Raw genomic sequence first — 72,089 nt, 5'->3', positions numbered from 1 at the left:
GATGCTCACATAAAATCTGCAGTACTTTCCTTACATGCTCTTCATGTTCTTCTTCAGTCTTGGAATAGACCAAGATATCATCTCATTGCATTCAAAGCATCTTACATTCTCCATAAATTGATTCACAGCATTTGCCACCCTTACTTGCATCATGGGAGGTTTTCTGGAAAAAGGTCGACGGTTGTTTTGTCTACCCCCAGTATTCAAAGTGGCACTCATCTGCCTTCGATTATTCTAAAACTTTAACTGCTCTTTTACAAGTGGCTTGGCATATATCAAAGCATCATGCAAAGATGTAGGTCTCATCGCTTCAAGCCTAGTATCTAATGGTGCATTCAATCCCTTGTAAAAGCAAGTTATATGTTCTTTGACAAATAACCTTGGTGCATATCTCCTTAATGTCACAAACTTGGAGTAATACTCCTCCAAGGTCAAAGTCTGATGATGTAGATCAAAGAATTCATTCATTTCCCTATGGGCAAGAGAAGGTATCCTTCAATGACTGCCTTCTTCACATCTTCCCATTCTTGTGAATTCTCGTTAACTCTAGCATCGTTGCAATGCTATTTCCACCATAATTTTGCATCACTGACTAACTTAAACATGCCCAACATGGCACAATTTCTATCAGAAGTATGAGCCATGTTAAAGTAATCATCCATGACTTTAATCCATACTTCAAGATCCCTCTCAATGTCCTTCCCTTCACCTTTGGTAGGAGGTTGCATCTTCTTGAGGAAAAGCTTTTTCTCTTGAGTCTCCGAATAGAGAGCCATATTATGCTAAAAATGATTTCATTGATTAATATCTTACACTTTTTCATTTATACTTCTTAAAATACCATATACCAATGAGTGAAGACAATTTTCTAAACAATATCCAATTTATTTATATACAAAATCCAAGCTAAAGCACACTGCTTAGCCTTATAATTTTTCTATACATCCTCATCATCCATAAAAATCTCTGGATGATCATCAATGTATCGGTGGAATTTACAAGCCTTAATCTTTATAAATTACGAGGATTTGTTGCTGTTTCCAAGATGTGATATGTTTGAAAGACTTAGTAGAGTACGGGTCACGGTAGTTGGATAACCCCTTCTGTCTTAGGAGATAAAATTTCCGTGTTACACGATCTAACGTCATGTCCGCTTTGAGTATGGGGAAGATACAAGATCCATATGAGCTAAAAGATGGATTTCTGAGGGATTTCTTCTCTATGGCTCTAAGATACGTGTTACTAAAGAATTGAGAGAGAAAGTTATGTTAAAATCCCATGCTCCTCCTTATGTGGGACATCGGGGCATACAAGCCACTACAAATGCTATTGAGACATACTTTTACTAGCCATCAATGAAACAGGACATAAAAGCTTATGTTTCGCAATGTTTGATGTGCCAAAAGGTAAAGTATGATAGAGGTAAACAAGCGGGGTTATTGCATCCACTACCCATCCCAAATGCACCTTGGGAAAGTATCTCCATGGATCTCATTTTTGGTTTACCAAAATCAATTTATGGAAATACGAGCATATGGATGATAGTTGACAGGTTTAGTAAGCAAGCACATTTCATATCTTTCAAGAAGACTATCAAAACTCATCATATGGCTAACCTCTTTGTTTCTAAAAGTTTCAAGTACCATAGCTTGCCAAAGTCTATAGTCTTAGATAGAGATCCTCGCATGATGAGTCTCTTCTAGAAAGGACTATTTGAGAATATGGGCACAAGGTTGAACTTCTCCTCCGCCTATCATCCTCAAACAGATGGGTAAAGTGAGATTGTCAACTCCACCATATTAGATCTACTCAAGAGCTTTGTCAATGCTGTAGATCAACAAAATCAATGGGAAAGGTACTTACCATTAGTAGAGTACGTGTATAACAATACCGTGCATACCTCTATAGGAAAGTATCCCTTTGAAATAGTTGAAGGTCGTTCAAAAGTTCCTCCTATTTTGAGGATGCACCAAAAGATCTTCGCTCTGCTGATGAGTATGTGTGTGATCTTCAAACGTCATTTGAGAAGATAAAAGACGCCATAAAAGCAACACAGCTAAGAAAAAAGATAGCATTTGATAAGCATAGGAAGATGACTGGGTCTTGCTCAAGTTTTCCAAAGCCCGTTTAAGGAAAACAATGGGAAAGGATTAGCAAGGCATGCACTCAAGTCACCAAAAGTATTACGCACAGTTAGCACGTCACTATTACGGTCCTTTTCAAATTTAGGAACGTATAAATGAGACAGCTTATAGGCTAAGGTTGTCAGCTTCTTGGCGCACCCACAATGCCTTTCATGTAAGCCTTCTAAAGTCTTTCAAGGGAACACCTCCTACAGAGCCCCTTGAAGAAGAACCCCCTGAATTTGAAGAGATGGAAGAAATTTTGCAACCCGAGGCTATTCTAAGACACGAAGATAAGTTTCTATGGAACGGTGAGGTCCTTTGTAAGTATTTAGTTAAGTTTAAGAATTATTCTTTTGGTGATTCTAGATGGATGATGGAGCCCGAGCTCCAAAGATTCCATGCCTTAGGTCAATACATATAACGATGAACATGGGATGCCTACTTCCCAAGCCCACAATGTATAAACCATGTTAATAAAGACTGGCTTTTATTCATGTTGTCTTTTATGTTTTATGATCAAATGTGCATGCAAGTATTTGTACACACATTTTGAACCTTGTACCCAATGTACCACATGTATATACATATATATATACTCCACTTGCTCAGAAAACTAGTATCTGTCTGGAGCTCTAGCTCACATTTGTATGAGTCTCTCTCTCTCTCTCTCTCTCTCTCTCTCTCTCTCTCTCTCTCTCACACACACACACACACACACACACACAAGTAGGTTTTAGGTCATCTCTTGTCCCGGAGGATTCACCATGGAAAACTTACCGCACCACGTAAGTACAGGGGAGGGGGGTTTATTTACAAGTTGCATAAGCGTATAAGTTAGGGGTAGGCCCCTAATAATTTATCTCCCAAGCTTAAAAATAAGGGAGGGGGTATCATATTTATGGGGGGGTTGGAGGGGGGGGGGGGGGGGGGGCAGAGCTGACCCAAGTTGATTACTTGTAACGATTGGTCATCGGTGTAAAATAGAACTCGGATGAATTTTGGGAAAGTGTTTTTATCATGACACACGTCAAATTTTGCATCAATCTGGTCATAGGTAAGGGCTGATTTGGAGTAGTTCAAGGGTTGATTTACACCAGCTTTGCATGGGACGAGTAGCCAGAGTGCAAGCTGATTGAGGGTACATCTAATTATCAACAAAAGTGGTCCCTTAGAACGTTTCCAGTCACTATGATACACACTCTTTAACTAGTTTTACTCAGTTAGATAAATAATGTGAAACCTAAATTTTATATGTAAGATAGGGGTATGATAGTTTTCTTCATTGATTGTCGTATAAACGTAGAAAGGGGGGTCCATATTCCCTAAAATGAGTCGTATATAGGGGTTTTATCAAATTTGTCCGCTCGCAGGTGGCGTCTTGTTTTGTATATAGAGTGAATCCCCCGGGTCTCTTGTGTGCTCAGCTACTCTTTTGTCAAACTCTTATGGACAGATGAGTAGATCATATATATATATATATATATATATATATATATATATATATATACACACACACACACACACACACACACACACACACATACATACATTCATACATACATACATTTAGACACATACACACACACGCACACACGTACAAAGAGAGAGAGAGAGAGAGAGATTTAATGGCATCCACATGCTATAAGTGGGCTTGGTAAGTAGTATTGGCTCCCTATTTTGTCTCATCTACACTCATCACACATGACCACCCTATCTTTCTCTTAGAACTAAGAAGTGTGTCATGTTGATAAATGCAAGGCTAGATTTTCTTTGAAGTTGCTTAGACATTAGAAATTATACTGCACACGAGCTGCAAATAGTGAAGCTACGTGTTGTGAACGCTCAATGCAAAGAACCATGAGAGTTATCACCTTTTTAGAGTGGCATCATCGAAGTTAGAAACCTTCAAACATCCCTCTATTTGAGTTGTCAATCTAAATTGGTCAGTTGAGAAAACGACCCTCACCCTTCCTTACCCATCCTTCTCCTATACAAGAGGCATCATCAAACTTAGAAACCTTCACGTACGCACATGTATGCATATTTGTATTTGTGTATATATGTATGATATTCATACAAAGTTAGGTACTGGATGTGGAGTGGTTATAATAGCCACATGTATTGGGTAGAGAAAATAAAGTTATGGCCAAGCCTTAATGGTGAACGTAGGCAAACACTAAGAGAGTTTCAAAATTCTAGTTGGCTCTTAAAATAAAACATCAAAGTAGTAGGGAAATTTATTCCAACAAAAAAGGGTTTCATCTTATTTTTGGGTAAATTCAACGAAAATAGTGAAGTGTATGTTTTTGTCAACATATGTATAAATGCATATACATACGCATCTGTATGCATATTTGTACATGTGTATATATGTATGATATTCATACAAAGTTAGGTATTGAATGTGGAGTGGGTACAGTATTTGTATGCATGTATGATATTCATACGCACATGTATGCATATTTGTATATGTGTATGTATGTATGATATTCATACAAAGTTAGGTACTGAATGTAGAGTGGGTACATTAGCCACACGTATTGGGTCGAGAAAATGAAGTTATGGCCAACCCCTAATGGTGAAAATAGGCAAAAACTAAGAGAGTTTCAAAATACTAGTTGGCTCTGAAAATAAGAGTCTTACTACGCATCGAGTGAGTTTTTCCGAGCAAAGACAAACCCGAGCAAGTGTCTATATACAACTAGTAAATTTTATCATCAACATAATATTTATTGTTTGTTATATATTGATGCACTACAACAAAAAGAGTTTTCAATGTATAGAATACCTCCTAAATTTCAAAAGACCAAAGTTTACTTTTTAAAAATATAACACAACATTTGAAAATATTATCGATCTTCTAGCTCAATCTCTATTTCTTTAACTGTAATCTCCTCTACTTCTACTCTTCTTTGGCTTGGATTTTTCTCGCTTGGGCTTCACGTGTTTGAGCTTGACGTAAGATTGATAGACTAATAAGAGCTCTAGACCTTTACTTAATGCTCAAGTCATTCTATGTTTCTTTTTGTAAGGTAAGTGCTCCCTTGTCTAGTACTTTGGTTCTTGATTGTCATTTATACTTGAGAGCATGTCCATCCTTCCTCCTCTTAGCCACATCAATTTGAGAGAAATTTATTGCACCTCAATAGTTCATTTATACACCAATCGTCTAACTTCCATGTCGTCTTGCTCTACCCATACTACAAGGTTGTGATCTCCATACAAGGGCACCCTTTTTACATGACCTATGTCCGAGAAACACCATTAATATTGAAAGACTTCTTTTGTTACAATAAAATCATATTTTTCTTTAATTGACCAATATATGCCTTTTTTAATCAATTTACAAAAACAACAATCAAAATTAATAGAGCTATATGCCTAATTTTTTTAGAAATACATCATCATAATTGAAAAAAGTTAGTTGGAAACAAATAAAATATCGAGGATCTTTTTACCATACAATATGACAACTTCAAGCTTCAATTGAATAACTTCCTTCACAAAGATTGAAGATGCTGCTCCTTTCCATTTTGAATCATTGTTTGAAAAAATATGGCAAATGTCAGGAAGGCCATAGCATCCACACACAATGGGCACATCATCGTCGGAATATGCTTTACATCTTTGGTCATGTGGAATATTCATGCACCCACCAATTATAAGAGGCAAATTTGGCTCCAATCGATGAAGATCAAAGCCATGCCATACCCTAAAAGGTGGTACTAGAGCCTTCTTCAAATTTGGAACGATAGTTTCAACAAGAGGGAAGGTCGTCGCAGTGACTTTGCATACTAATTTGTTTGTAGCAAATTCAGTCTGTTTTGAGCTTGTGTCTGCTCGAGATAAGGTGGTATCCATCAGGAAAAAAAAAAACTAAGTGAGTTTTGATATATCGATGGTGGCATTGAAGGAAACTGGCTAAATTTGGAGGATTTTAGTGTAAAACTCGATAAAAATCCAAACAATTTTTTTTAAGATGTTCAATGTTCTTTTTTCCATTTGTTCCTACAAAATGTTTTGGTGAACACTTCCTCGTAGGATCCTCTCTCTCTCTCTCTCTCTCTCTCTCTCTCTCTCTCTCTCTCTCTCTCTCTGTGTGTGTGTGTGTGTGTGTGTGTGTGTGTGTGTGTGTGTGTGTGTGTGTGTGCGCGCGCGCGCTAGTCAAGAGGATAGAGGATCCTTGGAACACCATTACTTTTCAAGTCATAACCAAAACTCCTATTAACTATTTCAGTATTCAGACCTCCAATCACAATTTTAATTGGTCTGGATCTTCTAATCATTCAAATTGTCTTGCTAGAAAGTGGATATTTACAGCATGACTGCATCAATGCTGATGACTAGCCTGCCGTACGGATATGTCCCATAAAAAAGAAGCTAAACTATAAACTATCAGATAATGGATCGACCTAAAACACGAGTCAGCAGGCAGCATGGGCATGTTTTTTCCTCCAGCACAGCAGTTTAATTCTTCTGGTGAAAACTGGCTTAGACAAAGCAGACAACCCCATCAAACTTTTCTTGATGAGTGGGGGCTCAAGTACTTGAGCACTTTTGACACCTTAACATTGTCTCATCCAAATGACTTCTTAAGGGGAAGATCACATAAGATTCGCAATTTCTTAGTACTACTATGGAGCTTGTGAGCCTTGATGTAGTCCCATACTTGCTTGAGGGCATCAGGTCTCGTGGTCTCCGAGGTTTGCAAGATGGGAGCCAGGCTGGAGGAGACCCTATAGAAGATCTGAGTGCCACCTCTGGGCTCGAGCTTGGGGTCGGGCTCAAGAGTGGTTTTGAGTTCGGCCTTGGGCACTTTCTTGCTCATCTATTTATCAACTCATGCAAAACGCAGAGCAGTCACACACTAGACCGGGGGCAAGATCCCGATAGATGGCAAGATGAAGGATCGTGATCGATGGCAAGATAAAGGATCGTGATCGATGGCAAGAAGATAGATTGGGATTGAGCGATCGAAGCTCGCACTTGCACGTACAATACCCCATACTGTAGCAACAAGGTTGCACGATACAGCCGAGCGTTGGACGATCTGTACCGAAAAGCAACTGCATGGACCAGAAGAGAGAGGTAGAGGCGATGGCGAGGCAACTTTACACAGCTTGCGGACGAAAGAGGAAAGTGCTAATGAGATGGGATGGCTTTAACAACACACAGGGATGTTCTCTCTCTCTCTCTCTCTCTCTCTCTCTCTCTCTCTCTCTCTCTCTCAGTGCGATCCGCACCATTGCTTCCATTCGTCTTAGCTCCCATTCTCTACGCTGTGAGACAAGACGTTGGGGCACTCGCGAGGAGTCTCATCGACTTTGCACCTTATGCCCTCGTCAAGTGCGAGAGAGTGAGTACCATACACTACTTGAGTGCTCAGATTTTGACCACATTAGGTCCTCTTTTCCCCATATATTCATCCATGAGCGCTCCCTACATACCTTCCTCTCCCAACCACCATGTGGACTCTCTATTGCGATGCTCATTTCAGCCATTTTTGAGCATCGAGGGTCACTTATGACCTCCACTCACACCACGTGACATGTTCATTTGGTCCCATAGGTCATATTTGACCTCCAAGGACGATATTAGAACTATCTCTCTGTCTCTCTCTCTCTCTCTCTCTCTCTCTCTCTCTCTCTTAAAGAAGAAGGAAAAATCAATGCAAATTTGCCAAAAAAGTAGTACATGAACGAGCTAGCATGATGGAGAACTTGATTTCCGCATGCATGAATCTAACTACAAATGACCATAAATGAAGAGAAGTGCATGATGAGGCACGTCGAAGCAAGCGATGGTGATCATACACAGCTTCCGTTGTTGCCGAAGATGTTGTGGGCGATGTTGATGCTGAGGCCAGGGCAGGTGGTGAGCAAGAGGTTGGGCAAGGTAAGCTTCGCACATAGAGAGTCAGAGCATGGCAGGCCGACACCAGATTCAGCAAGGGCGTGCATTGTAGCTCGTGCCGGAGGAGGTGGCTGCGCTGCGACACCACTCAGTCCGACCATCGCCACCATCAGCACTAGAAACATTGCGACCATGCACTTGCCGAAAGCCATCCCTGTAGTCTCTCTCTCTCTCTCTCTCTCTCTCTCTCTCTCTCTCTCTCCACCTAGTGCTTCCAGCGCATGAAGAAGACGGGCTGCATATTGCACTAGAAATACTGCCCACGAGGTCATGCGGCACCGATACTCTCAAGCGCTTGACAGAAGCATCATTGGTTGACTGGTTGTGTGGCAAACCCAACCAGTAGGAGGTGTGGGCATTGCAAGCAGTCAGCTTATTTCATGGCCAAAGGTGGGCTGCACTTGCTGTAGCCGGTGAGAGCCTTCTTGCGTTGTAACTAATAGGTGAGACCACGTTAGCAAGTGGTTGCAGCGCCTTGAGTCCCTCCATGCGCTCAGCGGGATGGGGCTCTTAGTCAAAAAGAAACTCTATGAAAGAGCGTGCACCGGCACGCGCTCTTTCAGAGAGTTTCTTTTTTACTAAGATAGAGTGAAGGGCACCCGCTGGGAAAATTTAAAAAAAGCGTTGCGTGTGTGGCAGCAAAGTGCAGCTAGCTTTAGAAGTTGTCGTGCATGGAGATCATATCGTGGCAGTATATGGAACAGTGTATCTTTAAAGGGAGCATGATGCATCCTGTTGAGAGCTACACTGCTCACGTAGCAAGAGAGAAAGGAGAGGTCGCGAGCTGCAACCCATGTAGAAAGAGAGGGAAGGCAGGTCCTCACTCCAGCAAGAGAGGGAGAGGATGAGCCTTGACACACTGCTCAATATTGCTGTTGGCGATATATAGACAAAGGAGATTTGGATCATCAGGGAGCTTTAGGGTGTGGAGCTGACGCAGGAGAGGGCTGTTGAGGGAGACGTGCAGGGTGGGGAGCTGGCGCGGATCAATGGGGAGCTAGTAGGAGGCAAGAAATCATGACGTTAGTTTGAAGTAGGAAATGGAAGGATTTACACTTCAAGGAAAAAAGGAAACGGAGAGGGGCCGCATGGCGGTGAGTCTATCAGCTAGGGGGTGATCGAGGAAGTGAGGAGAAGAAGCCTAGGCAGGTGGCAGGAGCTATTGAGTGCAGGTCTGACTGTCACTTGTGCATAGCTGACTGAGGAGACGCACGCCGGATGGCAGCAGCTAAACACGGCACCAACGAGTGCTATTTGTGTCATCGTGACGTTTTCCCCTTTTTTAAAATTAGGACCGCACTGAAGGTCATTGCGATGTCTTGGCCGAGTGGTTATTGCAAAACGATAGGGAATGTTTGATTGATGACATTCAGAATTCTAAGCCCAGAAGTCAAGTTTTGTGGTTGAAAGCAAAAGGGTACTTTCAGCATTTAATAGAATAAGCATCTCTTGAGAATGCAAATGCTCACTAGCAAGGAATTTAGGAACTAATGTACTTTATTTAAGATGAGCCAGAGGGCCCCCTCAGTATGTACTCCTCAGTATGTACTTTTTTGACTAAGTGAGAGTGTATCAAGGATATTGAAAATTCGTTTTTCTTGTGGTATTACCCAAGATTCGTAGCATTGCACATGCGATAGACTACGGAGAACTTCTCTCTCTCTCTCTCTCTCTCTCTCTCTCTCTCTCTCTCTCTCTTCATGCAGCTAGCCACGTCGGTGCACATGTGGATCTTTGTGCTGACTAGAGAATTCATGCAGAGATTTCTAGTTGTCAGTTGCTCTGAAGAGAGTTTACGCACATATTTTTAGTGTGTTGCAATGCAAATTTGCAGCTTCATGTTGTAGCGTTGCGAGATAATTCATATCGAGATTGTTGGTTTGGAGAGAGGGAGGGCAGGGTCGGCGCTGTTCTCATGGGTGTTAACACCATCGAGGGAATGTGGGCTTGCACAAGAAGTACTGCCATGTGAGGTTGTTAGTCGAAGATTCTTGGCGTCGTGGTCGCTCATAGGATGATTGATGTAGTCGAGGGCTATTGAGAGAGGTGAGGGGCCGTGAGGGGGGGCGCAAAAGAGGTGCATATCAAAAAAGTGAAAGGGTGGTGGGGAGGGAGGGAATCTTGCCAACTAATAATACACTTTATTTAAATGTGATCCAATATATATTGAGAGAGAGAGAGGGAGAGAGAGAGAGAGAAGGGCGATGCAGCAACTGCGTCTTTCCGGTCTCCTTTTGTTGCCTCTACCCGTCTCCACTAGAAGTTCTGAACTCTTGCCTCGCAGGAGTGCGTGCTCTCCCTCCCCTGCCTCTCTTAGTCCAACGACCACGATTCTTCATACTCAATGCTTAATTGGGTTGGAAAAAAACCTACTCAAGCCGCAACACCAAAAATGATGGTGTGACAAGAGATTAGGTCGGGCTGCATCAAAATGCAGAAGCTCTACTTGTGACAGAGTACAAGGTCGTGTGATGCACATCAGCACAGATATGTTGATCCTACATCATGCACGATCTCCGCCTCCTCAGCCTCTTCCCTTCTAGGCTTCCCTTGCCCATATATGATCCCCTCCTGCTCCTCCTCCTCCTCCTCCTCCTCTCTCTCTCTCTCTCTCTCTCTCTCTCTCCTCCATCTCTCTCAATCTCTCTAAAAAGAAATCCACACCAGCGTGGGCTCTTTCAGATACTTTTCTTTATAAAGAGATTGAGAGAGAGCGAGGAGAGAGAAAGAGAGAGTGACGGGTTGAAAAAAAAAACCTAGGTTTAGTGTAATCCCACCTGCAAATTTTGAGATTTACCTCTAAATTTTAAATTTGAAAGTGAGATTGAACCTACAAAATTTATAGAAATTTAGCGTCATTTGATGCAAAAACCTTCAAATTTAGTCAGTTTACCACTAAAATTCTCATAGTAGGTAGCTTTGCCAAGTTTTCAGGGAAAGAGATTTTTTGAAGGGTTTTGTTTATACTATATAGTTGTTGAAAATGACGACGGTTGAACTTGAGGACCTCCTTGCATCATCTATTGTGAGTTTCCTTGCCCAACTCCTTCAAAATCAAATTTGTCAATGATTAGGGACCCTGAGATTTACCTTTCCTAGCCAACAGAGTTGTCTCAATGTGGCACAATGTTGTTTGTTGTAGCACAACCAACCTCCCAGTTACCCCTTGGAGAGGGTTACCTTATGGGGTGCTAAGGACCGAGTCCTAGGCCACATCATTCTGCAAGAGGACAGATGCAATGCTAGACTACCATCCATTTGAATTGCTATGAGGCATTGATGGACGTACAACTCCCACACGTACAAACAAAAATGGAGGGCTAAGCCACATTAGGAAAAGCATTTCAAAGGACTACAATGAAAATCATACACCATGGCTCTAAGAAGTGTATTCAGCATAGGGCATCACACGTTGGGTAAGTAATCTAGGTCGAGGCATGACGGACAACTGAGCAGACTAGGAACCCCAAGCAGTCTAGGAACTTTGAGCTGTGCTCATATAAACATGGAAAATCTAAGAGAAGGTTTTTACACTAAATTATTCTAAAGTTTGTAGGTTTATTCACCTTCTACTTTGAGCTTTGAAGATAAATATCAAAATTTGTAGGTGGAACTACACTAAGCTAGGTTTCTATGATATGGGTAGGTGAAAGAGAACTAGCATGTGGACAAAGTTGTCATAAGAAAATTGCTCATAGCTTTATCAACCTTGCGTGCTCTTTCATCAAAGCACTCTTTATAATCCCTCACCATTACCACCTCCCTTGACACGTTTGTCGCCACCACCTTTGGCAACACCACTAACTCCCCCCCCCCCGATAGAAGGCTACCTATGATGGTGTGATCCATACTTTAATATATACCATGATGTGGATTTTCTCAAAAGAATAGGCTCATTACAAGAATAGAATTATTTTCAAGTTTCCACCATTTTCTCTAGAGTACTTGGTTCCAATTGTTCTAGCCCATCAAAGGAAACATTCTACCAAACCCTTGTTCAAGGGGTTTTTCTGTCAAAAATTTATGGTCGTTTTACCATTAAAATTAGTTGTAATCTTGTTATAGTTTTTTTTTTTGTGCTTGAAGCCACCTTAAATATCCTGTTTGGTTTTTATTTTGTATAATGTGCCTTGGCCAATCTTGCTCGTTTTAGGGATTGCTCGGAAAATCTCGCTCGAGATTTGAGATTCCTCTTAAAATAAAACATCTTAAAATGAAACATCAAAGTAATGTTGATAATAACAAAGCTAGTTGAGAAGAAGGGGTTTTTTAATTGTGTCTAAAATTTATAGAAGGGTTTCTTTGAAATGTTGAAAAAACTTACATAGGGGTTTTAAAATGATCTCATGTTTGCACGTGATATACCTTGTTTTCTCCAAGTGACTCCCATGAGATTCACACACAAAGGCAGAGATTCTTTGCTTACATCATTACAAGAGGGTTTTTACCTTGGTACAAGGATTGGTTCACACATAAACTTATGTTCTTTAGAAGTTATTCTCACATAAGGCCTGGAGGTTTGTTCACATCTCTATTAGCTTACTAGCACTAACACAAAATCAATGCTAGGGAATCAACCTGACTAGTGCATGGAGGCCATGGGGGTTTGTCAAATCCACATTATACACGTACAAACACAAGAGATGGAGGATTTTAGCAATCTAGTAAGCAAAACACACACTACTCAAAGAGATGCCAATATAACCAATGATCTAATCATTGATGATGTAGCTTAAGTGAAAGGCTATTAAGCATGGGGTTCTCCCTAGTAGGAGTCCAATCTAACTTACATTGACTAGGTCTAATCTAGTCCAATTGCACATCCATGTCAATCTAACTTGCATTGGACTAGGTCTAATCTAGGAAGGTCAACCATGTATCTATATACCAGTTTAGCCTAGATCATACTTGGTTCAATATAGCTTACATTGGATTAGGTCTGATCTACAAGGCTCAAACCATTGATCAAATTATGAATGAGACTAATTATCAATTAACATTAGGATTTCTTCTTGGAATCTCAATCCTATTGATACACTTCTTCTTGTGGCTTATATTAGGCTATGTGAGATCTATCAAGAGAACATATATTCTTCTTGTGGCCTAGATTAGGCTATGTGGGATCTATCAAGAGAGCATATCTTCTTCTTCTTGTGGCCTAGATTAGGCTAGGTGATATCTATCAAGAGAACATATCTTTTGGTTTGTTTGTGGACACGGCCTAGATTATATCATATATATTAAACATAGAAAGCAAATGTGAATCACTACCTAGAAATTAATTATTTGATCATTCGAGGCCTAATCTAGTAAATTGTCACCCTTATATGTACATATTATTGTACCCTAGATCAGACTTGGTCTAATCTAACTAATATTGGAATAGGAATGATATAGGAGGGTCAAACCCATTGATTAGATAGCATATAAGGTTGGGATCTTTTCTTGGAATCTCAAATACGATTCTTCTAGTGGCCTAAATCAAACTTGATCTAATATAACTTATAGTGGACTAGATCGGATCTAGAAGGCTCAAACCCATTGAGCAAATTCTAGGTGAGAATATGTCTTACCTAACATTGGAATCTCTTCTTGGAACCTCAATCCTATTGATAAACTTCTTCTTGTGGCCTAGATTAGACACTAATCTAATCTAAAAAGAATATATATTTTGGTGTATCTGTGTACATGAAAACTAAAATGCACAACTATCATTTCTTGTTGAGGTATCTTTTGTGATTTGTGCTCTTAGTTTATTTATAAATGCAATTTTTTTTAATTCTATATTTTTAAAATTTTATGATATTCAAAGTTTTGATTTGTTTCTATCATTGTGTCTCATATTATATGTGATATAGCAAGAATAAAAAGTAGATGAGAATTGCTATAAGCTTATATCTTTTATAATTTGTTCTCTAAATTTATTTATAAATGAACTTTTTTCTATTCTATATTCAAAGTTTTAATGATCAGTGTACATGGCCTAGATTATATTTGATATAGCAAGCATAACAAGTAGATGAGAATTGCTACCTAAAAAGCAAAAAAAATTATCATACTGGAAATAATCTTCCAAAACCTCACCAATATATATACATATCATTAGAGACTAGATTAGACTTAGTCCGATCTGACTTATATTGGACTAGGTCCAATCTAGCAAGCTCATACCCATTAATCAAATTTAGGAAGCTAAATCTTAGTGATAAACTTTTCCTTGTGGCCTAGATCATAATAGGTTGGATCTATTAAGAACATATATTTTGGTGTGTTTATGCATGTAGAAACTAAAATTCACAAATATCATTTAGTGTTTATGTATCTTTTGCAATACATACTTACTTACAGATGCAAATGATTTTATTGGATATTTCTAGAAATTCATGATATATTGAAAGTGATAAATTTCTCAATTGAGCAAGAACTTTTTATGAGAGCTTCACAATAAGAGTAAGCTTTTTAGGCCAGATAAACCAAATGTTGAGGTAATGTTCAAGCCTTTCACAAGAATGGCAAATGGCTTTGAATGTGATCATAAGCGGACAATCCTCATAGATGACTCTCCATATAAGGGTTGTGTTTCTCCAAAAAATAATTGTATCTTTCCCGCTACTTTTAATACAAGTAATGAGAAGGATAACATTCTTTTAGGGGAACTATTAGCATAGTTTCATAGATTCATATCATTATGGACAACATTGACGGATGACAATGAGCATTTTGCAAAAAATTTTAACATTATTGATAAGTGTACAGAGATTAACATGCGGTGGTCACAAAGAAGGTTCAACACAGGTAGATTTTCTATTGCTGAGAAATTATTAAATACTACTTCTACAACAATAGACAAGAAAGTTCAAAAAGGAGCATCAGGTAGTAGCAACAGATAGAAGTCAAAAGTCACAGATCATGAGATACAATAAATATTGAAAAATGAAATTCCAAATATTCCTAATATGAAGGGAGTCGGGTGATTGTATTAGCTAAAAGATTGGGTTGTAGAGGTGGTGTTTCTTTGAAATCTATAACTGCAAGGGCATTAAAATGGATATTTCTAGAAATTCATGATATATTGAAAGTGATAAATTTTTCAATTGAGCATGAACTTCTGATGAGAGCTTCTCAGTAAGAGTAAGCTTTTTAGGCCAGATAAACCAAATGTTGAGGTAATGTTCAAGCCATTCACAAGAATGGCAAATGGCTTTGAATGTGATCATAAGCGGACAATCCTCATAGATGACTCTCCATATAAGGGTTGTGTTTCTCCAAAAAATAATTGTATCTTTCCCGCTACTTTTAATACAAGTAATGAGAAGGATAACATTCTTTTAGGGGAACTATTAGCGTAGTTTCATAGATTCATATCATTATGGACAACTTCCATTGACGGATGACAATGAGAATTTTGCAAAATTTGTTAACGTTATTGATAAGTGTACAGAGATTAACATGCGATGGTCACAAAGAAGGTTCAACACAGGTAGACTTCCTATTGCTGAGCAATTATTAAATACTACTTCTACAACAATAGACAAGGAAGTTCAAAAAGGAGCATCAGGTAGTAGCAACAGATAGAAGTCAAAACTCACAGATCATGAGATACAAGAAATATTGAAAAATGAAATTCCAAATATTCCTAATATGAAGGGGAGTCAGGTGATTGTATTAGCTAAAAGATTGGGTTGTAGAGGTGGTGTTTCTTTGAAATCTATAACTGCAAGGGCATTCATATTACAGTCTAGCCATGGTCTTCTTTGATGAAACACTCCAAAACATAGATGATAGATGTAAGGTAATTTCTTGTAGTTTGAAACCTTCTTGTACTCCATATAAAACAATCTTTCAAAGGATAACATTTTTCTTAAGTTTTGTTTATAATTTCTTTGTATAATTGCTGGAGGGCACCCTATTCTAAGGGGACTCCTAAAAGGGAGTGCATTCTACTCTAAGAAGACTCCTTTAATTGAATTATTTTATTTGTTATTTTCCTAGAACTTGAAATTGGAAGAAAGATTTAAAAGATAACTAAAACATTGAAGTTTTTTTAAAACCCCTAAAAGACGCCCTAAGATGCCCTATAGTAGAGTCACCAATTTGGTGATAACATTGCACTTAAATTTTACACCCTTCCACATTAACCTATCGAGCGACAAAACATTAAATTTCAATGTGGATGAGTAGTAGTGGTTAGTTACATTAGTTACCATAATAAGGATGTCTATTCCTTTAAAATAATCAACAATCGTTCAAATATAACTAATCACTATCTACTAATACTCATCGTACACTAACTTTTAAAGAAACCATGTTGTGAATAAGATTTTGTTTGACTGATGTTGTATACCAATACAATGTTAAATTTTTATTAAAAATGCTTCTTAAGCTTCACATCTTTAACAACTTAAACTACTAAATATCCTCACTTTAAAAGTCACTGGGTGCTATACTTTTCTTCAACACGACGCTTGAGAACGATCACCAATTTAGGAAGGGGAATCGCTTCTATGAAACAAGAGCACATACAAAGTAGATATGGAGTATTTTGAGAAGGATGGAATGGTGATGGACTTAAGATGATGCGAAGGAATTATGAAGCATTTGTTACAGCAAGTCATGACAATTGTCAAATTATTTTTAAGCCAAAACCCACAATGTAAATACTATTATAAGTAGTAAGCCCACAATGTAAATACTCCCAACATGAAATTTCATGCTATTATAAGTAATAAACAGGCTCAACAAAGAGTTCCAAATGGGCAATGGGCACTGCGTTATGAATGGGCAAAGGCACTAGGATCATGTTTCATTCCATTGGAAGAAAAATCCAGACAACTCTAAAGGAGAATATACAATAAAACTAGGATTAAATACATAGGGTAGTAACCAGAAAGTATCACAAAAAAAGAAAAGAAAATCTACGCTCCTAGCTCTGAAGAGATTACCTAAACAAACTAATTTTCCATTTTCTTCTTGCAATGTCCAAGCATACTACACTCAACATTTACTTTTAGCATATTTTCTAAGCTTCTTAGCAGAATGCTATTTACACAATTCTGACAGAGTAAGAAGTAACTCCTTGTATGTGGAACTACCTCCTTCATGTGCTACTAGTATGGCTTGAATCGCATTTAACCCCCATAGTGAAAATCATCACAAGAAGTGTATAGTGGTAAAGTATCACCTAACCTTCAGCACCAGGAAGGCTGATAAGAGCTTCACAAACATTCAAGTGACACATCCCATGAAGTCGACGCATGCTACAACACAGGACCAACATGTCAAAGGATGCCCAAGTTGCTTCATAAAATTCAAAAGCTGGCGTAAAACCATACACACTCGTATACTGAGCAAGCCTAGATACATGTATAGCTTCCATATGCAAAATCCATATAATTACATTCATGTCATCTTACATATCACAAATCATAGTAGCCCCACATAAATAATAACTTCTGCATTTCATGACTACCATGTGCATGTGCACAGATTTACAGCACACTTCTCGGGATGACAATCTCGGCAATGTTCTTGTGCCATGGGTCAGCAAGATGGGTAGAAAGGTTCTGGAGAGGACCAGTTCCAGGGTATGCAGCAGCTTGGACAGAAAATACAACGAATGCAAGGATAGCCAAGCGACCTGCAAGAATATATCAACAAGAGACCTCATGCTATTTAGTGATGAAATCCTTTTGGGGGTTGTGACTCGTGAGATGGAATCCTCCACCCCGCCGTCCCCCAAACCTCTTCTCACTACTACATGACACACCAAAATCCCACCCTACTGTACATGGAAAACCCTTACCATTACGACGACCAGCAGCAACAAAATCATCGAACTTTGTGAAAGCTTAACATGATGAGCATGCACAGTTCTGAACTCATGATGAGCATGCACAGATGCCGGATGTGGCATTTTCTGCTACATGGCATCTCTCGTTGCCGGAACTCCCTGGCTCAGACTGAGATTGCTAAAAAAAAATAAAAATGTTATTGTTTTGGGGGCAGTGACATTCTACTTGTTTGCTTTATGGCAATGAAAAGATGATCCACAAGGAGGCCAATGGGAGGCAAGGGAGAAAGATGGCCCTATCTGGGCTGGAGTATGGGGTACCCAATCCTAGAAAATCAAAAAATCGCTCAATAGAGGGAATCCCAGATAGATGCCTCTCTCTCTCTCTCTCTCTCTCTCTCTCTCTCTCTCTCTCTCTCTCTCTCTCTCTCTCTCTCTCTCTCTCTCTCTCTCTCTCTCTCTCAGATAGATCCCCCCCCCCCTCTCTCCCCCTCCTTGTAAGAATAACTTGTAAGAATGTTGGGAAACAGAGAGAGATGAAGAGCAAGGAAAGACAGAGAAATTCCTCGCCAAGAATGAAGTGTGCCCTCTTTCTTAGGGTGCGCACATACACCAGCCAAGCATCCCGGCTGATGAAAATTCCATGCTGCCCCGCCACTTTTTTGGACTGTAGCAGATCGCTTCTTGAACGTTTCTCTACCGCTTTTGTCGGAAAGTGCGTGCCCTCCCCTAGCCGTTTGCAACGGTAGCAAAGCGGTGGCTGCCTAAAGATGGTAGATGACGCCCGCAACATGCGTCCAAACTCTGCAACATGGTCTATGCCAATGTCATCTAACTCACCGCATGCTGGTTAGCTGGCATGTGCGCACACTAACCACCAATGGCAGGCCGGTGTTGTTGCTGCCGCCACGGCATGTGCGCGAAGTGGGTGATATCCGCCAGTGCAGATTCAGGCTGCTAAGACTGGCCGGGACCCTGCATGTGCGCAGGCTATCTCCTCGCACCTCACAAGGTCCAAATTTTTGGGTTCCCCTGCTTTCACACCTGCGGGTGAGCGGCTTCAACTCAAATGGGTCTTGGCTCTCCATGTCCTCAGAGTGGTTTCCTGGGCAGCCCCACCCCGCCCACCTTGGTGGTTCGTCCCCCGGGTAACCTCTCCCCCCCCCCCCCCCCCCCCCCCCCCCCCCCGCCCCTCCTCCACTAGTAAACGCACACTCACACTCTCACACATGCAATTGAAGTGCATAAGACTCCACATGGATCTTTCAGCTTCCTCATCAGCTGCTTCATGTGTGTATTGCAGCTTTCATGGCTGGTTATTGAACATAATATGTGTTGCTACACTCTATATAGGATCAAGCGCTAATCTCAAAGTTGTGGGACATGTGTTCCTTTACCTCTTGATCACCACATACACATATGATGTTTTCTATGTGCCTTAAAAGTAAGTATGTATTACAAATACAAGAATTTGTGCATCAAATGCAGTCATCACTCCCAGAGGGGTTCTATAATAGGAGCTCTGTGCTAGCAAGTTCATTTGTGTATGACAGCAGTTTCTTCAGTTTCCACATATGCTGTTGCATGTATGTCTGATGGGTGGCGCATGGTGGACCTCTTGCTTAAGTACAATCTAACTTGCCTTAAATTTTACACTAGCAGTACATATCTCTATTGGTAGATCTTGCCCATGCAGGATTGAATGGGGTCTCTGAGACTTGTATCGAGATCACTCTGTTTGTGTGTTGCAGGGACTTTGGCTTCGATCCCCTCGGCCTTGCAGAGGTACTTGGGAACTTTGAGCGATTCAAGGAGTCAGAGCTTATCCACTACAGATGGACCATGCTTGCTGTGGTCAGTACTCAAGCTTTGTGCTTGCAAGCAGTGACTATTTAAGTTTGCATGGTTGCGATCTTAAATTCTAGCTTAGTTCACCTGGTCATGCGCATGTGCTTAGTGATGTTGTTTAAATAGCTAAGTCTATGTGACAAACATGTGCACGCACACAATTGCACTTGCTAATTATTCTCTTGTTCTGACTTTCTGAAGGTTTTTTGGAGTTTGGGCTTTGAATTGAATCTTTATTTCATGTATGCACTAATCTTGTGGCAAATCTACTGATGTGCAGCCTGGAGTGTTGATCCTAGAAGCTCTAGGCTTGGGCAATTGGGTGGAGGAGAGAGAGAGAGAGAGAGAGAGAGAGAGAGAGAGAGAGAGAGAGAGAGAGAGAGAGAGAGCACCCCTCGCTCCTCCATGATCCCCATCTCGAGAGAAGGAGCAATGGGAGAGACATAGTGAGGGAGATCAGAGAGAGAGAGAGAGAGAGAGAGAGAGAGAGAGAGAGAGAGAGAGAGAGAGAGAGAGAAACTTGAAGACACCCTTCTCATCTAGTGTAAACTCTTGACCTTAAATAGATATAAGGGGCCAACATTCTTGAAAAACCTGTGAGAAATTGGGAAAGCCTTCAAGAGCAAAGTAGATTCTACCCAACATGTTACCGTACACCAATGGGGTCAAATGCAACCATTCCACACACTAAAAATCCCTCTCATCCAAAAGACCTTGTTGAATACAGAATTCACCTGGAGGATCAACAGCAATACATAAATACCTGTAACATATAGCTTCAAGCAGTTAATGACACATGTACACAAGAGTACCTGCATTTCCTCAAGCTTTGCACACAACATGATCATCTGCAAAGCATCCTCCACAACAATTTGAAAAAATGCAACAAACCAGAAGCATGTAAACCCCAATCTAGAACAAAATAGTGTAGCACTCTGACAAATGTACACAAGAGTACCTACATTTCCTCAAGCTTTGCACACAACATGCTTATCTGCAAAGCATCCTCCACAACAACTTGAAAAAATGCAACAAACCAGACTTACTGGACAAACAGATGAGACCATTGATCACCCACCCCATCATGCATAGAAGCATAGAAACCCCAATCTAGAACAAAACAGTGTAGCACTCCGTCAAAAGAGAATGAAGGCATAGAGTGGTAAAAAACAGTCTAATATATGAACTTCCAAATAGATTGCAAAAGATGAAACCTGAATAACAAGAAAAAAAAACCCACTCCCTAATCTTGTTGCGGAAGTATGCCCAGTAAGAGATAATTTTTACTAACCAAAGCCACTACCTTTTTCCAAATTTGTCCCAAGTATCAACAATCCCCAAAGAGACGAGGTAATGATTCAACATGAACCTTACAAAGGGGACATAGACCAAAGTGCTTTCCCATAATAGAGAGTTTAAGAGCATAATGCAAAGCTCCAACCAATACCTTCCATAGAAAATTCTTAAAAGTAACATGCGCAGTAGAAAAATTCCACAAGTCAAAGCATAGTTTCTACCACCAAGTTGGACACCATTTTTTTTTCCATAACCTACTAAGCTTGCTCTGCCAAGCATCCAATAGCAGTATAGACAAGCAGACTAAATGGGTGTGAGGATGAATCAACGGAGGAAGCCACACCCAATCAGAAAAGAAGCACCCCTCGTTAATCCAATGTGAGATCAACCATTTAGATAAAGCTTCAAGAGCCTTAGACAGTAAAGGCAAAGCCTTATCATGTAGTCCAAACATAACTTTCACTTGAGCAATAGTCTTGATACCAACGATAGAGTCATCCCACAAATCAGACCATGAGACAAAGACTTACAATAAATCATTTACAAGTGTATCTGTGGGACCCTTTCTAGGATAATTCCATAGTAGCCTACTAAATCTTGTGCAAAATATCAACTCAAAAATGTGCCTTTTTCAATAGCATAGGGGCATTGAAAGTAGCTTTTGCTTCCAAGAGTGGTTTTTCCAAAACCCACCAATAGTATGAAATTTAGCAAGACCCAACATGTGAATCAACATAAGGGTCCAAGAATATACAAAATTATGAAAATACACCACAAATTTAGCACACACAACTATTGCTTGAAAATGCATATTCAAAATCCCCAATCTAGCAAACTACTTAGGCTTACATAAATAGTCCCAAGAAATCCAATGAATAGCTTTATGTTCAAGAAAAGACTTCCTCCAAAGGAAAATTTTATTAGGCTTCAAAAAGACAGTCCATCTAGTCATGTTTCAAGAAAAGACTTCTTACAAAGGAAAAACTTAATATGCTTCAAAAAGACATTCCATCTAGCCATGTTAAAGCTCAAAAAAGGAATATAAAACAAAACATAAGATAAGAGCACATTCTTGATAAAGTCCATTTTTGCATTTTAGAATCTATCTTGGCCATAACCCAATCAAACCTTTGCTTAGCAAAAATATCAACCCAATAGGAGTCCCCATATGTCTAACAAGGAGGGTCAAAAGCAAGCTAGACTTTTCAATATTACACACATGGATCCACAAGTGGTGGAAAAGTCCTAAACAATTTGAAGAGCATTTCTCAACACAAAAGTTTCAGCTTTGAGAAATAGCAATGAATCATTAGCAAACATATTGGTTAACAATTGTTTTCCATCAGGAAGCAACAAACCAGAAATATTACCTTTTTCAGTAGCAACTTCTAGGTTTAAAATATGAGTAACCGCAACAAATGATAAGGGGGCTTGTTTGATTGTCCTTGCTGAGGGAATACCCCGTTACACAAAATCTCAGAATAAGCATTAGCTGTGAGGGCAAGCACAGAATCAGCCACTTTAGGAAGAAACTCCAATTTTCTCATAGCAGCATCAATAAAGGACCAGGAGACTCTATCATAAGCTTTGTCCATATCAAGTTGGAAAAGGATACACTTTTGATCAGAGAAATGAGAAAGAACAATCCCAATCAGAGTAGACAAAATGTTGTCATATATAGATCTCCCCTTAATAAACCCATGCTGATGAGGAGAGATCCCTCTTTGCAAACATGGCATAAGTCTCATGGCCAAAACCTTAGAAACAATCTTATAAAGCACAGATAACATGGTGATAGGCCTCCAATGCTTAGGCAAGGAGCAAGCAACTTGCTTAGCAAATCAATATAATCAGGCCTTGAAAAATCCATGGGTCTACTATTCCCCTATTAAAAACTCTATTAAAAATATCACATACTAGAGTAGCCAACAACTCCCAAAAATATAAAAAGAAGCACACAGTAAGACCATCCCATCTAGGAGATTTATCCTTCCCCATACATTTTAAAGCTTGAAAACATTCCTAAGGAGAAAACAATATTTCCAACATAAGTGCTTCCTGAGAAGAAATAATGGGAGAGACCACCGAAAGAACATGAGACTGTAAAAATAATACTGACTCAGAAGAGACTTCTCTAAGGCTTATGTTGTCACCTGTGACCTACACCCGTCAACACTAAAAGATGTTCTCACCCGCCACACAAGACATAACTCCAAGTCATCACTCAACACTAGATAAGCCACATAAGCGAAATATCTGGTAAAATGAGGCAAGAAGTCCAAGAGCTCGGAATGGAACTCCAACAATGATCTACACGATGCCAAGACAACCGTACTATGAAGCAGGCATCAGTATCACACATGTAGTATCGTGGATGTCAGTAAGACCATCAATAAATGATATGTAAATACCGAGGGAGCGTGACCCAAAGGGTGGGTGGTCGGAGGCCCTAGTGGGTTGTCAAGCCACAACGCCACGTATCTAAGCGTACAAATGATCTCAACACATGCTATCTACACGCTATTTACTCTCGAGTAAGTTAATCTAGCCAAAATGACTAGTCTAGCCACTCTACTACTACTCCAAATGCATCAAATACTACAAGGAATGAACAAGAATGTGATATAGAAGCTAAATCTAGGCTAGATCTGTCCAAAGGTGATATGGCCATAAAATGTATTAGGATGGCCAAAGGGCGTATTGGGTCAAGTCAACATCTGGCACATATGAGCATATGGATGTTTTCCCATATGCCTAAGGATCACAAATATGTGTCTAGATCTGAAATCAGAGCTCTAACCCACCCGATATGACCACTTGGCAAAAGGGTGTATTGGTACCTACAGGTCATAGATTTGGACGTGGATTTGTATGGTCCTGTAGGGTATCAAGAGAGGATCCTAACGCACTAACCCGTGCTCAAAATGGATAATCCTAGCTCTAGATACAAGAAATCTATGGTCGCCCACTAATCGCATACTAATCACACTCTAATCTCACAACTAAAGCATGCACTAAAGACATCAATCAGTAGAGAATAATATAAACAACACGTGTTCTCCTCTCTCTCTCTCTCTCTCTCATACCCAAAGACCAAGAGCACAGATAGTGGGGTCATCTTGATTGCTTTTTGTTGTTTCTCGTGCATGTATGAACAATATAAACGATCATGCAAGAGAGAGAGTTGGTGCTGGCGAGACAGAGCTTGAGGGGGGAAGGGTGTGCTTGCTAAACTTGACCAGAGAGAGGGGAAGGGAAGGGTTGTGCATGCTTGTGTGTAGTCGCAACCTCGTCTGCCCGCAGAGAGCTCTCCCTCCCTCCCTGTGTGTGTGTGTGTGTGTGTGTGTGTGTGTGTACAAAAACTCTCTCATGTAGGAACTCACTCTCTCCCTCTCAACGTGTTTCTCTCTCTCTCTCTCTCTCTCTCTCTCTCTCTCTCTCTCTCTCTCTCTCTCTCTCTCTCTCTCTCTCTCTCTCTCTCTCTCTCTCTCTATCTATCTATCTATCTATTTATCTATCTATCTATCTGTGCTCTTTGTCTCTAAATGGGGGAATAACAGGAGGTGGGCAGGGAGGCAAGGATGGGAGGAGGGGTCTGATGGCGAGGGAGAAAGCCTTTCCAGCTAGCCACAAGATCTCCACCACGTCTGTGTAGTAACCCACTTGCTAAAAGACAAACAGAAACCTTAGAAGAGGATGCACGGATAGAGAATGGACAAAGAGAGGGACATGTACCTTAGAAGAGGATGCACAAAGAGAGGAAGATCCTGGAGAGGTACCTTCAGGCGATCACGTAGATGCTCTGTCAAACCTATTCCTTGAACATAGAGCGTGAACAAGCTGAATATTGGCTTTCCTTGAAAGGTGCGATCATGCGATGCATGCAACTTCCAATGCAACAACTAAATAACACTTCCAATGCAACAATTAAATAACAAGTGTTACACTCAAGTTAACAACCACGTAACTACAACTTTTTTTTCTCTCCAAACCATACCAACGTATAGCCTAAAGGCAGTGCCAACAAAAGTGAGCCTTCTCTGGCGTACCAGGATAGGTACACATTATATCTGGCAATGTTAACATCTGTTATCACTTTTAAACATATGCCTAATGAAAAATGTATAATGTTTGACAAAATTTGATTTTAGTGAACACCCAATTTTAAGCGCTCTTTAACTTATATCAATGAAAAATGTGCCACGCTCTCACCTGGACACGCGTTCAAAAAGTGATGCAAGAGCGCGCAGTTGGATTGAAACTTGGGCCCTGGCCCCTCAGTCAAGCATCAAGCTAGAAGCCTTAAAACTTGGCCTATGATAAATTTTTGGTGGGTTGTGGCAACTTATTTTGTTGCTTTCATATGGACCTTGTGTAACACCAAGTGCACTAGACAATCCCAAAATGGGATGTTCACGTGCCTAGGTGCGACACAAGCCTCTATACTACTATACAAAAGTCCTCTCATGGAAGATATTATGGGGACAACAAAATCAAGATTAGGGGAATTGGCAATGATATTTGCTTAGGGTGCAAAGTAGCTTCAGAAGATCTTGTTCACTTATTTAAGGACTATTCTACCACCAAGGGGTTAGCTTTTAAAATTTGCAAGTGAATAAAACATGGACCTTACAATTCTTAAAAAAGACTAAATATTGGGAGGTATAGAACTAGGCCCGACTCGCATGCACTTATATTGTTAGGTAGTTGTCACGGGAACACAATAATAGAGATAGACAGCAAAACAGAGGAAGAAATCTTTGTATTGATAGTGTTTGATACAACAGAGGAGCAATTGAATATATATATATATATATGGGCGCACTCCGTTGTACGGAGCTCAAACCTCCCGACCACCCCCGAGCTTCAATTCGCTTGCATGCAGCGTCTCACTCGCACTCGCACTCGCACTCTCACTCGCACTCGCACTCGCACTGGCACTCGCAGAAGAGAGAATGGTCAATCCCCCCAAAACGCACCACCCGTCCTTCTATTCTCCTCTAAAAGCGCAAGACCTCTTAAAATAGCCGCTTTTCTATTTTTGGTGCTCGGTCGACTTGACTTGCGCGCCAATATACCTGCGAGAACAAGGTAAAAAAACGTGATCGCGAAGCGATCCGTAGAGGTTAGTTTTTTTTTATTATTATTTTTTATTTTTATTTTTTTTAAAGTCCACAATTTTTCAGCTGTCTTCAACTGAACATAACTCCCAAACGGAGCCAAAACAGCCCAAGTCCGTCTCATACAATCTTGTTGCCCTCGCTGTGCTCTTCGACGGCTATGTGATGGAAAATTTCCATAGCCTGCTCCGATTTGCTGAAAATCAACCTGCAAAACAGCATTTTCTACAAAAACGATGCAAAAACAGCAAATCCAACTTTTTTCTTAATCTTTGGCCTTCAACGAGCATCAAAACATCAAAATCTCTAAAGACTCAAAGAACCAAAGTTGTTCCTTATAACTCAGGCTTCAATCGCTCCATACATCACTTTTTCAAAATCCCACGTTAACGCCTTCAAAAATACCCCAGAAAGTGCCTTCCGGATCAAAAAATTTTATCGGACGAAAACAATCCACACATCCTTCTACACAGTGGACTAACTTTAAAATGACAAAAACTTCCTAGAAAACAAAATTTATTACTAAAACACCTCGAAATCAAGTCTTGTTACAATCTCCCCTTTTCAAAATTAACTCTGTCCTCAGAGTTGGAAGGAGGGAAATTCGCTTTGCAAAACGCTAAGATCAACCCAAGATGCATCCTCTACTGGATAGTTCTGCCACTTAACCAAAACTTCCACAATGTCTCTATTTCTCAAATGTTTGACACGCCTATCTAGCACTAAATCTGGTTCTACTGTCAATGTTCCGTCATCTTTCAACTTAGAGTTGTCCTGTAAAACATGGTGCACGTTAGGAACATACTTTTTCAATAAACTCACATGAAATACAGGATGCACTTTGACATGAGAAGGCAATTCCAATTTGTAAGCTAATGAACCAATGCGCTTCAAAATTTTAAATGGCCCAGCAAATCGTGGAGACAATCGCTTATCCTTCCCAAGAATTAAATGAGACTTCTCAGGAATAACTTTTAAGAAAACCATCTCCCCAGTTTCATACTCCACAACCCGATGTTTCTTGTCATAATACAATTTATGTCTCTTTTGGGCTTCTCTAATATTCCCCCTGATTTTGGCCAACTCGTTATCCATCTTTTCAAGCATCTCACGTGACAGTTCTACCTTATTCCTTGAGCTAAGAAAATTTATAGGTGTGGGACAGTTATGGCCATACATTGCTTCAAACGGGGTCATCCTAATAGATGAATGATATGAACTGTTGTATGCAAATTCAACCAAAGGCAAATATTCATTCCAATTAGATTGGTTTTCATTCACATACATTCGTAACATATCTTCTAAAATACGATTCACTCTCTCCGTTTCCCCATCGGTTTGAGGATGAAAAGCAGTAGACATGTGTAACTGGGTACCTATAGAGTCAAAAGTCGCTCTCCAGAAATGTGAAGTGAACTTAGAATCTCTGTCAGACACTATGCTCTTGGGCATGCCATGCAAACGAAATGTCTCTTTCACAAACAAGCGTGCAATGGTCAAAGCAGTATCAGTTATTTTCACGGGAAAGAAGTGAGCCTGTTTTGTGAGTCTATCTACTACCACAAAGATCAAGTCATACCCTCCACGAGTAGTAGGAAGTCTAATAATAAAGTCCATGGATATAGACTCCCACTTCTGTAAAGGAATGTCTAAGGGTTGAAGGTCACCAGGCATTCTCTTATGTTCAATTTTAACTTGTTGACAATGAAAGCATTCACGCACATAATTCTTAACATCCAATTTCATACGTGGCCAAAAGAATGAACTTTTAATCTTTTCATATGTCTTACTCAATCCAGGATGACCAGAAAAAGGTGAGTTATGACACTCATGCAGAATTTGACTCTTAAAAGCAGAATTTGCAGGAATACACAAGCGGTCATAATAATACAGATTTCCCTTATACAAGTGATATCTGTTCTCATACATCTCACCAATATTCTCACGCAAGAATTTCAAAATAGGCATGTAAAAAGAATCGCTTTCAACTTCGGCATGTATCTCATCAACCAAATTGGATCGCACAACAGTCAACAAATTACACATGGGCCTACGACTCAATGCATCTGCAACTTTATTTTCTTTCCCACACAAATACTTCAAGTCAAAATCATACTCAGCCAACAATTCAATCCATCTCCTTTGTCTGTTGTTTAACAATGGCTGCGTGAAAATATACTTCAAACTTTGATGATCAGTACGCAATTCAAATTTGACACCAAGCAAAAGATGACGCCAATGTTTCAATGCATGAACAACAGCAAGCAATTCTAGATCATGTGTTGCATAGTTCAATTCATGTCGTCTTAATTTCCTAGACTCATATGCAACCACTCTTCCTTCTTGTGTCAAGACACACCCTAGTTGTTCACCACTAGCATCACATGACACAACAAATGGTTTGCCCATCTCAAGAACTTTCAAAACACAATTTTCTGCTATTTTAGCCTTCAAGGTCTCAAAAGCAGTCTCACAGGTAGAAGTCCACACAAAACCCTTGTCTTTCTTGGTCAATTCGGTCAAAGGACTTGCTATCTTAGAGAAATCTTTAATGTGTGCTCTCTCGTATTGTGCTAGACCCATAAAGCTTCTCACATCCCTTAATGACTTTGGTGTTGGCCACTCCACAATAGTCTTAACTTTGTCAAGGTCAATGTGAATCCCCTCTTTAGAAATCACTCTTCCCAAGTACACAATCTGATCCTTTGCAAAAGTAAACTTACTTGCTTTGGCATACAATTTATGTTCACGCAAAACCTCAAATGTTTTCTTTAAGTGCAATGCATGATCTTCTTCATTCTTAGAATACACAAAAATATCATCTAAGAATACCAGAATGAAGTCATCAAGATACGGGTGAAAAATATTATTCATTAAGCACATGAAAGTTGTTGGTGCATTAGTCAAACCAAAAGCAAGAACTGTAAACTCATAATGCCCATAACGTGTACGAAAAGCAGTCTTTGGAATGTCCTCGACCTTAATGCGGATTTGATGGTAGCCAGAACGAAGATCAACCTTTGAAAATATTGTGGCACCACTCAAATGGCTAAGCAATTCATCTATGTGAGGAAGAGGATATTTGTTCTTAATGGTCTGTTTGTTTAACCCCCTGTAGTCAATGCATAACCTATATGTACCATCCTTTTTCTTTTGGAATAACACAGGACTGCCCCAAGGAGATACACTACGTTTAATAAAACCCTTTTGCAAAAGGTCATCAAGTTGTATCTTGAGCTCTTTAAGCTCATCAATATTGAACTTGTATGGAGCCCTTGAATAAGGTGTTGCTCCTGGATATAGATCTATGGCGTGGTCTACCGCTCTAGGCGGAGGCATACCAGGAAGATCGTCCGGGAACACATCCTTAAATTCATGTAAGAGATCCTCTACAAATTCTGGATTTTCCCTTTTCTGTTTATTCCCAGAATCCTCTTTAATCTCGTTAGCAAATACAAGAAACGTCTCACACCCTTGTCTCACCCCCCTCAAAAGTTTCATGGCAGAAATCAGAAGTGATTTAGTATTTCTCTCCTCAGCTTTAATCGCATGACCATCTCTGTTTTTAAAAACCAACTCACCCCTCTCACAATCAATCAATGCATGGTTCGCAGCCAACCAATCCATTCCCAAAATTACATCCCGTTCACCCATGCTAATAACATAAAATTCTCCCGAATGTTTCTCTTTGTTCAGCAAAAAAGGTAAGTTCTGAAAATGACCCTGTGTATAATGTTTCTTCCCATTGGCCAATTCTACAGGTCTCCTAATCTGGGAATCAGAATTCAATTTCAAAGCCTGCGCAAGCTTGTTAGACATAAAACAATGCGTACTACCCGAATCAATGAGAAAATTCACAATTTCAGTTCCTATCTTACCCCGAATTCTTATAACGGATGCCCTTAAATGATGGACAGACGTTGTCATGCATTTCATAGGAATTTCAGAGCACTTACCTTCCTCGCTCGCTTCCTCAATCGTGGTGTCCATCGCATTCATATTGGCTTCCATTCGTGCAAGAACAGCCTGATCGATCTCCTTATTTGGGCATTCGAACGTCTTGTGACCTTGCTCACCGCAACGAAAACATAACCCAAATCTCCTTGCTCGTTCTAGAAAAGCAGGATCATGTTGCCACCGCAGCGGTTGTCGTCTTCTTTGATTCTGATTTGCATCATTTTGACCCAAATTTTGATTGCGGTTGGTTACAACATTCTGATTTGTACTCTGATTTCGATTGAAATTCTGATTCTGATTTGAAAAATTATTGGGTGGTCTTCTCTGATTATTTGTAAAATTCCTTCGGAGAAACTCAGTGTTTGTCTGAAAAGGCCTATTCTGCATTCTATGCCCAGTAGGTATAATTCTGCTTGGAGTAGGGTTGCGGCTCTCATACTTCACCTTCTTGTCATAATTTTCGGCCTTCGCAATAGCATCTAGAAAATCGGTAGCCCCTGCACCCTTTACTTGATAATACAGATCTTTACGCAGTCCTTCGATAAATTTGTTTGTCAACGCCTCTCCTTCTACTTCCGGTGCATACTTGTGAAGTCGCAAAAACTTCTCCTTATACTCATGTACAGTAAGACTTGGCTCATCCTCAGGTTGCTGCTGAAACTTGTAAAACTCCATCTTTTTATCCATCTCATAGTGTGGAGAACAGTACCTTTTATACGCTTGCATTTTAAATTCCTCCCAAGTGATTGGAGTAACCTTTGTTCGTTGTTTAAGGTATTCTTTCCACCAAAGCTTTGCGGTTTGTCGAAGATGAACAACTGCAACCTTTGCTTTTGCCTCTTCAGAGAACTTCTTCAATGCAAAATAATCTTCTAACTCTTCAATCCATGCTTCGAGATCTTCACCAGTTTTCTCGATGCCATTAAACTCGTTAATCTTTGCCTTCTTGAAGACTTGCTGCAAAGCTGCCCTTTCAGAATCTTCATCTGCATCTTCTTCATCACGTTCCCTTCTTCGTCCTCTCCTTTCCTTAGTTTCCGCTTCGCCGTCATTCCGCTCTCTTTCGTGTGGACGACCGCGATGTCCATCACCACCGTTCCCATCATCATCATCTCCATCATCACCACCATCTCCACCGCCCGGTGCCCCAGCGCCCACTCGTTGATAATTGTTTCCTGGTGGAATAGCATGGTTTCCGTCTTCCTGTTCACCATTAATTTCCACATAGATATCAGGGTCTCGTGTTGCTTTGCCTCACAGAGCCTCAACACGCTCCCGATTTGAAATTTCCAGATCCTCTCGTAGTCGTCGAATCAGGTATTCTTGTTCCTTTATCTTCTTCTCGTATCCGTCCATGTCCAGAATCAACCGCTTGCTCTGATACCAATTGTCACGGGAACACAATAATAGAGATAGACAGCAAAACAGAGGAAGAAATCTTTGTATTGATAGTGTTTGATACAACAGAGGAGCAATTGAATATATATATATATATATGGGCGCACTCCGTTGTACGGAGCTCGAACCTCCCGACCACCCCCGAGCTTCAATTCGCTTGCATGCAGCGTCTCACTCGCACTCGCACTCGCACTCGCACTCGCACTCGCAGAAGAGAGAATGGTCAATCCCCCCAAAACGCACCACCCGTCCTTCTATTCTCCTCCAAAAGCGCAAGACCTCTTAAAATAGCCGCTTTTCTATTTTTGGCGCTCGGTCGACTCGACTTGCGCGCCAATATACCTGCGAGAACAAGGTAAAAAAACGTGATCGCGAAGCGATCCGTAGAGGTTAGTTTTTTATTTTTTTATTTTTTATTTTTTATTTTTTTTAAAGTCCACAATTTTTCAGCTGTCTTCAACTGAACATAACTCCCAAACGGAGCCAAAACAGCCCAAGTCCGTCTCATACAATCTTGTTGCCCTCGCTGCGCTCTTCGACGGCTATGTGATGGAAAATTTCCATAGCCTGCTCCGATTTGCTGAAAATCAACCTGCAAAACAGCATTTTCTACAAAAACGATGCAAAAACAGCAAATCCAACTTTTTTCTTAATCTTTGGCCTTCAACGAGCATCAAAACATCAAAATCTCTAAAGACTCAAAGAACCAAAGTTGTTCCTTATAACGCAGGCTTCAATCGCTCCATACATCACTTTTTCAAAATCCCACGTTAACGCCTTCAAAAATGCCCCAGAAAGTGCCTTCCGGATCAAAAAATTTTATCGGACGAAAACAATCCACACATCCTTCTACACAGTGGACTAACTTTAAAATGACAAAAACTTCCTAGAAAACAAAATTTATTACTAAAACACCTCGAAATCAAGTCTTGTTACAGTAGTGCTATCTTAAGCACTACCAAATCAAGATTAGGGGAATTGGCAATGATGTTTGCTTAGGGTGCAAAGTAGCTTCAGAAGATCTTGTTCATTTATTTAAGGACTATTCTACCACCAACGGGTTAGCTTTTAAAATTTGCAAGTGAATAAAACATGGAGCTTACAATTCTTAAAAAAGACTAAATATTGGGAGGTATAGAACTAGGCCCGACTCGCATGCCCTTATATTGCTAGGTAGTGCTATCTTAAGCACATCTAGCACACCATGAACTCTCATGTGTATGAGTGGTTGACTAACATTGCATAGTACACTATTTCAAAAAGTCAACGACATAGAAGCTATTGCAAGAAGTCAACACAAAGCTAAAGCAAAAAAGGCAGTCATTTTAATTAATGTCCTACAACCATGTTTTGAGAAATATGATAAAGCAAATACAGAGTATTTGGAGAACAATAGGCTAAAGATGGAATGTTATGAGAGTGCAATAGGACCGCAAAGCATTTAAATGGAAGAAGGAAGAGTAAATGGGAGCAGACGCAGTGTTTCGAGGCTACGGCCACAGCAACGCATGCGGAACGGAACGACAAAGATAAAGAGAGAGGTTACAGGAGTGGTTATGGGAATGGATACGGGAACCCACATTGCTGCGGGAACTATTTTTCCAAGCTAAAGGCTTACTCGCATAATAAAAATGTAACTTTTCTCATTTTTATGACTTAAATGGGGCCATGGGCTTCCAATTGGTAGGAGGATTGAACCCACAACCTCATAACCTAGGTATTTAAGTCAAAAACCTCTTTTTAAAAGATAACCTTTTGTAAGTGAAGAAAGAGAGGTGCACGTTTGTGAGAGCTCTCATAGCCATTTGTGAAGGATTCATTGGAGCTATTTATGCATCAACATTGCTTCATATTGTGTCTCTAATGAAGTGTAAGTGATTATCAATTGCTTTTCTACTGTTTAATGTCCAATTTATAGTGATGATTAATGCTCTCTTTATCCGCTCATTAGTAAGCTGATTAGAGTGATTTGGGGCCTTAATTACAATCCTTTTGCATGCAAAAGTATGTAGGAAGCATCTACTTACGTAACTAGTGTGTTTGCAAGCCCAAAAACACTGATTTTCCGCCCTGGTAGCTAAGAGATCGCGATTTTTTACCATCTCAAAATCTGAGATTTGAGTGCTTGATCATGTTCCTCTATGTTATATAAGTATGCTCAATGAGTTTTGTGACATTTGAATGATGTTTGCTCATTGAAAAGTCTTGTGTATGCACGTAGGAAAGAGAGTTGTGTTGTTTGTATTAGCTCGATTCCTTATTCGATTGGTTATGTGTTGCTTTCATTGTGTTGTTGATAGATCCCGTAGCGTTTGACAAACCTACGTAGCCTCCATGCACTAATCGGGTCACGTCCCCAGGCATTGATAATATGTTAGTGTCCGAAAATGCTATGCTTTGACGTCCAGTCGCGGTGTGCCACTAACATTGGCACAGCTGCTGAGGAATGAGTACCTAGATTAGCGGGTCTTTCTTGCTTTTATCACTGTCAAAGGTTCCTCTAATTTTGATTAGAGTACTTTCACTTTCACATTAGAGTAGGTGAGAGGTTGGAGTGGGACTTCAAGGCTCTCGAGGTAGCCAGAGGGTGGGACTCTCAAGGACCTCTTAGATTAGGTAAGGATAATGTGTGGGACATGCTATGCCTTTTCATTTGGCATTAGGATTTAGACCTTCGTGAGCTCTTTGGAGAGCATTCATTTCGCATCGTTTTTCTTTAAGTTATTTTGTCGTTTAGTCCTTTCGTTTATTTTACATTTATTTTCGCATTAGGAGTAGGTAGAGTAGGTCTCACTGATCCCCCGAAAAGGGTCTAAAACCATAAAAAAAGGGGAGTCTTGACCATAAAATAGAAAAGCGTTCATGTATGGTAATAGGCTTGTTTCATTGAGCTAAAAATTGTTCAAAATGATTGTGATATGATAGAACATCATCTTTTTGCATGAAAAAGCTGCAATTGGAACAGATGGCCTCAGATAAGAAATCGAGATTTCTTACCAGTCATCATACTGCTATATTTTTTTGCATGGCTGTGTTGGGTTAGGACTATTAAGCATACTGGTCATGTTAGATCTGACAAGAAACTCATAAATTGGGCATGATCATCAGTTTAGCACCTAAACAGCTAAAACAGCCATAAACACATGATTTGACATGCTCACAAACCCCACCTTTGGATGAAAATACACTTAGGAGACTCTACTACATGTGTATAACAACCCTGGCAAATCAAACAGTGTCACTGTGTGTCAGGTAAGAGATCGCGATCTCTTACCATTCTACATACTACCATACTTTTTCTGCATGACTGTGTTGGGCTATGTCTAAGGAGCATACTGATCAAATTGGTTCATAATTTTTGGAGTTTTAAATTGTGGTGAGTGGTCATCATTTTAGCATCTCAGCAGGTAAAATAGCACATATTGACTATTCTAGGGGTTTACAAATTCCAAGTTTTGATGAAAACATACCCATTGTACTCTGTTGCATGTGTCTAATACACCTAGCTTTTCAAAACGTGTCATTGTGTGTCAGATAAGATAGCGCGATTTCTTACCATCCAACATACAACATATATATTCTGTCATGGATGGGTTGTCCTATGTTTACTGAGGACACTGGTGTTGTTAGTTCATAAATGTGACATTTAAAACTCATGTGGTCATCATTCTATCATCCTGTCTCTGAAATAGCACAGATTGCATGTTCTGATATGCTTTCAGAATCCACTTTTGGTAGGCAACACACTTTTTGAGCTCTACTGAATGTGCTTAACATATCTGAAAAACCAAAACATATCATTGTGTGTCAGGTAAGGAATCGCGATTCCTTACCATCCTTCATACTGCTATAAACTTTTGTGCTAGCCTTGTAGAGCATGGTCCCAGGATTTTAACGGTCTTTACGAATCATCAAAATTCCTTCCAGAGCTCAAGTTATCAGCAATCTTGTGAATCTAGTCAAATAAGGAATCGCAATTCCTTGTCATACACATACAGGTGCATTTGCTACTGCTAGTCTTGCAAGCATTGGGGAAAGAGAAGAGGTTCAAAAAAAAAAAAAAAAAGAGTATGGAGCCTTTTTTCGGTCATTGGTGCCAAATTTGGGGAGTATAAGTTTCACATCGTTACGAGTGGGACGACACCCATAGTCAAAATTCTAGTCCTAGGACGATTTTCGCATAGTGAATTCACTATGGGAAACTAACAAAAATTCGGGCAATTTTGTCCGAAAAAAGTGCGCTATTTTTTCGTGTAGTAGTGATCTAATGTCTTCAAAATGAGTTCTAGACAAGTTTGGGTAAGGTCAAATAATTTTGAAAATCTCCCAGAAAAATTGACCAAAATGGCCTCTAAACAACCCAAAATAGGAAACTGCCCAAAATAGGAAACAATCCAAAATAGGCATGACCACCACCAAGAGAGTGTTGCTTACGAAGCCCGCCAAGCATGGGCATGGCCACCACAGCATCCAACCTTTCAAGATCCCATAGCTTCAAATTGGACTATAATGTCAAGATCACATTTGCACAAGAAAACATGTATGGTGCTAAGATCTGCAGGGTGGTCAAGATCGAGGATTGCCACTCTCATTTTGATCTAGCACTATGGGTGAACTACCAGGGAGATCGATACATGGGTAGAGACGGAGTGTCATATCTATTCACAGATAACCCTGATGCAGTAGATGTGTTGGGCCGGATAGTACCGAGGGAAGCGCACTATGTAGACGAAGTACCATCCAGGTCAGTCCAACCAAACCTCAAGATGATTAATTTGGTAGTAACAAAAAGAGTCCTCATAGGTGATGACAATAGAGCCTTATACAAGAGGAATGACTTAGGGAGTGAGTTCTTCTATCACAGAAAGAACCCATTGAAGCACAGCCTGACTGATGAAAAGGTGCTTTACGTCTTCTTCAATAGGACTGAGAGCTTTCACAAATCCATAATCCTCAAGGATACCTTTTGCCAAGAGTGGGATCTCTTATCTGACTTCAAACACCTAGGAAGGTCTTTTAACCGAGGAGGGGAGACTTCAAACACCTAGGAAGGTCTTTTAACTGACGAGGGGAGGCAAGCACTTCAAAAGAAACTATTCGTTTGTCGCAATCAAAAACTACATCACTAGGTCCTAGGTCTTGTCATCAGAAACGACTAGACGCAGTATCTCTGAGTGAATCCAAACTAATTGGTTCAGGAAACATGCATGCCACGAGTGGTCATTCGACCAATAGAGGTCCAACAAACCAATTCATTCACCAACACTTCACATGCCATTAGGAGTATCAAAAACAGAACAAGTTGTGTCTATTCAGGAATAACTAGTGCTCAGGCCAACGCCAAGGAGCACCATACAAGAGAACAAGGCAATGTCCTTAGTAAGAGCAATAGGAGCCACAAAAATAGCTGGAAGGAAGGAAGGGACAGAAGAGCTAGAAGCAAAAAGAGATAGAATGAAAAACAACAGTCGGCTAGGGAAGGGCAAAAGCAATCGATTGAGCTAGTACCATTAAACAAAGAAGGAGAATATTATGAGGGAAATGATGGAAACACCACCCTACCAGTAGAATACGCAGGGCATAGCAATTTAGCTATCCTAGATTGTGGAGCAGCTGTTGCAATTGCCACAAAAAAGATGTGGGAAACTCGGGGAAAGACCAGCTTTAAAGCAAACATGCATAAAGTTACAGTTGGCTGATGGATACATTGAGAAACCTATCGGACTCCTAGAGAAAGTCATTCTCACCTCATGTGGAGTGGAGTACGAGCATACATTTGCAGTAGTAGATTTTGGGAAGAACCCAAATTATGACATCATTCTTGGACGTCCGTTCATGCAGCAACTCAAAATGATTCAGGATTGGGGATCCAACTACATCTACCTACGGCAACCAAAGGCCATCACATGCATTAACCCGATTGATCACTCCTATCGAGATGTGGCAAGGACACCAATAGAAGGAATAGAGGCCATCTCAACAAGAGACGAATCTGAGGTTCCTTCATGGGTCTCAACTCAAGGATTCATAGGTGGATAAGTAGAGCATCGGATAATGAGAGCTTGAATAGGGACCACAATGAAAACAAAATGGTTTTGAAGATTGCAGTATAGTACTAGTTCGTACTATCTAAGTAATCTCAGGTTCAAGAGAATCCAGTCAACAACACATAATGTTGAATTTTGGGGAATCCAATTCAACATACATGCCTATTCTATTAGATACAAATGCTGTATTTTGATCACCAAACATCGAAAGCAACATTAAATTTTTTAGAACTACCATGGGGATTACATTTGAAAAGTTTCATCCAAATCCTCCATATACTATAATAGTGGAACCCCACTCTTAAGGATGTATGAGGAACCAGAAAGCAAGAAAATCTTTTATCAAGATCAAACTAAGAATTTCTACAGGCCCATTCCCCCACCAGATCTATCAGAAGAAGAGGCAAAGGGTTGGTTTCCATTCGTATCTTGTATGAATCCTAGTAACTTTCAAGCTTTATTTATTTCAAGAACTCCTAGGGCGAATACACCAAAGACAATGCCAGATCCAAGCGAGATAGTCGGCCTCAATGGGCCACAAGCATTAAAGCCTACTCTTAGCCACCCACCTGGCTTTGATCCCAAGATGCTACCACAAACCATCAAGCAAGGTGACCACACAAGATGTACAAGGTATCTAGGAGAGGGTTCGAAGGCTGAAACAACAAGCTCTCTTAAGTCAGGAGCTGGTCAAGTTCAATGAATGCCAACATTGGAACGCTCAAACATTCATCAGGAAGCCTCACACAATGGAAGTGTTGGGGTATAAAGCCCAATGTGGTCGCCCAGGTAAGTGGGCGGGCCGCCAGGTATGTACACATATTCTTTTGTAAAAACCTAATAAGAACTCACTATGATCTACACATTACAGTAGAGCGAGTTCACCATATCGTCGTGCTCTTCTTCTCGCACTCTCTCTCGCGTCACACTTCCGCTCGTACTCCTTCAACTGGTATCAGATCTCAGATCGAGGCTCGGGGCAGCACTGCAGGAGGCTAGAGTCACCAGCTCAGATTGGAGTGAAATTTGACAGGCGAAGACATGGCCCCAACTCTTGTGGGATAACCCGTACGGCTAGGTGTTCTCAAAATTTCATTCTGAGGTCATCTCCGCCATCGTTCGGCTTCGACAAAGTTCTGCGCAGGCCATTTTTGACTACGTGGTCTCGGCGGGTGCAGATCTGACTCTGCAAATTTGGGGTTTCGGCCTATGACTGCGGGTGCTGAGGATATCGGCACTCCTAGAGTGCTAATTTGTGGCTGTCTACACATCGAAGGACGGCTCAGTTCTTGGAGGCGTGTCACATACGACATGGGCGCATCTACACACAGACTGTAGGCGACATCCACTAGTTCATCAGGTAGCTTGTGTTTGCTGCTTGATATTCCAGATTTCATCCTGACATTGCAGGTACTTCCACATGGGATGTATTGTCAGAGATGATGTATGTCTGTTGAGGGTTTGCTGGTTGTGAGTCACGCAGCAAACAACCGCCGCAGCGGTTACAGCATATAGTGGGAAATTTGTGGATGTATGACTTTGTGGGAAGTCTATGTACTGTCAAATTTACTGCAGCCTTTGTTGAGGGTCAAGTGAGGTTTTATTGAGCTGGGGGATTCTCGAATGTTGAGATCCTTTCGGTGATACAGGTCTTGGAGCGATCCCTCGAGCACCCTTAGATAGGCAGCTAGGATGTATTGACTGTGAGTTAGACAGTTGGGATTGCATCTTTGCTTTACTGCCGTTGAGGCATTGTCACAGTCTATGCTTACAAGACAGTGACAGGACAGTGAGAGACAGTACAGGTGCAGGACAGGTTTACCCGTAGCTTACAGTGTCAGAGAGACAGTGTTTTTTGAGCTGTTTTTGGTCTGTTTTTTGAGTACACCAGAGCCATTTTACAAAAGAGACTCTGCCAAAATTTATGCAGAATCTGAAGCTTTCTTGGTTCATTTGACAGGTTGATATTGGTTCAGAGGTCAGTTTACAGGGGGAAACTCTGCCGAATTTTTTCCCAGGAAAGTAAACCACTGTGAAGCGTAGCTATGGCTGGATCACAGGACACTGCTCTTTACAATATCAAGAAGCTGGATGGAACCAATTTCCCATTGTGGAAGAAGCAGATTCGGCACGTGTTGGTACAAAAGAAGCAGATAAAACCTATAAAGCTCAAGGGGATAAAACCAGAAGATATGGACGAAGATGAATGGAGCGAAATGGATGAATTGGCACTTTTACCATTATGCCGACTTTGGCAGAAAGCGTTTACTTCAATGTAGCAGACGACATGTCGGCTTATCAAGCATGGATAAAGCTGAGTGATCTTTATGAGAAGCAGAGTGCAGCTTCACAGGTATATTGGATTAAGAAGCTTGTTGATTTGAAGATGAAAGAAGGGACCCCTATGTCCAATCATCTGAATGAATTCAACACCATCTACAGTCAGTTGTCAACTCAAGGTGTCAAGTTTGATGAACCTGTTAGAGCTATGTTCCTGTTGATCCCATTGCCGGAAAGTTGGGACACTTTTCGCACAGCTTTGAGTAATTATGCACCTCCAGATGGTTTGAACATAGCAGGTGTAAAAGGAAGTCTGCTTACTGAAGAAACCAATAGAAAGACAATGGACAAAGGCAAAGGAACAGCCTTAGTTGTCAGGGGAAGGACCAAAGAAAAGTACAAAGGTGGAAAGAGGAATCAGTCTCGTAGCAAGTCCCATAGTGCTAAAGGCAAGAGTGACATAGTGAAGGAGTACGAGCGGAAGTGCGACGCGAGAGAGAGTGCGAGAAGAAGAGCACGACGATATGGTGACCTCGCTCTACTGTAATGTGTATAGCATAGTGAGTTCTTATTAGGTTTTTACAAAAGAATATGTGTACATACCTGGCGGCCCGCCCACTTACCTAGGCGACCACATTGGGCTTTATACCCCAACAACCTCCCACTTAAAGTCCAATGTGGTACTTTAGGTGTGAGAGAAGCTACTATACAAGCTAATATACAAGAGATGTAGAGAAGTGATGTACTACCCTACACCTAACTACTTGCGAAAATGCGCAAAGCTCTCTGAGGGAAGTCCTTTTGTAAGTAGATCAGCAGGATTTTCTATGGTGTGAACTTTGACAAGCTGAAGTTGCTTATCCTCGAGCATTTCCCTGATGAAATGATACTTCACATCCACATGCTTTGTCTTTGAGTGATAAACTGGATTGCGAGCCAATTGTATAGCACTTTGACTATCACAATATAACACAGGCATCTCTTCTTTGATTCCCAAATCTGTTACTAGTTGATTAAGCCAAATTGATTCTTTGCATGCCTCTGATGCTGCAACATATTCAGCCTCTGTAGTAGACTGAGTAACACAATCTTGTAATCTAGAACGCCATGATACTGCTCCACCAGCCAATGTAAAGACATACCCTGACGTAGACCTTCAGTTGTCTAAGTCACCTGCATAATCTGAGTCTGTAAAACCCTTTACACTTAGCTCCTGACTCCCATAGCATATACGCATACTCTTTGTAGCTTTCAGGTATCTCAATATTCCTTTCACTGCCTCCCAATGTTTCTTGCCTGGGTTTGACATGTATCGACTTACTACTCCCACTGCAAATGCAATGTCTGGGCGAGTAGCAATCATTGCATACATCAAACTACCCACTGCAGACGCATGTGGAATCTTATCCATTTCAGCATGTTCTTCCTCAGACACAGGACAATCTTGTTTGCTAAGTTTCACATATGGTGGCAATGGAACACTCAGTGCCTTTCCCTTGTCCATATTGAAACGTTGCAAAACCTTGTTAATATACTCTGTTTGAGATAACCAAATCAACTTCTTTGATCTGTCTCTCTCGATGCGCATACCAAGTATATGACTTGCCTCACCCATGTCTTTCATGTCAAACGATTTTTCCATCTTTGACTTCAAAGCTGAAATTTCTTCCAAGTGCTTGCCAACAATCAACATGTCATCCACATACAAAATAAGGATCATCCAACTACCATCCTTAGCCTTCTTTGTATATAGACAGTGATCGAACTCACTACGTTTATGGCCTTGAGAAATCATAAACTTGTGGAATTTATGGTACCATGCCCTCGGTGATTGTTTTAATCCATAAAGACTCTTTAACAACTGGCATACCCAATCTTCCTTGCCTTTCTCAACAAACCCTTCTGGCTGCTGCATGTAAATTTCCAGATCTAAATCACCATGCAAGAACGCTGTCTTGACATCCATTTGGTGCAACACCAAATCTAATATGGCAACCAATGCAAGAAACCATCTCAATGTAGTCATCTTGACCACTGGAGAGAAGTCTTCATCAAAGTCAATGCCTTGTTCTTGCTTAAAGCCCTTGGCAACAAGCCTTGCTTTGTACTTTGGCTGACTATCATGAGCGGTGATCTTATACCTGTAAACTCATTTACAAGGTAGAGCCTTTTTGCCCTGTGGTAATTTAACTAGCTTCCATGTCTTGTTTTTATGCAAAGCTGTCATCTCTGACTACATGGCCAATTGCCAATTCCCAGAGTCCTTCTACGCACAATAGGTGGCTCAAGCTCAGCCACAACCTGTGGTTCCACTCTATCCTGTCCTTGCTCCTCTTGAGCCCTGACATTTTGTCTTGCACGTGCAGGTCCATCTTCTTGGAAGACAACTCTTCTAATCTCCTCACCCCTCTCTGGTTTAGAATGATATTTGGATTCATTAAAGTGAACATCATTGCTGCGGACAACCTTTCTGGATTTGGGATCCCAAAGTCTATACCCCATCTCACCAGAATTACCATAGCCTAGAAAGATTCACTTTCTACTCTTTGGCTCAAGTTTGTTACTAAATTCCTTTGGAACGTGAGTATATGCCTCACAGCCAAGGACTCTGAGATGCTTGTATGAGGGCATTTTGCCTGACCATACTATCTCTGGCACTGAATCCTTCTGCAAAACCTTGCTAGGAGATCTATTTACAAGATGAACAGCTATTGATACAGCTTCAGCCCAAAACCTATTTGGCAGTTGTGCATTAGACAACATACTTCTGACCTTCTCTTGTATGGTCCTATTCATCCTCTCAGAAACACCATTTTGAGGAGGATTGTAAGGAGCAGTAAGTTCACGTTTTATACCTTTTGAATCACAAAAGTCCTGAAAGGCCTTTGAAACATACTCTCCACCATTGTCAGTGCGTAAGCATTTAAGCTTCTTGCCACTCTGATTCTCCACAAGTGTCACAAACGTTTTGAAAACACTAAACGCTTCATCCTTGTGCTTGAGAAAGTAAACCCATACTTTCCTCGAGTAATCATATATAAATGTCATAAAGTAAGAAGCTCCCCATAGAGATAGGTTAGGCATAGGTCCACACGAATCACTATGAACAAGTGCCAACTGTGTATCTCTTCTACTGCTTCTATACTTACGTGGCTGCTTGTGTTTGCTTACCATACAGACAATGTTCACAGAATTCAAAATCATTAAATGAAAAGCCAGGCAAATAACCAGAACGAGACAAGATTTCCATTCCCTTCTTGGACATATGTCCTAACCGGCTATGCCACAAAGAAACGTTCGGCTGCTCGGTTACATTGATTACAATTTTAGAGACATTTGATACATAAATCATGTAAAGTCCTCCAGACTTTACTCCATGTGCTACTGTCATAGAACCCTTGGATATCTTCCACATGTTCTGTCCAAAAATGGTGACGTAGCCAGCATCATCAAGTAAACCTGTGCTGATCAAGCTCTTTGTAATTGCGGGAACATGTCTCACATTCTTCAGCGTGAAAGAAGAGCCATTCTGAAACTTCAATTGAACATCTCCAACACCTAAGATCTCACATGTCTGCCCATTGCCTAGCCGAACATGATCTTTAGTGGTCACATAAGAAGTAAACCACTCCTTGTTTGGAGACACATGAAGTGATGCCCCTGAGTCTATAATCCAGTCACTCAGTGCATTTCCATCAGATGCTGTAAGAAGAGCTGAGTCCATTGTATTATTCAAGAAGTAGATGTCTCCTGACACTAGACTGTCATCCTCTGCAACAGTGTTTGTCACATTTATTTCCTGAATCTTCACTGAGGACTTGTTCTTCTCACCATGGTCTTCAGCTTTCTCTTTGCCTTTTTCTGCTTTCCATTCTCTACAGTCTCTTTTCATGTGACCCTTCTTGCCACAATGGTAGCATTTGTGACACTTGTGGAGAATCAGAGTGGCAAGAATCTTAAATGCTTACGCACTGACAATGGTGGAGAGTATGTTTCAAAGGCCTTTCAGGACTTTTGTGATTCAAAAGGTATAAAACGTGAACTTACTGCTCCTTACAATCCTCCTCAAAATGGTGTTTCTGAGAGGATGAATAGGACCATACAAGAGAAGGTCAGAAGTATGTTGTCTAGTGCACAGCTGCCAAATGGGTTTTGGGCTGAAGTTGTATCAATAGCTGTTCATCTTGTAAATAGATCTCCTAGCAAGGTTTTGCAGAAGGATTCAGTGCCAGAGATAGTATGGTCAGGCAAAATGCCCTCATACAAGCATCTCAGAGTCTTTGGCTGTGAGGCATATACTCATGTTCCAAAGGAATTTAGTAACAAACTTGAGCCAAAGAGTAGAAAGTGAATCTTTCTAGGCTATGGTAATTCTGGTGAGATGTGGTATAGACTTTGGGATCCCAAATCCAGAAAGGTTGTCCGCAGCAATGATGTTCACTTTAATGAATCCAAATATCATTCTAAACCAGAGAGGGTTGAGGAGATTAGAAGAGTTGTCTTCCAAGAAGATGGACCTGCACGTGCAAGACAAAATGTCAGGGCTCAAGAGGAGCAAGGACAGGATAGAGTGGAACCACAGTTTGTGGTTGAGCTTGAGCCACCTATTGTGCGTAGATCTGGACGTGTCACGCGACCTCCTGATAGGTTTGTTCCATCTATGAACTATGTCATGGTAACTGATTGCAATGAGCCTTCATGTTACAAGGAAGCAGTGCAAATGAAGGACTCCGGAAATTGGCAATTGGCCATGCAGTCAGAGATGACAGCTCTGCATAAAAACCAAACATGGAAGCTAGTTAAATTACCACAGGGCAAAAAGGATCTACCTTGTAAATGGGTTTACAGGTATAAAATCACCACTCATGATAGTCAGCCAAAGTACAAAGCAAGGCTTGTTGCCAAGGGCTTTAAGCAAGAAGAAGGCATTGACTTTGATGAAGTCTTCTCTCCGGTGGTCAAGATGACTACATTGAGATGCTTTCTTGCATTGGTTGCCATATTAGATTTGGTGTTGCACCAAATGGATGTCAAGACAACGTTCTTGCATGGTGATTTAGATGTGGAAATTTACATGCAGCAGCCAGAAGGGTTTGTTGAGAAAGGCAAGGAAGATTTGGTATGCCAGTTGTTAAAGAGCCTTTATGGCTTAAAACAATCACCGACGGCATGGTACCATAAGGATGAAGCGTTTAGTGTTTTCAAAACGTTTGTGACACTTGTGCTGAATCAGAGTGGCAAGAAGCTTAAATGCTTACGCACTGACAATGGTGGAGAGTATGTTTCAAAGGCCTTTCAGGACTTTTGTGATTCAAAAGGTATAAAACGTGAACTTACTGCTCCTTACAATCCTCCTCAAAATGGTGTTTCTGAGAGGATGAATAGGACCATACAAGAGAAGGTCAGAAGTATGTTGTCTAATGCACAGCTGCCAAATGGGTTTTGGGCTGAAGCTGTATCAATAGCTGTTCATCTTGTAAATAGAGCTCCTAGCAAGGTTTTGCAGAAGGATTCAGTGCCAGAGATAGTATGGTCAGGCAAAATGCCCTCATACAAGCATCTCAGAGTCTTTGGCTGTGAGGCATATACTCATGTTCAAAAGGAATTTAGGAACAAACTTGAGCCAAAGAGTAGAAAGTGCATCTTTCTAGGCTATGGTAATTCTGGTGAGATGGGTATAGACTTTGGGATCCCAAATCCAGAAAGGTTGTCCGCAGCAATGATGTTCACTTTAATGAATCCAAATATCATTCTAAACCAGAGAGGGTTGAGGAGATTAGAAGAGTTGTCTTCCAAGAAGATGGACCTGCACGTGCAAGACAAAATGTCAGGGCTCAAGAGGAGCAAGGACAGGATAGAGTGGAACCACAGTTTGTGGTTGAGCTTGAGCCACCTATTGTGCGTAGATCTGGACGTGTCACGCGACCTCCTGATAGGTTTGTTCCATCTATGAACTATGTCATGGTAACTGATTGCAATGAGCCTTCATGTTACAAGGAAGCAGTGCAAATGAAGGACTCCGGAAATTGGCAATTGGCCATGCAGTCAGAGATGACAGCTCTGCATAAAAACCAAACATGGAAGCTAGTTAAATTACCACAGGGCAAAAAGGATCTACCTTGTAAATGGGTTTACAGGTATAAAATCACCACTCATGATAGTCAGCCAAAGTACAAAGCAAGGCTTGTTGCCAAGGGCTTTAAGCAAGAAGAAGGCATTGACTTTGATGAAGTCTTCTCTCCGGTGGTCAAGATGACTACATTGAGATGCTTTCTTGCATTGGTTGCCATATTAGATTTGGTGTTGCACCAAATGGATGTCAAGACAACGTTCTTGCATGGTGATTTAGATGTGGAAATTTACATGCAGCAGCCAGAAGGGTTTGTTGACAAAGGCAAGGAAGATTTGGTATGCCAGTTGTTAAAGAGCCTTTATGGCTTAAAACAATCACCGAGGGCATGGTACCATAAGTTCCACAAGTTTATGCTTTCTCAAGGCTACAAACGTAGTGAGTTCGATCACTGTCTATATACAAAGAAGGCTAAGGATGGCAATTGGCTGATCCTTATTTTGTATGTGCATGACATGTTGATTGCTGGTAAGCACTTGGAAGAAATTTCAGCTTTGAAGTCAAAGATGGCAAAATCGTTTGACATGAAAGACATGGGTGAGGCAAGTCATATACTTGGTATGCACATTGAGAGAGACAGATCAAAGAAGTTGATTTGGTTATTTCAAACAGAGTATATTGACAAGGTTTTGCAACGTTTCAATATGGAGAAGGGAAAGGCATTGAGTGTTCCATTGCCACCATATGTGAAACTTAGCAAACAAGATTGTCCTGTGTCTGAGGAAGAACATGCTGAAATGGATAAGATTCCATATGCGTCTGCAGTGGGTAGTTTAATGTATGCAATGATTGCTACTCGCCCAAACATTGCATTTGCAGTGGGAGTAGTAAGTCGATACATGTCAAACCCAGGCAAGAAACATTGGGAGGCAGTGAAAGGAATATTGAGATACCTGAAAGCTACAAAGAGTATGCGTATATGCTATGGGAGTCAAGAGCTAAGTGTAAAGGGTTTTACAGACTCAGATTATGCAGGTGACTTAGACAACCAAAGGTCTACGTCAGGGTATGTCTTTACATTGGCTGGTGGAGCAGTATCATGGCATTCTAGATTACAAGATTGTGTTACTCGGTCTACTACATAGGCTGAATATGTTGCAGCATCAGAGGCATGCAAAGAATCAATTTGGCTTAATCGACTAGTAACAGATTTGGGAATCAAAGAAGAGATGCCTGTGTTATATTGTGATAGTCAAAGTGCTATACAATTGGCTCGCAATCCAGTTTATCACTCAAAGACAAAGCATGTGGATGTGAAGTATCATTTCATCAGGGAAATGCTCGAGGATAAGCAACTTCAGCTTGTCAAAGTTCACACCATAGAAAATCCTGCTAATCTACTTACAAAAGGAATTCCCTCAGAGAGCTTTGCGCATTTTTGCAAGCAGTTAGGTGTTGGGTAGTACATCACTTCTCCACATCTTTTGTATGTTAGCTTGTATAGTAGCTTCTCTCACACTTAAAGTACCACATTGGACTTTAAGTGGGAGGTTGTTGGGGTATAAAGCCCAATGTGGTCGCCTAGGTAAGTGGGCGGGCCGCCAGGTATGTACACATATTCTTTTGTAAAAACCTAATAGGAACTCACTATGCTCTACACATTACAGTAGAGCGAGTTCACCATATCGTCGTGCTCTTCTTCTCGCACTCTCTCTCGCGTCACACTTCCGCTCGTACTCCTTCAGGAAGAACTATAATGCCTGATAGTCGCATGGAGCCTCTTTCAGAATACATGATTAAATGAAGCTTCCAAACCACCGCTTCAAGAATTCAATGCTTGTATGAAGATAAACAAGGAGGCCAATTCCAAATGCTATTTTCCCATCAAGGAAAGAAGCATGACAAACCAAGAGTCTTCAAGTATCTACATATGAAAAAACTCACATATGTATACAAAGATATGTAATTGCCCTATCAAGTACTTATTTGTTGTTCTAATCTTATCTATTTTCTACTTCCCTTAGTAGTGCTAGTCTTCATTATGGTGGCTGGGTTTTCCCATAGCAAACTGCTACTAATTTACATGCGCAGGCAGCAACAGCTTTTGAGAACTTCATGGTCGGGGGCAAGAAGAAATATTTGAGGCCGAGAAAATTTGGGCAGTTTATGATGATGATGATGGGTTGTTGCCCCATTTTCTACACCCATAGTGACGAAATGATTTGTGTACTTCCATTCCATGTGCACATGAATTGGTTATTTCTCGCTAAAACAATATCTAAAGATGTGTACACACATGGGTTAAGGTTGGTTTTGCCTACATGTGCGGTGGATTCATATTTGGGAAAACGTTGATCCGAGGGTTTGTGGGTGGATATATTTTTGCACATCATGGCGCATGATACTGGACAACTACCATAAACTATTCGTATTTATCCTTAGAAGTGTGACATGTGGGCGTTGTACAAGCTTTGGAAAAACCTTGCAAGGGTGCTACGCACGTAGATGAACCGGTTGAGGTGATATTGCATTACAATGTAGATCGTTCTCACATAATGCCAACAACTACATGCGCATGCATCTATCTTTAGTGGTACCTTTGCCCTATCAACAACTACTTATTTTCTATACTGATTCTTTCTATTTGCTACTTCCCTTCATGCTAGGCTTCATTATAGCCGAGTTTTCCCATAGCAAGTTGCGACTAATTTGCATGTGCAAGCATCAGCTTCTTATAATTTCATGGTCGGGGGCAAGAATAAATATTTGAGGCCGAGAAAATTTGGGCGGTTCATGATGATAATGATGGGTTGTCCCATCTTCTACGCCCACAGTGAGTGAGTGTAGCCTAACCCTACATCACAAAAGGCATAGTTGTAAGTCAAACCGTAACATCGTTCTGTGTCGCCTAACCCTACATCACAAAAGTCATCAAACCCTAACATCCTCTCTCTCGTTCTGTGTAGCGCGATCGAGCGCAGTTAGCATGGCGACGTGCTTTCCTTACCGAATGAAGCCTGATCTGGGAAATCTCACGGAGGAGGGCGTGCAACGTCTGAAAAAAAAGCAGCGTACGTATTTTCCTGCTGCTTTTCCCTCACTGGATGTGTTTTCCTGGCTGCTTATTTGATGCTTCTGGCTTGCAGTTCAGGATTTACTCACAAGATCTGGTCTGCCAAAGTCTGGGAATGTGCGGGATCTTCAAGATCGAGTGCTCCGTCTGAAGAAAAAGTCTGACAAAGCGGATGTCCCAAAGGAAGGAGAGGAGGAGATTCCAGGAGTGGATCCAAAGAAGGAACCGGATGCAGAGAAGGAACACGGTTCTGTATCTTCGCTTCGTAGTCATTTAACTTCTGCCTCTGCAAGCATCAAGAGGAAGAAGTGGAGAGTCACAGATCTAGCAAAGATTGCTCCAAATTTCTTCCACAAAGATTTGTTTGCTGCCAACTTCCCGTTAGTGGAGATTGTTGATGTTCCTGTGGGATGCCACTTTCCCGTTCAAGACAAGTTCGAGGGGAATGTTCTGGATGAAAAGGAAACAGCTCAGGCTAGGTGGAGATGGTTTAATAAATTCCTGGAAGCAGAACATGCATATTGCAAGGCAGAAACTGAGCGGCAAGCATTTCCTGTGCATTTTGCATTTTTGGATGGTGTGTGGAAGTTCACAAAACCCTCCAGGAAGGACGTGGAAATTCACAATCAACGCTGTGTTGGGTTGAAGCGGAAGTGATCTTATGAGGAACTGATGGTAGGGAGCAAGAAAAGGAAGGTCGACGATGAGGAGAATTTAGGATGCTACATTAATCCAGACACGGAGGATGTACAGGAACCATTTGTGACTAGTCGGTCTGATGGTGATAATCAAGGACTCTCTCTTTCCAGAGGAAGCTGCTGAGCTGTTGGGTGACTTGCAACAGGATGCTGATGTGGCAACAGGCTTTGTTGATGGAGTTCTTCATGTCAGTGATGACAGACCGCGGGAGAAGGCTACCTCCAAGTCTAATATCATCTTCAATCCAGACAGAGTTGTATGTGTGTTGGAACGCAAGTTTCTCGAAGACAAACATAAATGGAATGCTCGATTTCAAGGTGGTTTTTATGTAGTTAAGCATGCTATGGTTAACTTGTCAAGGGGGCATGGTAGATTTATGTATGTCTTGGTTATGACCTCGTCCACGTGGTCGTATGGGATTCTTGTTGCAGAAGGGTATGTGCAGATTAGAGATGGGAGGATTGATATGAATTCTATGGCTGAGTTTAAAAGGCACCAGGGAATCACAGGCATGAAGAGAACGGATGTTGAAGAACTACATGTGAAATTCAAGAAGGGCACTGAGTTTTACAGGAAGAATTATCGTGACGATCGACAGGCAAGTTATGCGGATGGCCCTATGCTCGTTGGCACCTACTACTTGAGCTCCCAATGGTTTTCTTTGCCCAAGGTTGAATATGGTAATGGGAAAGTTGAAGGGGTACGCAGGTTGTTCGATGGCTTGATGAGACTCGTTCTTGGTGATTGTGTATTCGACTTGAAGGATGAAGACTGTAAGCAGCGGTGGCAATTGAGGGAGAAAATGTTGAAGGAAGAGACTTATGTTTGGTATGGGTTGGAGCAAGAGGTGTGCACTTGGTGATTGGCGCATGTGACATGTTTAACAGGTTGAATATATACCCCTGTCTATTTGTTGTACGTGTGTTATGCGTTTGTTTGTTTGGATGTGTGCATTTATTGCCTGATAGTACTTGATAGAGTATTTGTATTTTTGGATTTGTTGATACTACATTTATTTCTTGATAATGCTTATCCTTGTATATTTTTATTTCTTTATCCTGCATTTATTTCTTGATAAAACTTATTCTTTGTGTGTGCTGTTTGTGTGGTGTGTGTGTGTGTGTGTGTGTGTGTGTGTCTAAGAGAGAGAGAGAGAGAGAGAGAGAGAGAGAGAGAGAGAGAGAGAGAGAGAGAGAGAGAGAGAGAGAGAGAGAGAGAGGCTTGTTACATGGTTGTTTTCTGGTTGTTTTTTAGGAATGTTTCTTTACCAATTGTCCGTGCGAACGCATCCTGATGGAAGGCAGCTGTCTGCAATGGATGCCCGCTCTCCTGAGCCCCTCTCTCAACTAGGATTGTGATGCACAGTTGGCGGTTAAGCCTTGCACTTGTGAACGGTCCGCCTCGGACATAGTAACCAGTGACTGCCTTCTAATATGTGTCTTGAGAGGCATGTTAGCGTTCCAACATCTATATGTCTTGGAGCTGAATTTAACTTTCATACCAAGCTTATTGTAGGCATTAAGCAAATGGAGTATCTTGAAACATGTTAACTCAGTTTAAATTTTAATTTTTGTTTGCTGCTATGGTGCTATACATTTAAATGTGAGTGTTTAAACATGAAAGTGAGCAAACACATAACAAAATAGGGTAATATGTTATAAGCAAAACTTTCTTTTCATTGATATGCACAGCATGCAGAAATGTTATAATAATTCCTCTATTGTTGTTTTGCCCCTTCTATCTTGTCTTTTGAATTCGTATGGACACATGTATGTGTGGGCGCATGCATATTTGTGCGAATGCGTATGCAAGCACACGTCTGTAGGTTCTGCATGTGGCCCACACATGTAGTGGTTTGGGTGTGTAATGAAGTAGCCCAACAACGAGAATGAGCTGCCCATGCCCAGTGCTTAGAAGTAAGTGCAAGCAGGGGGAGCTCGAAGCCTGTGCCACTTACACTATTGCTGGTGTAAATTCCTAACTTTTTAGGAGGTTCTCCTTATGTGCTTTGGTTTTGGTTTTTGGCCTATTGGAAAGTGCAAAAAAAGTCGGGTAATAGATAGTTCTTAAAGCTATAGACAGTGCATGGACTATGGATGGATTTAGATAGTTCTTAAAGGTATAGACAATAGATGGACTATGGATGGATAAACAAAAAATATTGATAGATAGATGGAAAGCTAGGTAGGTAGATGAGGTAGAGGCAAATATATAGATAGACATAGGTAGGTAAGTGGATATATTGATAATAAGACAGAACCATATAGATAGGCAGTGGAAGAAAACAGAGATCGATGAATATACATAATCTTCACACTTTGTATGGTCCAAATATGCTCATTATGTATGTTTCAGTGATCCTTTACCGATTCTACCAAGATATATATCGAGCTATTATATAGTACACCTTCCTTAAAGAAGATAAATAAACACATGCATTGATGGATATATATAATTGATCGATATATATATTTCAAGCTAATATATATTAGATTTCAAAAAAAAACATAGATTGATTAATATATATGAATAAATTGTAGATAATAGTTAGCTAGGGAGATAGATGGATAAACCTCTTTACTAAATAGATGCATAGAGATATGAATGGGTAAATATATAAATAGATAGATAGGTAGCTAGGTTGATCTCTAGTTAACTATCCAAAGCACTATTATGATGTATCGTAGACATATACATACATAGGTAGATAGATCGACCATATGATGGCTAGATGTTTTTCTAAGTATAGATAAAAAGGTGGTCGATCGAGAGAGACATTGATGAATAGCTAAAAATTTATATAGATAGAGAAACCTATGTGTATATCCAATTGACATCAATTTAGTAATGGGGATATTGTAGTATCAGTCCATACTATGCATACATCCAATGTGCATGAATTTAGTGGGGATATAGTAGTATTTAGTCCATACTATGCATACTTAATTAGTCTTGTGGAAGACTACGATTATGAGTATATAACATGCATGTTCCCAAAAAGATGAACTTTGGCATGATCCTAGATTCATGTAGGTAGCTTATTTAGCCATAATGGCATGTAGAGCATATGAGAGCATCTCGATACAAAGTTCTATGCCAGTCACTCATGATGTGAGTGAGGATGTTATAGAATATAGTCCATACTATGCATGATGGATTTGAGATCTCTCTCTCTCTCTCTCTCTTATTGTATATAATATATATATACAATAAGAGAGAGAGAGAGAGAGAGAGAGAGATCTTATCATGTGTGTGTGTGTGCACATGTGCATGTGATTCTTCCGAGAGCCATGTATATGCCTCTACTTTTTGCTATCAAGAGAATTGGTATATAATCAATTTTACTTGACTTTGTATTCAATTATTGTTGATGGTGGTTAGTGCCCATTTTAGTAGTGTGGAATGGGAATGTGAGTTAAGAGAGTGAGAGGGAGGGAGGGAGGGAGGAAATAAGGAGAGCAAGGAGAGAGAAAAAATGCTTTTTATGTAATGTGATAGAGCTCATCATGAGCATATATGTGTGTGAGTCTTCCAAGAGCCATCATGTATATGCCCCTAGTTTTTGCATACAAAATCATTTTTACTTTATTCAATTATTGTTTATGATTCGTACCCATTATAGTATTTTGGAATGGGAATTTGAAGCGAAAGAGAGGGAGGGGGGGCGTGGGGGACAAGGAGAGGAAAGCGAGAGAGATTATTTTTTTTAATGTAATGTGAGAGCTTATTGTGTGTGTGTCTTCCGAGAGCCATGTTTATGCCTCTACCTTTTGCTATCAAGAGAATCACTATAGAATCAATTTTACTTCACTTTTTATTCAATTATTGTTGATGGTTATACTATTGTGGAATGGGAATGTGCGTTGTCAGAGAGAGGGGGAGGGGAGGCCAAGGCGTAGGGGACACGAGAGACAAAAATTACGAGATAGTGATGTTTTCTTTAATGTGATGTGATAGATGTGAAACATTTGTACTGTTTATCCTTTTAGTCTCCATGATTTGCAATCTTTGTGTTGAGAGAGAGAGAGAGAGAGAGGGAGAGAGAGTGGAAAGAGAAATCACAAGATAGAGGACATGGACTAAAATGATTTATCATATCTTTAAACAAGTTCATACATTCACAAGAACTATTAGATATTTTTCTACCTGATGGGATTTGACCCAATGTATCATTTGGATTTGCCTAGCGCCAAAGGTCATGATGTTGAGGGTCTTTAGGGTTTAGAGAGAGAGAGAGAGAGAGAGAGAGAGAGAGATGAATGATGCTTCTATGTAAGTATTGATACGTGCGTGCATGGTCCCAGACGGAGAGAGAGAACTCTAACTAGACGTGGAAAACGTGGAAAATTTATTGCCACCTCGGTAGACCTTTCTTCTATACGTCAGCAAATCGCTATGTCTCTCTCTCTCTCTCTCATACACACAACAAGATACTTTTATTTGAAGGCAAGGAGCTGAGCATCCATGAAGAGAACAGAGAACGCATGCATGCATTTCAACTGGAAAGGCTTATGCACGAAAAATATGCACTGTAAAGGTAACACTTAATGGTAAAACATAAGTTTCTTCAACCTTCAGCCCTTGTGCATTGTTTGCTGATTTTCATTTCCACACCCCTTGTGTATGGCAATTTTTCATTTTCAAATCTCCCAAGTTCCAATTCTATGAAATTCTCCCCTTGCAAGGGGCTTCCCCACACAAGTACTTCCTTCTGGTCCGCCACCTATGACCGTGCTGTGAGAACACAATCTTACAATGAATTCATGGCAAAAGTGGGGGACTTGCCTTTCGTCATGTCCCCTTCAAATCATCGCTATAGCGAAATCAACATCGACATTAATATAAATGGCCTTCTCCAACCAAACCAAGAGACTGTGGAGAGTGTGCTCCATGCAAGCCGTGTGGTTGAGGAGCCTAAAATCGTGAATATAGCAATGGATTACTTTAATAGAAACTGGAAAGCATCCAAGCTATGTGGGACTCTCCTCCATAGCATCCGTGAGGAGCGTGATCAGTGCCATCACATTGATATGATGCTTTCAACAATGCCAATATCAACCAATGAAGAATTCAACTATTTACAACATAAGCAAATGGTAGAGGGCTTATACAAAATTGCACATGCGAGGAACCCTTTTGTCGACAATGCAATGAATCGAATGTTTGTGGATGTGGAGGAAAGCTACAATGCACTAAGCAAAGAGGTAGAGAAGAAGAGTATATTGATAGGAAGGCAGGTGTGGATGTTGGAGAAAGAAAAAGGGGGTTGTATTTTGCATATGCTCGTTATAGTTGTGGTGGGGGTGACAATAGCTACAGTGGTTGTGGCAATGCATGCAGTTGCAAGCGTAGTTGATGTGCCATTTGCCATCTCAAAGACTGAGTGCACAAGGACTTTAAAGAGGGTGCATTTTCATAGAACTCAAAGTTTTAAGAGTACTAAAGAACATTAAAAAACTCAAGGCTTTAAGAGTACTAAAGAACATAACAAAAAAGCAAAGGAGTATGGGTGGAAGAGGATATGTTTTCAAAAAAAACAAGGGGCCAAGATTGAGACCCTAGCGAGGGGGAGTTTTATAGTGAGAATAATGTTGGACACATTAAGGTGCCTAATGGCAGGGCTAGAAAAGGATGTAGAGAGTGAGAGGAGGCTTGTAGGGTTTGGATGTGATCATGGAGAGGAGATAATATGTGTGCAACAAGTAGCCTACCACCTTCATCGTAACCACCTCCACCTTGGCCAACAACTAGATAACCTCCAATTGTTGTTTGCTTCCTCATCATTAACAAAGCTGGTCATTGGGTCCTCCAAGAGTTCTCCCCCACTCCTCTTACCTCAAAATGCTTGTCATTTTGACCCTAGCTTTATTCTTACCCCCAACTTTGTATAATTATTACTTCTCATAGTGATACACATTTTTTCTCCAAAGTCTTGTTAATACAAGGTCATGGCAACATTAAATAAAGTACAATATATCTTCTCTTAAAACAATAGATTGCTAGGTAAAAGAAAAAAAGAAACTACGTAAAATTGTCATAATATTCGTAACCAGTATGTGTGCCTAAATTTCCTCCCGAAAATATTGCAATGATTATCAATAGTTTCTTTGACAATATTTTAAAAGGCAATATTTAAATTGACAATTTTTTTGGTGATTTTTTAGAAAAATTCTAAATGTAGCCTTATTTAGTGATGCTTTTAATGCTGCTTTTGACATTATTTCTATGTCAAAAGGAGTTCTTAACAAATTTTTGTAAAATATTACACTATGTTACCCTATGTCTATGTACTGTAGGCATCTAGTTGCTATGTGAATGGCTATGCTTTATGTCTACTATTTTTCCAATAACATTACCTTTGTATTCATGACTATATGCACATGTGTGTATGGCATATATTTATGTGTATCTGTATACATATGAGCTTGTGTATATCTCAATGGATTATGATTATGTGTATGTGTATGACTATGCATATGACTAAGTCTATGTGCATGTGTATGGCCTATATCTACATGTGTATGGTCTATCACTACTGTGTATGGCCTATGGCTATGCATTAAGAACATGACCAACTGCCATGTTTTATGTGTATGGTATATGGCTATGCATTATGAATCGTCATCTAAACTTTAGGCATCTAGTTGCTATGTGAATGGCTATGCTTAATGTCTAATGTTATCCCAATAACATTAGCTATGTATTCATGCTATGTGCACGTGTGTGTATGGCATATATGTATGTGTATCTATATGCATATGAGCCTATGTATATCTGCATGGCCTATGATTATGCGTATGTGTATGAATTGCATATGACTAAGTCTATGTGCATGTGTATGGCCTATATCTAAATGTGTATGGTATATCACTATTGTCTATGGCTATGGCAATGCGTTAAGTACATGACCAACTACCATGTTTTATGTGTATGTGTATGGTCTATGGCTTTGCATTATGAATCGTCATCTAAACTTGAGTTGTGTTAATGTGTGATGTGAAAAGGATGATGATGAAGGGGAAAAACCCTTGTAGGAGAAAACTATCCTTCATATTTCACTATCATTGCTATTAGTGAGCAATGTATATTTGCCCGGGTGTCTAATTTTAAGTGTTCCTAATGCTCACGTCCAATAAGATGATGTGCTATATGCCACTCAACCTAATTGATGCACGTAGTGTAAAAATGGCCCTAAGGCTACTTAAGGCATGGATGATAGAATCCTAAACACTCAAGAGTGCTCAAACACTTGACCATTAGGAGTTAAGTGGCTTCTATTTGTGAGGTTTATTTGCACTGGTCCTTGTTGTTGAGCTTATATGTGAAGCTACTCAATATATGGCTTCTCTATATATGGCACCCAGGTCCCCTCTATATATACATCATCTCATGTGTGTATTCTACACACTTTGGGGTTCTACTTCTGTGCTCTCTCCTTCTCTCTCAAGATGGTATCAGAGCAGTACGTTTTTTGTTTTCGATTTTTCTCCTGATCAAAATCGATTTTGCAGAAACTACCCGTGAAAGGGATCGGAATCGATGTGGTCTACAACTTTGCAGAAGGAAGTTTCTTCAAATTCTGCACCGATTTTGAGTTATCGTTCACGGACTGCGTACATACTTGAAAAACAGCTTCCGCATTTTGTTTTTGATTTTTTTGCTAATTGGAAACGATTTTGCAGAAACTACTCGCGAAAGAGACCGGAATTGATGTGGTCTACAACTTTGCAGAAGGAAGTTTTTTCAAATTCTGCACCGATTTTGAGTTATCGTTCTCGGACTGCAAACTACCCGCGGGAGAGATCGGAATCGGTGTAGTCTACAACTTTGCAGAAGAAAGTGTTTTCAAATTCTGCACCGATTTTGAGTTATCGTTCGCGGACTGCGTACATACATAAAAAGCAATTTCCGTTTTTTGTTTTTTATTTTTCTGCTTATTGAAAACGATTTTGCAGAAACTACCCGCGTGAGAGACCGGAATCGATGTGTTCTACAACTTTGCAGAAGAAACTACCCACTATGGCAGACCGGAATCGATGTGGTCTATAACTTTGCAGAAGAAAGTTTCTCTAAATTCTGCACCGATTTTGGGTTATCGTTTCGGACTGCGAATATGTTTGAAAATCAAAATTTTACTTTTTGCTTTTGATTTTTCTCATAATTGAAAACTTCTCAATTATATTTTTCTTCATCAATCATATATTTGTTACTGACGTAACTTTGCTGCAGAAGCCAATTACACATCGTTCCGATTCAGTCGAGCCGTTGATGATCGTCCAAATTCTATCGAGCTACTGTTGGTACATGATCTTTTGTTATATGATATACTCGTTCATTGATTCTCGTATAATTATTCTTTTAGAGATATAGTTTACGTCGTTTTATTGATAATTCTCATTGATACCATAGTGATTTTGATGGTACCATGATGATGTTTTGTTAATACTTTGGTCATGGTGATTTTCGTTGATACCATGATGATATTTCATTGATACCATGGTTATTCTCGGTGGTGCCATGATGATATTTCATTGATACCATGGTTATTCTCGGTGATGCCATGATGATGTTTCGTTGATACCATGGTTATTCTCGGTGATGCCATGATGTTGTTTCGTTGATTTCATGGTGATTTTTGTTGATACCATGATGATGTTTTGTTGATACCATGGTTATTCTCGGTGATACCATGATGTTGTTTCGTTGATACCATGGTTATTCTCGGTGATGCCATGATGATGTTTCGTTGATACCATGGTTATTCTCGGTGATGCCATGATGTTATTTCGTTGATACAATGATTATTCTCGGTGATATCATGATGCTTTTCGTTGATACCATGGTCATTTATTCATTTTTATTGATATAATGATGATATTTTGTTAATACTTTGATGGTATTCATTGATCACTACATTGATAAATGTTGTTTTATGTAGTATATACACATATCATTTGTATCACGTAATCACACATTTTGTACTTTTACGTTTATACTTTATGTACCATATGTTGTCGTGCGTATATATGTCGTCAAAAGAGTGGCGTCGCGAACCATCTCTTATGGCATTGTGAACGTAATTATTTCATTAACGATGCTAATAATTTTCATGACATGTTCTTTTTGGAGTCTATGATCTATGTAGGATTGATCAAAGAATTGATTTTATGAAGATAAACTTGGTGACAATAAAAGATTTATGAAGATATGTTTGGTGATGCCATATTGATGACAACATGAAGACATGTTTGGTGATGCGATATTGATGACAAGCTACATAGCAGATTCACGGAGACACTTTTGATTACAAGCTAATCGATAGATTTTATACCTCTTTATTGAACCTTTGTATTCATTATTGTATTTGATAAGATAGGAGTACTGTAACTCCTCATAAAACATTCATTGTAAAAGGAGTGATGTAGCTCCTCGTAAACATTTGTATATTTAATGATTTTTATAATATAACGGTGGGTGTATATAGAGCTGTGGGTTTTTCCCTTGATCCCCCAAGGGTTTTTTCATCCACAGTTAGGGACCCTTATTTGAGCGGGGGTGTTGAGCTTATATGTGAAGCTACTCAATATATGGCTTCTCTATATATGGCACCCAGGTCCCCTCTATATATACATCATCTCATGTGTGTATTCTACACACTTTGGGGTTCTACTTCTGTGCTCTCTCCTTCTCTCTCAACACTTGTGTGCCGTAATAAAGAAGAACAAAAGAAGAAAATATGTACATGCAAATGATACATAGAGTTAATAGAATTGTACCGTATGTTCCCTTAACCCCTCCCATGACACTAGGTAGGTGTATTTTGTGACCTTATCATGGAGAGTTTGAGTCTTGACATTGTACTACCAATTGACAGTGTGAAAAACTCTCGCATGGATAGGTGAGGTGCTCTCAACCTTAGCCTTGCCCTTGTCGGCAATGATTTCAGCTTTAGCTTGACGCTCGATCAATCTTTGTTGACCTCGCAAGGTGGCTTCTGCTTCCAATTGGCGAGCTAATTAGAGAGCTTCCTTGATTTAATGTATCCGATTCATGATTCATGCCATTGTCAAACAAAAATGCCTCTTCTTCTATGGCTTGTGAGGGTACGGTGATCTCTACATGGTGAGGTTCGCTTAGGGGCTCCATTAGCAAAATATGAGCTAACTTCCTCATCTACCAATGGTTCAAGGGAGGCATTGGTATTGGTGTTACCTAAGCCGATAAAGTTGGAGAATCTATCTAGTAGTCTTGCACTATTACTAGGAGCCTCGACCCTTGGGTTATCCCCTTCTTCGTAGGAACTCATGGTGTCACTAGAGAGTGAGGATTCACTAAAGATTCTACGAAGGTTAGTAGTTGCACCAGAGCAAGACTCTGCTGATGAGCATGTCCCAATACTAGGAATTGATTGCGGATCGTTTGAAGCACTCTCTTCAGGAGGTTCAATGATGCGTCCAGATCTCAAGTTCATAGGCCTCTAAGTGTGTTCATGGGTTAGGTTAAGCTTTTGTGTAGTCCAAGAAGGATTGTCTAGGTATGGTTGGTTACATAGGACAAAATGGGGGTAATTCTTGGATAGCTTTCTATATCGTACGCAGCTTTTCCACATACAATAGATGGTATGGGATTCCCAACTCCAATTCGAAAAGATTTGACTCTTATCAATGGCGATTGCAAGGTTGGAGATACGGCTGGTAAATCCTGCAGAGATAGGAAGGTGCGGCCCTTGCTCGTGGAGTGGGTTGCACTCACACTTACATTGCCTGTGTACTTCACAGAACTCTCTACACATGAGATTATTCGGGAGTGGGGTGACCCTTATTGAGCCTTTTCTTCTTGGTTCTGGATCACGAGAGATGGAGTTTCACTAGGGATATCTAGTATTGTCAATGGCCGCTGAAAGCGATTCTTACGGGCTATTTGACAAATAGTTCTCCCATGGCGTTGGTAACTCGCGTACACGTAGAAATCCCAACACCAGTGTGTGTGGATTTGTCTTTGCTCAATGGATATCAAGGTGCTATGGGAGAGTTTGGGCACGTGGTAGAGCGTGGTGCGACGTTGAAGGTGAAGAGGTCTACACTCGCACGCACACTGTTGATGTTTCTCACAATGAACCTTGCACATGAGCTCGAAGAGGTTTCCCCTCTCGCTTATCCCTTCTCAAGCAGCGGGTGAAAAGCATAAAGAGTTTAGATGTTTAGTTTTCTATGGTCTCTGTTATGTTTCAAGTGCTAGGATCCTGATCTTGATGGCTAGGCGATAACAAAGTATCTAAGTTGAGGTCCAAATCGGTGATGGGTCTATCTCGATAACTCTTGTGGGTTGTGATTAACAAGAGTTTACCACATTATTCCCCAAAAGGAGTATCAGAGCAGTATACATAGGAGTCCCAACCCCAACGGGCGTGGATTTGTCTTTGCTCAACTGCCGATAGGTCACTCATAGTTTGGCTTGGTGGATGGAAGGGAAAGGACAAGTAGTGCCTGGAATTGGAGCTGATCTCTTGAGACAGCTAATTCCAGTGTTGAAGGATTTCAGCTACTCGTGTGGAAAGATTTCACACAGCAGACTAGACTGAAATCAAAGACTAGACTGAAATGTGGATACTGAAATGAGAATCAGACTTTTAGACTGGAATAAAGTTCAGATTCAGATTCAGATTCAGAAGACTGTTGAGAAGTAAGTATCACTGAATATATACCATGATTGAGATTACAACGAATATGATTACAGAGAAAAAGTATAGCCAACACTACTGTCACTGATGCTCAAGTGCAATTATAGCCCAAAGCGCTAATACAAGTGATTACAATTGCCAACCCGATATCAATGTAATGGGCCCTATTTATATACTTCGGGTTTACTGCAGTAATTACTCTAGTAATTACTAAGTGATTCGCTGCCCATCTTCTAAGAACACGTTCCCACATGGTGACTCTCCAGCCGTCTACATCCTTCCCTTCTTTCTTGAATTTTGGCAAGATTCCAAAATTTTTGAAAAATTCTCCTGTCTGATTCTGATGTGAGACTGAAAAATCCATCGTCTGGTTCTGATGTGAAACCGAAAAATCCATTGTCTGGTTCTGATGTTGACAATCCATCTTTTGGTGGATTGTCATAGTCTGACATTGAGAAGATGGTGAAGGATGCAGAGCTCTAGAAAGATCACTGATTTCGAGAGGCTGCTGAAAAGGCCAAGGTGGAGCTGTCATCTCTCCCTGCCTGCTGAGAAGAAAAGTTGCCCCTGAATTCTGAGATAGAACTACCCAGTATCCTTCCATTGGACCGTCTTCCTTTTGCCTTTGCTCTTTGACCGTGTTGGTGCCTGAGAAGTCCCAACATCAACATTCTCCTTTTGAATCAGTCGGTAAATGGCTCAAGCTGATCCCGCCGGTCGGTGGTCATCTCTACCTCATAAGGTGTGAGAGAATGATAGGTTTTGGTGTCAGGATCATAGAGTGTACGCTTGCCCTTGCTCAGTCTGGTTCTGGCCAGTTTATGACAATGCGAAGCAGTATGGATCCATCCTTCTGGAAGAGGCTGATTGGTTTTGACGCGAGCTTCGAAAAGAATCTCAGCCATCTCCCTGTACTGTGGTGCCAAGCCCGGCTTTGCTGCAATGTCTTTCTCAGGCAGTTTGGAAGATTCAACCGTGAGCTGTAGTAGCTGATTAGTAATCTTAGTCAATCCTCTGACCTGAATCTTCCACTGGCCCATACACAGTTGAATCCTATGTAGCTCTTCCTTCATTGCCTGAATGTCATTGATTTGAAGAGCATCATTGAGCAATGTCTGCCAAGTCTTCCATTCCACAGTTGATCGCTCATACCAATCCCTAAGCTCATCAGTTATTTTGAAATAGGTGAGTCGATCAACTGGTTCTTGATGTTGAGGATACAGCGCTGGAAAAAATCTTGACAACTCAGTTTCTCTTGCTGGAACAACATACAAGAGTACTGGAGAATCAGACACAAATTCTAGGAAATTCAGAATTGCCTGGTTCTCTTGTTGCATCATCTTTCTAGTAATTCTTACTAGCTGGAATAGAGTTCGGAGAGCAGTTTCCTATGCTCCGACTGACATTCGCGTTTGAGGTCCTCTGCTAGTGGCTGTCTAGTCCTCCAGGATGACTTTCACTCTCTGGTCCAAAACACCTCTAGCAGTTTGTAGTTGTACTAGAACATCCTTAAGTTGGACCCTAACGTCCTTCATGCAACGGTAAGTTGGTTTGTTACCTAGCATAAGTTTCAGTTCTAGAGCTAACGACTGACAATCTGCAGTAAACTGTCTTTGCCAGTGCAGGTTTACCACTTTCTCATCAGCATTGAGTATCCATTTCGGAATTCGTTCCAACATCTGAACTGTACTGGGATGCACAGGTAGTCTACAAGATTCTTTATCATGGAAAGCAAAAGATTTCCAATGTTCTACCATTTCCCTGGCTCCCACATATAATCTTTGGAACCTTTCTAAATCAATCCAGAGAGCACCATCCTCCAGATACTGTCTGGTGATGGAGGCCTGTTGATGTCTCGGCTGCTTATTCAAGGTAATGAGCTGTAGTGAATGCTGATGATCATTCACTGGTCCTTCATCCTGAACCTTCATTTTCCCTTTAGCCTCTCTGCTGTGATGGGACTGATCCGTAAGCTAATTCCCAATGTTACTGGGCTGCTTTTCTTCAGTCTGTTGATGACCAGATTGGTGTTCTATTTCTTGTCCTTCCTGCTATCCCTCAGTCTGCTGGTCTGGTTGGTCTGGCTGTGACTGGCCTCCTTCATCTGGCCCTATCCCACCAGTACCAGGTCCTGGGGGTGGAGATGGTGGTGGGGCATCATCATCATCCTTTGTATGCCCAGTCTCTTCATCTCCTCCTCCTGATCAGGTTCATCTTCTTCATCTTCTTCTTCCTCATCCGGGGAGTCTGTTGCTCAATATAATCCATTATGGCTTGGTTCATTAGAGCATTATTGAACTCACCCACCTTGTCCTGCAAATCACTCTGCAGACTTTCCATTGAGGACTTTAAATTTTCTAGGTCAAAAACAACATTGCCTGTGGGGTTTAAAATTTCAGACAAGCTATTGTAAATGTATCTGTCAGTCAGCGAACGCTTCAGAGCTGTATGGTGCACTAGCAGCTTCCTGAATTCTGCCCGCTTCATTCTGAGCCCTGCCTCAGCTCGCTCTGCAGCTCTGAGTGCCTCATTCCTTTGACTTTTCATGATCATAATTTCAGACTCAGCCTTGGCTAGCTTTTTGTTCAACAACTCTTGAGCCCTTTCTGATTGAGCTTCCAATACCCTGTGTTGTATATTCTGCACTTCCTGGGCTTTCTGGAGTGTTGCAATCTGATGCTGTGCTTCTGCCAAATCAGCCTTAAGCTTTTTGATCTCGTCTTTTGATCCAGCAACCTCCACCAATTGTCCCATACAGCTGACAATGGTATTCCAAGAAGACTGTATTAGTACTGAACATCTGTCTTTGACCGTGGTTGGATAAGAATCGACTGGTTCATATATTGCCACAGGAGCCACATAAGGTAGAGATGCATAATTAGTTTTGGTGAGTAAGAGATGCCCTCTCAATTTCTGAGTTTGCATTTGCTGCAACTTATCCTTTTTAACCAGTTACAGAGGGTTTCCAAAAATGGCAGGAACTGTTTCAGACACAGTTGAGGACGCTGGACCTTTCCCCTTATCCAGTTGATTCTTGCCTTTGTCTCCTGACTGGTCTGGTACCTTTGCCTCAGTGACTGGCTTTACCTGATCTTTCCCAGGGCCAGTAGCAACTGTATGTTTGACAACTGAATGATCAGGTACAGTTGTCTCAGTGCTCGCTGCCTTAACTTGGCTTCCGATTTGCTTCAAGAATTCACTGCTTTTGGTCAGTGTAATTCTTGGTTTCTTTGAACTGCCAGCTTCCTTTGCAGTGGATTTCCTTTCAGGTCCTTGGAAATTGTTTGACTGTCTGTTTCCTCGTCGTCTGAGGACAGTTCAATCTTCTTTGGTTCAAAAATGGGCTGCTCACTCCATGCTTGCTTTACCTGCTCATTAACATCTGTAGCAGTAGCCCAATACAGAAATTGCCAAACATACCATGCCTTGAAAACAATTTGAGATTTCAGCTTGGCAGTCTGTTGGAGTACATTATGCGAGAGTATTTGACACTGGTTGATATGGACTTGTGGATCCAGTGTTTTGGCCAACAGCATAGCAAATAATTTCTCTGACACATACGTTGGGTTATTCTTAAGACTGACTGCTTCGGCTACAAACGTGTAAGCAGCGGAGGCTTCCAGCCCTGCTACTAGAACTCCTTGAGCACTTGCCTTGCGCTTCTTTCTAGCTGTTTCGTCCTCCTTGAGAGCAGTACTTATTTGTTGTGCAGTTGCCATAGGCGGTTTGGGCTCATTAGGCATCTGAAATGCAAATGCAATGGCTTCTGGTGTCACTGACACCTTCCTATTATTTATCACAGCACTGCTAGTTTCAACATCAAAGGAATCAAGAACTTGCTTAATAATATCTATCTGAAAAGCAATCCTTGTGGCTTGCAACACAACTCGCAAATCCCAGAGTTGTAGCAGAGTCATTGCGTGATCAGTAAAGACATATCTTTGGATTTTACTGTATGAGAGAACAGGAAGGCTTGCCTTTGCCTCAGCAACTGTAGCCTTGGTTTCTTCAAGAGTTTCCTGCATCTTCTCTGAGCGTTTCCTTCTACCCATACACTGTGAGGTCGACGACGATGAAACAGGCAAAGGCAAAGAGGACTTACTTGTGTTAAAGCCGTTGCCTGGTGTCGCTGGTAAGGCTGTCTGACCGTCAACTGCCTCGTCAGAGGTCGAAGTTTGCGGCTGTAGTGAAGAAACCTCGGAGCTCCGCGATGGCGAATGGTTGACAGGAGGAAAGCGTCACGCAAGAGATTTATGAGGAAAAATGCTAACTCTCCTGACTGTTATACGTGTTCGCGCCATAAAATCTCCACCACTCGCTGCTCCTAGACTTGTGTGCGCCATTGCTGTCGTGGCAAACATGCATTGGACAAGACTGCAACCCATCCTTGTAATAATTATCACTGACATACCACTTGATCGTTGGCCACTTAAAATTTGGAAAGTGTGTTCATGCTGGTTCTGAACTGATTCCCACTCTGGCTGGACCATACTGGTACTGGTTCTTACATCAGCCTGATCTGATTCTTCAGGTACTGGTTCTGAAGCTGGAACTGGTTGTACATGGAAAATACCAAAAATATCTGATTCTGGTATCTCTTGATCAACAACCTCCAGTTCCTTAGTGACTTCTTCTAACCCAGTTTCTCTGGTCTCTGAATAATAAAGTTTGATCTTTGCTCCATTATATACTCCCGGCAACATCAGTCCAGATAAGTCTTTTAATCTGACTGTGCCATTGGAGAAGACCCAATCAACCTCAAAAGGTCATGCCCAGGCAATCTTCAAATTCGGCTTCTTTGGACCCAATTTAGACTGATATAGAAGCACTAAGTCTCCTTTCTAGAATTCTCGGACTTTAATTCGGCGATCATGCCAGTGCTTCCTTCTTTGTTGAACAATTTCTTGTTCCAATATAGCTCTTTTCTTGAGTTCATCTAACTGCATCAGTTCATCCAGTCTTTTCTTAAGATTATGGTTGAAGTCTAGTCCATACTTTACAGCCATTCTCAGACTGGGGATTAAAAACTCCATAGGAACCACAGCTTCAGTACCATACACCATTCTGAATGGTGTCATTCCAGTAGTTACCTTATAAGCTGTCCTATAAGCCCAGAGAGCAGTCTGAAGCTTCAAATCCCACTGGTCTGGTTTCTTTTGCACCACCTTAGTGAGAATAGTCTTAATTGTCTTATTGCTACTTTCAGCCTGTCCATTGCATATGGGATAGTAAGGAGTAGATTTCCGATGCTTGACTGAAAGCATATCCAATAGGATTTCCATAATATCATTGATGAAATGTGTCCCTTGATCGGTCACAATTTCCACTGGACATCCATATCGACAGACAATATTCTCAAACAGAAACCTTGCAGTTGACTTGGCTGTATTGTCAGGAAGAGCTTTAGCTTCAACCCACTTGGTAACATAACAAGTAGCCATCACGATGTACTTGTTCTTCCTGGGAGTCACCTTCTTAAAAGGTCCCATAAAATCTAGTCCCCATTTCATGATACTCCCAATGGTTGTATTGGCATTAAGGGAGTCATGTCTGCAGTTGTTGGTCGGCCCATTCTTTGGCATATGTCACAAGTTTTACAAGAGCTTCTGACATCAGCAATCATTGTTTGCCACCACAGACGTCCTGGCAGAATCTTCTTGTAGGTCACTTCGTTGGAAAAGTGTCCCCCAGACTCTCCATTATGCGCTTCTGAGATAACTTGGATTCTTCCCTCCATAGGGACACATCTCCGAAGTATACCATCCACACCCAATCGATAAAGTACTCCCCCAATGATGGTAAATTTCACTCTTTTTATGATCAGAGCCTTCTTCTGATTCTGTTTCCAATCCTCTTGAAAGGCACCTTGGGAAAGGAATTGATAAATATCATACCATTCAGGATCAACTGATTCTTCTGCTTCTAACTGAAATAAATCAGCATCCACTGGTTCATCTCTCAGAGGTGATTCTGAATATCCTTCTGTACTTCTGGAAAGAAAGTCAGCTCCACAGTGGTTTCGGCCAGGCTTATGGAAAATTTTGAATTCAAATTCCATAACGAACATCATCCATCTTATAAGCCTGCCTTGAATAATGACTTTGTTAATCAGAAACAGAAGAGCTTGATGATCCACATAAAAATGGAATAACTTCCCCAATAGGTAATGCCTGAACTTTGTAGCGCTAAAAACCATTCCGAGGGCTTCTCTTTCAGTAGTCGTATAGCCTTGTTCAGCCTGACTGAATCTCCGTCTAGCAAAATAGATTGGATAGTCTGTTCTGCCATATGGCTGAGCTAATATTGCCCCCATTACCAATCCTGAAGCATCGACGTGTACATGAAAAATAATATCCCGATTCGGCTGCCTGAGGACTGGTTTACTGGTAATGGCTTTTTTCAAATTCTGGAAACTCTCCTCACACTCAGCAATCCAATTGAACTTACTGGTCTTCTTTGTAAGCTCATATAGTGGTACTGCTTGAGAAGCAAACTTGTGTACAAATTGAAGGAGTACGAGCGGAAGTGTGACGCTAGAGAGAGTGCGACAAGAAGAGCACGACGATATGGTGAACTCGCTCCACTGTAATGTGTAGAGCATAGTGAGCTCTTATTAGGTTTTTACAAAAGAATATGTGTACATACCTGGCGGCCCGCCCACTTACCTGGGCGACCACATTGGGCTTTATACCCCAACAACCTCCCACTTAAAGTCTAATGTGGTACTTTAAGTGTGAGAGAAGCTACTATACAAGATAATATACAAGAGATGTAGAGAAGTGATGTACTACCCTACACCTAACTACTTGCGAAAATGCGCAAAGCTCTCTGAGGGAATTCCTATTGTAAGTAGATCAGCAGGATTTTCTGTGGTGTGAAATTTGACAAGCTGAAGTTGCTTATCCTCAAGCATTTCCCTGATGAAATGATACTTCACATCCACATGCTTTGTCTTTGAGTGATAAACTGGATTGCGAGCCAATTGTATAGCACTTTGACTATCACAATATAACACAGGCATCTCTTCTTTGATTCCCAAATCTGTTACTAGTCGATTAAGCCAAATTGATTCTTTGCATGCCTCTGATGCTGCAACATATTCAGCCTCTGTAGTAGACCAAGTAACACAATCTTGTAATCTAGAACGCCATGATACTGCTCCACCAGCCAATGTAAAGACATACCCTAACGTAGACCTTCGGTTGTCTAAGTCACCTGCAAAATCTGAGTCTGTAAAACCCTTTACACTTAGCTCCTAACTCCCATAGCATATACGCATACTCTTTGTAGCTTTCAGGTATCTCAATATTCCTTTCACTGCCTCCCAATGTTTCTTGCCTGGGTTTGACATGTATCGACTTACTACTCCCACTGCAAATGCAATGTCTGGGCGAGTAGCAATCATTGCATACATTAAACTACCCACTGCAGACGCATATGGAATCTTATCCATTTCATCCTGTTCTTCCTCAGACACAGGACAATCTTGTTTGCTAAGTTTCACATATGGTGGCAATGGAACACTCAATGCCTTTCCCTTCTCCATATTGAAACGTTGCAAAATCTTGTCAATATACTCTGTTTGAGATAACCAAATCAACTTCTTTGATCTGTCTCTCTCAATGCGCATACCAAGTATATGACTTGCCTCACCCATGTCTTTCATGTCAAACGATTTTGCCATCTTTGACTTCAAAGCTGAAATTTCTTCCAAGTGCTTGCCAGCAATCAACATGTCATCCACATACAAAAGAAGGATCAGCCAACTACCATCCTTAGCCTTCTTTGTATATAGACAGTGATCGAACTCACTACGTTTGTAGCCTTCAGAAAGCATAAACTTGTGGAATTTATGGTACCATGCCCTCGGTGATTGTTTTAAGCCATAAAGACTCTTTAACAACTGGCATACCCAATCTTCCTTGCCTTTCTCAAAAAACCCTTCTGGCTGCTGCATGTAAACTTCCACATCTAAATCACCATGCAAGAACGTTGTCTTGACATCCATTTGGTGCAACACCAAATCTAATATGGGAACCAATGCAAGAAAGCATCTCAATGTAGTCATTTTGACCACCGGAGAGAAGACTTTATCAAAGTCAATGCCTTGTTCTTGCTTAAAGCCCTTGGCAACAAGACTTGCTTTGTACTTTGGCTGACTATCATGAGCGGTGATCTTATACCTGTAAACCCATTTACAAGGTAGAGCCTTTTTGCCCTGTGGTAATTTAACTAGCTTCCATGTCTGGTTTTTATGCAAAGCTATCATCTCTGACTGCATGGCCAATTGCCAATTCCCGGAGTCCTTCATTTGCACGGCTTCCTTGTAACCTGAAGGCTCATTGCAATCAGTCAACATGACATAGTTCATAGATGCAACAAACCTATCAGGAGGTCGCGTGACACGTCCAGATCTACGCACAATAGGTGGCTCAGGCTCAGCCACAACCTGTGGTTGCAATCTATCATGTCCTTGCTCCTCTTGAGCCTTGACATTTTGTCTTGCACGTGGAGGTCCATCTTCTTGGAAGACAACTCTTCTAATCTCCTCAACCCTCTCTGGTTTAGAATGATATTTGGATTCATTAAAGTGAACATCATTGCTGCGGACAACCTTTCTGGATTCGGGATCCCAAAGTCTGTACCCCATCTCACCAGAATTACCATAGCCTAGAAAGATGCACTTTCTACTCTTTGGCTCAAGTTTGTTCCTAAATTCCTTTGGAGCATGAGTATATGCCTCACAGCCAAAGAGTCTGAGATGCTTGTATGAGGGCATTTTGCCTGACCATACCATCTCTGGCACTGAATCCTTCTGAAAAACCTTGCTAGGAGATCTATTTATAAGATGAACAGCTGTTGATACAGCTTCAGCCCAAAACCCATTTGGCAGCTGTGCATTAGACAACATACTTCTGACCTTCTCTTGTATGGTCCTATTCATCCTCTCAGCAACACCATTTTGAGGAGGATTGTAAGGAGCAATAAGTTCACGTTTTATACCTTTTGACTCACAAAAGTCCTGAAAGGCCTTTGAAACATACTCTCCACCATTGTCAGTGCGTAAGCATTTAAGCTTCTTGCCACTCTGATTCTCCACAAGTGTCACAAACGTTTTGAAAACGCTAAACGCTTCATCCTTGTGCTTGAGAAAGTAAACCCATACTTTCCTCGAGTAATCATCTATAAATGTCATAAAGTAAGAAGCTCCCCCTAGAGATAGGTTAGGCATAGGTCCACACAAATCACTATGAACAAGTGACAAATGTGTATCTCTTCTATTGCTTCTATGCTTATGTGGCTGCTGTGTTTGCTTACCATACAGAAAATGTTCACAGAATTCAAAATCACTAAATGAAAAGCCAGGCAAATAACCAAAACGAGACAAGATTTCCATTCCCTTCTTGGACATATGTCCTAACCGGCTATGCCACAAAGAAACGTTCGGCTGCTTGGTTACATTGATTACATTTTTAGAGACATTTGATACATAAATCATGTAAAGTCCTCCAGACTTTACTCCATGTGCTACTGTCATAGAACCCTTGGATATCTTCCACATGTTCTGTCCAAAAGTGGTGACGTAGCCAGCATCATCAAGTAAACCTGTGCTGATCAAGCTCTTTGTAATTGCGGGAACATGTCTCACATTCTTCAGTGTGAAAGAAGAGCCATTCTGAAACTTCAATTGAACATCTCCAACACCTAAGATCTCACATGTCTGCCCATTGCCTAGCCGAACATGATCTTTGGTGGTCACATAAGAGGTAAACCACTCCTTGTTTGGAGACACATGAAGTGATGCCCCTGAGTCTATAATCCAGTCACTCAGTGCATTTCCATCAGATGCTGTAAGAAGAGCTGAGTCCATTGTATTCTTCAAGAAGTAGATGTCTCCTGACACTAGACTGTCATCCTCTGCAATAGTGTTTGTCACATTTATTTCTTGAATCTTCACTGAGGCCTTGTTCTTCTCACCATGGTCTTTAGCTTTCTCTTTGCCTTTTTCTGCTTTCCATTCTCTGCAGTCTCTTTTCATGTGACCCTTCTTGCCACAATGGTAGCATTCTATGTCACTCTTGCCTTTAGCACTGGGGGACTTGCTACGAGACTGATTCCTCTTTCCACCTTTGTACTTTTCTTTGGTCCTTCCCCTGACAACTAAGGCTGTTCCTTTGCCTTTGTCCATTGTCTTTCTATTGGTTTCTTCAGTAAGCAGACTTCCTTCTACACCTGCTATGTTCAAACCATCTGGAGGTGCATAATTACTCAAAGCTGTGCAAAAAGTGTCCCAACTTTCCGGCAATGTGATCCACAAGAACATAGCTCTAACAGGTTCATCAAACTTGACACCTTGAGTTGACAACTGACTGTAGATGGTGTTGAATTCATTCAGATGATTGGACATAGGTGTCCCTTCTTTCATCTTCAAGTCAACAAGCTTCTTAAGCCAGTATACCTGTGAAGCTGCACTCTGCTTCTCATAAAGATCACTTAGCTTTATCCATGCTTGATAAGCCGACATCTCATCTGCTACATTGAAGTAAACGCTTTCTGCTAAAGTCAGCATAATGGTAGAAAGTGCTAATTCATCCATTTCGCTCCATTCATCTTCGTCCATATCTTCTGGTTTTATCCCCTTGAGCTTTATAGGTTTTATCTGCTTCTTTTGTACCAACACGTGCCAAATCTGCTTCTTCCACAATGGAAAATTGGTTCCATCCAGCTTCTTGATATTGTAAAGAGCAGTGTCCTGTGATCTAGCCATAGCTACGCTTCACAGTGGTTTACT

At 40.7% G+C, this 72,089-nt stretch overlaps 2 protein-coding genes and 2 pseudogenes across 2 annotated transcripts; all 4 read left to right on the top strand.

Moving 5' to 3' along the window:
* The first annotated feature begins 35,896 nt into the window (after nucleotides 1-35,896).
* On the top strand, nucleotides 35,897-36,496 carry LOC147456735 (uncharacterized). Its single transcript, XM_086515536.1, has one exon. The coding sequence runs from the start codon at nucleotides 35,897-35,899 to the stop codon at nucleotides 36,494-36,496; it is 600 nt and encodes a 199-aa protein (XP_086371662.1).
* Nucleotides 36,497-37,802: 1,306 nt separating this feature from the next.
* LOC147456734 (uncharacterized) lies at nucleotides 37,803-47,649 on the top strand (annotated as a pseudogene).
* A 1,182-nt stretch (nucleotides 47,650-48,831) lies between these two features.
* Nucleotides 48,832-50,479, top strand: LOC147456733 (uncharacterized; annotated as a pseudogene).
* A 3,802-nt stretch (nucleotides 50,480-54,281) lies between these two features.
* Nucleotides 54,282-55,070, top strand: LOC147456732 (uncharacterized). The gene has a single exon (XM_086515535.1). It carries the CDS (start codon nucleotides 54,282-54,284, stop codon nucleotides 55,068-55,070), a length of 789 nt encoding a protein of 262 aa, XP_086371661.1.
* The last annotated feature ends 17,019 nt before the right edge of the window (nucleotides 55,071-72,089 follow it).

The sequence above is a fragment of the Adiantum capillus-veneris genome, chromosome 6 (genome assembly GCF_014529385.1).
Source record: "Adiantum capillus-veneris isolate H3 chromosome 6, ASM1452938v2, whole genome shotgun sequence".
Taxonomy (NCBI): Eukaryota; Viridiplantae; Streptophyta; class Polypodiopsida; order Polypodiales; family Pteridaceae; genus Adiantum; species Adiantum capillus-veneris.
This window is presented reverse-complemented; position numbering and strand designations above follow the sequence as displayed.

What these genes read in the sequence shown, in the direction of transcription:
- LOC147456735 (XM_086515536.1), top strand. Translation starts at nt 35,897, where the DNA reads ATGGGCATGGCCACCACAGCATCCAACCTTTCAAGATCCCATAGCTTC.
- LOC147456732 (XM_086515535.1), top strand. Translation starts at nt 54,282, where the DNA reads ATGAAATTCTCCCCTTGCAAGGGGCTTCCCCACACAAGTACTTCCTTC.